This window comes from Camelus dromedarius, chromosome 33 (genome assembly GCF_036321535.1).
Source record: "Camelus dromedarius isolate mCamDro1 chromosome 33, mCamDro1.pat, whole genome shotgun sequence".
In the NCBI taxonomy this organism is placed as follows: domain Eukaryota; kingdom Metazoa; phylum Chordata; class Mammalia; order Artiodactyla; family Camelidae; genus Camelus; species Camelus dromedarius.
Genome location: NC_087468.1, coordinates 13864472 through 13925366, shown reverse-complemented (window position 1 = coordinate 13925366; position 60895 = coordinate 13864472). Strand labels below are relative to the sequence as shown.

General features: G+C 46.0%; 1 protein-coding gene and 1 long non-coding RNA gene across 2 annotated transcripts; both read left to right on the top strand.

Moving 5' to 3' along the window:
• The first annotated feature begins 4049 nt into the window (after window positions 1–4049).
• Window positions 4050–30838, top strand: RPIA (ribose 5-phosphate isomerase A). The gene is made up of 9 exons (XM_031441286.2): window positions 4050–4360; window positions 9515–9575; window positions 11613–11668; window positions 20081–20140; window positions 22381–22445; window positions 23672–23740; window positions 24393–24534; window positions 25796–25895; window positions 29896–30838. Exons 1-9 carry the CDS (start codon window positions 4076–4078, stop codon window positions 29988–29990), a joined length of 933 nt encoding a protein of 310 aa, XP_031297146.1. The 5' UTR covers window positions 4050–4075; the 3' UTR covers window positions 29991–30838.
• Window positions 30839–30853: 15 nt separating this feature from the next.
• Window positions 30854–37031, top strand: LOC135319862 (uncharacterized). The gene is made up of 2 exons (XR_010378829.1): window positions 30854–31107; window positions 31318–37031. It is a non-coding gene; the product is annotated as an uncharacterized LOC135319862 (long non-coding RNA).
• Window positions 37032–60895: the final 23864 nt, after the last annotated feature.

The following is a 60895-nucleotide window of genomic DNA, read 5'->3' as shown; positions in this document are numbered from 1 at the left end:
TCTCCAAATTATAACCAGTTAGTCAGAAGCCCAGGGACTTTTGATTGGCATCTGAAGGGGGAGCTGCCTTGTGGGACTGGGCCCTTACCCTGTGGGGTTTGCACTGACTCCAGGTAGATAGTGTCAGAACTGAATTTATAGGATTATCCTGGATCATCCACGTTGTGGAAACATAATGGTGGCACATGGTGACATGCAGGTTGGTAAAAGAATTTACCAGAGATAAAGTATGAGAATAAAAAAGGAGTTGATTAGGGGTGTGCTGCCATACACAACAGCAGGCCACACAGATGAGAGGTGCCTGCGTGAGCCCCGAGGGCCAGTTGTTGGGGTGTTTTATAAGGTTGGACCACAAGATGCCTGATCGGCTTGTGCACGAGTCTCTGATTGGCTGTAAGTGAGGTAAGAGGTTTAGGCTCTGTGAAGGGTGGTGGGGTTTATGACTCTGATAAGGTGGGCTTGAAATGAACCAGCCTGAGCTACTGTGGGATTAGGCATGACCTAGGGCTATTAGTTTGTTGAAAACACGCCCAGTAAAGAATGTATTTATCTGTTGAGGGATCACAGGCAGATATCTGAGAGCCCAGAAATGGGGTAATTGGACTTTGAAGGACATCCGTTGGCCCGACAATCCATGTGAGCCAGGAGTAATCGCAAAGCTCCTAATAAAAGGGAAGCAGGAGATTAGGGTGATCAGTAGGAAATGTGACCCTCAAACCAAGATGTTGGAGTGATGTAGGAAGGAGCCATAAGCCAAGAAATGCAGGCCACCTCTACCCGTTAGTGACAAAGACAGGATGAAAAATTGAATCTTATAACTCAATTCTTCATTCTTTCCATCACATCATACAGTTTCTATATGATGTCATAAATTAAATCAAATGTGTTGACTATGTTAAATCATATTTTAATATGATTTAATATGAGTTGATTAAGTTTGATAGACTGTAACCCACTATACAACTTCTGGGTTGCACTGAAATTTTAACATGCTGATTTTGTCCATCCGTCGTCCAACCCATCCAACCATTCACCCATCCCATTACCACATACTGAGTGCCTATCTTGTGCCAGGGTAAAGCCTTGAAGATACAGACATAAAAGATGCAGGCTCAAAGGAGAAAAAAAGAAAAAAAAAAAAAAAGAAAAAGATGCAGGCTCTCACTTCTGAATCAGGGAGCTTGCCCTCTAGTGGGCAAGTATAAAAGTGTGAAAAGTAGTACCGTGGTAAGTTTATTCAGTGAATGAGGCCTGAACTGGGTCTTAGAGGATGAGGCGGAGTTAGCCTGATGAACATTTAAAGCCTGGAAAGAAGGAAGGGTTGTACAGAGGACATTCTAGGCTGAGGCACCTGCTCTTGCAAAGGCTTGAAGACATCAGAGAACACAGTGCCCTAGGGAAAGTCTGTTGGACGGCGATGATTGGTGTGCAGGGACTGAAATTCTGTACAGCTGAAGCTGAAATGTGGGGTTGAGGCATGAAATGTCTGTTATGCAATCATTGAATCATGCTTTAGGTATTCACTGCCGACCATCTGCATGTCAGACACATGGAGGATACTGAAGGGGAAAAGGCAACTTCCCTCTTCTCAGAAGCACTATTTTCTACAGAGGGTAGATGACAAACACAAAACTAAGCAAACGAATGATCAAGGGAAGTTCTAGGATGAAAGTAAACAATGGGTAAAGTGATAGAGGATGAGGGGGGAACTCAATTTAGATGGGGTGGTCAGGAAGACTTCCCTGAGGAGGTGGGTTTCAGCAGAGTCTAAAGAATAAGATGGAGCTGGCAATGCAGAGACGAAGGGCAGAGGGATTGGCAGGGTAAATAAGGTGGTGGGAAGCCCCAGTGCAAATGTCCTGAGACTCGGGGTGGGGGATTAAGAGGAGTTTGGCCACTAACTTTTGCTCCAATAATGTTTTGGTGGAGAAGCCCAAATGGGGGAGAGACTGCCCCAAGAGGATGTGGAAGAGGCCACAAGTTTGCCTAAGGAGGCCTTCAATTGCAGAGATGAACTCTACTGAGGATCCGTGTATTCTTTCCTTGGAATTTAGCACCAAGTTCTTCCTAAAACCTAGGAGTCAAATATCTCAATCTCTTATAACTTTTCCTCCCGTAGGCCAAGGTGGAGGTTGTCAGACCGTCAATGGGTGAGTGGAGTGGGATCAGTCTCGAGGCTGTGGAGAACAAAGAGCTTTATTTGGGGGTCTTAAGAATTGTAATTTGGTAGACATAGATTCAAGTAAAACTGAAACAGTGTTCTGGGGGAGAGAAAGAGCCAGGAGCTTATAAAGACAAAAGCCACAAAGGTTGTTCACGTCTGTGATTGACTCTGATATATAAGCAAGGAACATTTGTCCTTTAAAGAATAGGTTATCATGAGTTACTTTAGGGTAAGGGTCTCAGTAAGTAGATAGGCTGTCGGGAGTCATTTTCGGGTAAGGACCTGATAACTACCCTGAGTTTCTGGCAGATGTTCTGGATGCTTGCTTTAAGACAAACTGGTCAGCTTGGATGTGCATAAGTTACACTTCCTCAGTGGCCTCCTGGCTTCATTTTAGAGTGCTCTCTTACCAATACTGACTCCATTTTGATTTTCCTTTCACAAGGTCCAGGGACTGACAGCTTCAGGGGACATGGCAAAGAGAACCCAGGTGACATGGGCAGTAACAGTGGCCTATACCGGGCTTTGCACACAGAAGAGGGAGAAAACCTGAAGTGAGTTTGAAAGTGATGAGTTGATAGCCAGCAGAAGGAATTCCTTCAGCATGGGAGAGAAGACCTCCAAGTCATCAGTAGGCTGAGGTCAGTGCTAGCTTCCTGCCTGTAAAATGGGTACAATAAAAATTCTCCACCCCTTACTGTTCTCTGTAGAAACAAATAAAGAAAAAAGCCTCCCTCATAATCTACTTACAGAAAGGGTTAAGTCACAACAGTGCAGTCACCCACCAACACTATGCCACCCTGAGGGCAATTCGGGATGGAGGAAAAATAAAATGATGCATTCTGTGTCTCGGATACACGCCCTTAGATAGTTAAGATGCATATCTATGGGAGAATTTCAATGACCCCAGATTCCTGTACCCTCCAAAACTTAAGAAAGCACTAAAATCATTAACTTGAGATTTTTTTTTTTTGTGATTAGCAGTCACCTTTTACCAAGATGTGTTTGACTACACGTATTTCCCAGACAAAAAAATTCATACACACCCACACACACCCACACACACACATACTGGCTCCTCTCCTACCTCTTGGGAATAGTTCCACAGAACTATCTGACAGGCTACCTCCCAGGCTATAGTCCCCAGTAAGGCCCCAGAATAAAACTGACACTCACTGCTCTTACACTGTGCGTTTTCCTTCAGTCGGCATCTACAGCAAGACACTTTACAGGCAGAGAAGGAAAGGGAAAGCTGTTAAGCTCAGTGAAAGTCCCCTTCAAGCCTACAAGGGTTGCAAGCTTTCTGCAGTCCACACGTATGGGGGGAGGAGGGGACATGGGGGGAGGAGGGAGGGGTCCGGGCTCCGTACGGAGGAAACCGCGCCATCCAATGCTGCAGAGTGGAGAACATTCAAGGCTGGGCATTCTAAATTTGTAGTCCTGGGCCTGCGGGGGTCTAAAGTTGGACTAACAGAGCCGGAGACCCCATGTATTTTTCCCTGGGGAGTGAATAGATCACTCCCAAAAGGACGTCTCCAGAGAAGTAACTGCACTGAGGTCTCGTCCACGGCCACGTTCTTACTTCTCGGAAAAACAACAAGGTCAGATCTAACACAGCCTTCTCAGATGCACAGGCAGATAGAAAAATCTCTACAACTGGCCCAACAGCGGCTATTTGGGCGACGCTAGCCGACGCGCCAAAGTCCGTCGCAGGAGATTTGCGCACTCTGTTGCGGAGCATTGTGGGGCTGGTAGTCCAGGCTGGGACGCGGCTTCCGGCCACTGAAGCCAAGGAACTACATTTCCCAGAAAGACTCGAGATGCAGCGGACGCGGACCGAGTACGTGCGCTACCAGACTTCCGGCCGAGCCGAGGGCGGGACCGTGGCGGAGGCTGGAGCGAGGTGGAGGGATGCAGCGCCCCGGGCCTTTCAGCACCCTCTACGGGCGGGTCCTGGCCCCGCTGCCCGGGCGGGCCGGGGGCGCGGCCTCCGGCGGAGGCGGGAACAGCTGGGGCGTCCCGGGTTCCCACGTGCAGCCTCTGGGACGCGCGCAGTTCGGGACTCGCGGCGGTGTCGGCAGCACCAGTACAAGCGGCGGGGACACTAACAGCGCCTGCCCGACCCCCTCTACGATGTCCAAGGCAGAAGAGGCCAAGAAGCTGGCGGGCCGTGCGGCCGTGGAGAACCATGTGAGGGTGAGCAGCTTGGGGCGTGGGGCGCCTGTGTTCGGCCTGGTGGGCTCCTTCTGCGCGTTCTGGGCTCTGTGCGTGCGTCTAGTTCCTTGCCCGGCGGGGGCTCCCTGAGAGGGGAGCGGGTGCGCACTTCACCCGGCTTCAGACCTGCTCCTTCAAGGCCTTTTACATGTGGAAATGGTTGGGTGCGAGCCTCCTGAAAGTTGAGCTATCTAAAGACTTCTCGTCAGGCCGGATAACAGTTTGCTAAGTGGAGCCCGGTGGTGTCTGATAATGGAGTGGGGCTAGAAGGGACTTGGCGTGTGGCTTTTTTATCAATAAGTAGAAAGCTACTGCTAGAAGCGAGGTCTTCACTTCTCTTCACTGCCCTGGGAAGTCGGTGGAGAGCGGATTTGTTTTGAAATTTCACTCCAGGGAGGTGCTTAGCTGGGCACGCAGCCGCTCCTGAGGCTCCTGAATGTACGCACCAGAGGGAGGAGAGACGGAGCCCAAGCGGAAGGCTCGGGCTTTAAACCAACTTTGGACAGGGCCGGGGTGGACCCTTTAAGTTTGCAGGACCCTGTACTTTAAGGTCGGGGCGTGGAGATGTTCAGCTGTTACTCGTTGAGGTCGTGGCCCCACTTGTTAAGTGTGGGGTTTGGTGCTCTTTGTGGAGTCTCTTAACCTGATTGGATTTGCCGTAAGTAATCAAGTTAATTATCCTAATTATAATGTTTAGCTGGGAGTCAAGTGCAGTATTTCTGTCCTTAGGTAGAATTGCCTTGGCTTTATTGGCTTTTTGTCATTCTCTTCTACTTCTTAGAAAGTGGTATCAGATTCCCTTTTCTTTGTAATGATGATTCTTTACATTTATTTGGTAATGCTTTAGTGTACAAGGTATTTTGCCTACGTAGGTCCTCCCACAGCCTGGTTGGTAACCTGTGGCCCAGTGCGTTCTGTAGGAGAAATGACAAAGTGCCCTCCAGGACCCAAACCCAGTGACTCCTGTTCCAGTGCCCTTCCAACAGTTCCAGGCCGCCTGGTCTGGTGTAACTTGTTCCAAGTCTCGTTAGCAATAGGATTTTCTATGGAAATTCACAGAGATAATGTGAAACATGTAATTTGGCTCTACTTTTGGGATTCAGTGCCTCAGCTGCAAAATTGGAACTGTACGCTGAGATTTTAGAATGCCTGGATAAAATGAATTGTTCACTCGTGTAAGTTTGTTCAGGTGGGTTTTGTGCCAAGTCCTGTTGGTTCCACCTTTGGAATGTTCTTAGAGTTGACCCTTCCTGTTGACCTTCCAACTTTTCTGGTTTGGGCTCTCCCCATGGCTGGAGGATTGTAGTTGCCCTTATCTTGTCCCCTCTGTTGACCTCCCAAGTGGTGCATTGTCATCTTCTGAAGCTTTCATCTGCTCTTAACACAGTGCCCCTCAGGTAGCCTCATCCTCACCTCCATGTGACACATCTGGAGCATCTGTTGCAAGGCAGGTAGTGAGCCCGGTGGAGGGGATACGCAGCTGAGAGGCTCTGGTTCTCGTCCTTAAGGCCACAGCCTTGTCTCCTTCTCTGTTCCCTTCTCCCCCAGGCACCAGATAATCAGAAAAGACAGACTACTGGCATTGGTGTGTGTTTTAATCTTGACCTGGAATTCTCTTTCTTGTCCACTACTTCTGTCTGTTAAAGTCATACATGTCCTTCAGGGTTTGGTTCAAAGGCCATTGCTTCCTTTTAGTTTTTCCTTAGCCTTGTAAGGGGAGGAAAAATTCTCTTCGATTCTCTAGCACTTTATTTACCTGTTAGGAGCTTTATGCTGGTGTGTTGTGTTCTGGTTGTGTGTGTGTGTGTGTTTGTGTCTCCAGGCTCCCTGAAGGGTCAGCTCCTGAGGGTAGTTTATTTCCATTCAGTGTTGGTCACAGTGGAGCCTGCCTGGTAAATGTTTGGTGAATTATGTGGAGTGTGGACACAAAGGTGGACGTTGTCTGGTTATTGGTGGAGTGGATCTCTGGGTTCTAGGGTTTCCATTTCCTAGCCCATTGGTGTTCCAGTGTGGTGACCACTTCCATGTCTGGGTGGTTGGAAAACTTGAAGAGTTCTCAGCTGAACCCTCTGAGTAGCCACTCTGGACTCAGATCTGCCTGTCTCCGGGAGCATAGTCAAGCAGGATGAGGCACCATGCAGAGCCATGCTCTCTGGAAGGTTCTCTTTGGAGCCTAGGCTTTGGTCTTTGGCTGGCTTAGCTTGAAGAAGTTGGTGGGCAGTGTTTCCAGTTGGTCAACAGAAGAGGTGTTTCCAAGGTTACCTCACTGGACCAGGTGAGCGAAGTTGTGATGTTGCACGAATGACCCGTGGTTTAGTATTGCCCATTAGGAGAGGCCTGCTCCTCCTGTAGCGCCTGCTTGACGGCCTTCTACTGCTGGGCCACCTCTGCCTTTGGCTGGGATACTGATTCTTGGCCAGTCATTTGGTTCCAGGGTAGCAGGGCCACATGGTTGAAGAGCTTTGGGCCTGGCAGGCCCCTGGGAGAAGGCTTGCACAGAGCTTGTGTGACTCACCCAAGTTCATCTGTGTGCCACCTGCCTGTTGGGTGACATGGCAGAGCTGGGTAATGAGGAATCTGGCTGTTGAATTACTGTATAGCTGGAGCGAAGATCAGGTTGAACCTACCTAGTCAAGACATTTTCTTGTTACTTGAAGATTTTTACATTTTCTGATATTCAGCTGTTTTGCATGTTTTTGGGTTGTGATACACCATTTACTGTTCTTGAAGGCCTTGCTGTTGAGGTTTGCCCAGGTAGCTAAGTGGCTACTTGATGCATTACCTTCTTGAGGACATCATTGCAGGTGGACTGCTGGCCTGGCAGAGGCTCTGTTTTAAGGCCCCTTGGTGTTTTTTGGTGTCTTTGGAACTTTGAGCTAGTAAAAGAGATTTCCATCAGGCCAGGAACACAGGGGTTGTCTCTGTAGGCAGGGGACATTAGCATTTGATTTGTTCTTTTTTGTAACTCCGTCCACCTATTAGTCATTCTTTCCAGTCTTTTCTCCTCTGAGATGTAGTCTCACTTGGAGAAGGGCCATATCAGCTGTGGGGCCCACGGGCTGGCCTTGGGTACTCCTGTGGCCTTCGTCCCGGGGTGTTGGCAGCAGCTCTCCACAAAGGAAGTTTCACTGTGGGCTTCATTGTTAATTAGTTGCTGGAATTCTAAGAAATTCAAAATGAAATGATGTTTCAGCAAATTGAACTTCCTGAAGTTGCTTGTTCAAAGTGAGGTTGTGTAGGGGGGTAATTGACATTGTTGAACAATGATTTTCTTTTTAAAGGTAAACTCAAGATATTTGTAAAATAAATATGTATTAGAGATTTTGTTTAACTTATTAAATGATTGAGGGAACTGGAAAAGATGTTCTAACCAGTTCACAGGAAAAACCAAAAACCATAAAACTGTATGCAGTGAAGGAGTGTTAAGATAAATTTCTAAGATTAAAAAATGTTAAAAAAAAAAAAAAAAGATAAATTTCCAAGAGCTATAGGGTAGCAGTTGGATCTCTCAGAACACAATTTGCATTTCTGTGGACAAGAATTTGCAAAGGCACACACCCTGTAGGATCAGCTAATGCCTGTGGACTCCAGCATTTTATTGAAAGGGTATCTAATCCTCTCTTTTGCTCTTTCTAAGTCTTAAATTTTTCCTTCGGGTGTTGAATTTATCTCTAAAGTAGGGTAATGGGCCTTGAGGGCACAAGGGGTTGTTGTGAGGTTTGACTTACATTAACATTTATAAATCTCCTTGGTAGATGCTTAGTGCATGGGTTTGTAGCTGTTTTGCCCTCAGTGGGTGGGAGCTCACTCCCAGGAAGTTGCTTAGGAGCCAGCCCCACACGAGTTCCTGGCTGCTTGTACCCTGACCTTGTTTTGCTGTTTGTGGTCTAACTGACCTTGACTGGGGCCCAACTCCGCCCCTGGTCCACTCCGGAGTGCCTTCCCCTTTTCTTGAGATGGCAGGCTCAGTAGTCTGACGCCTGTGTCTTGTTCTTTCTACTCATGGACTGTTCTCCGTCTAGTAAGTCCTTCCCGTGGCAGATGAAGGCTCTTTCATGTTCTCAACCAAGCCTTCGCCCTCTTCCTGTACTCTCCGAAGCAGGCGCCTGCAAAGTGAGGGCCCGTTGGGGCTGGTTGGACAGCGCCGCTGTGATTTGCTGTCTGGAGGTTACTTCAGCCTCCCCCCTCTTCTGTTGGCTTTGGTGGGGCTCTGGATGATAGCCTTGATGTGTCTCTGAGGTTCCTTCTGATGCCACCAACTTGAAGGGGACGGTAGTCAGTCCCCTGCCTTCTAGATTTTAAACTTGTGTGAAAAGTCACTGAAGCCAGAAACCTCTGTTTTCTGCTCGTAGTGTACATCTAGGCTCTGTCTTTTTCTAGGGTCTCTCCTTTCTGATTGCCCCACCCTGGGGTTGGCCAGGAATCTTTCAGTGTTTATCTACAGACCGTTTCTGTGAGGCTGACTTAAGTTGCTGAGTGTTGTAAGCCTTTGTGTAATAGGATGTAGGGAGTGTTAAAAACAACAGAGCCAAGATGGAGTCGCTCCTGCTAAGCCCCCGTCAGCAGACTGATGCTTATTTGTTACCCTTTTGTCTCTACCAGAAATGGAATCTTAACCCAGTCGATCAGAGTGGCCTGACCAGCGCACTTAGGTCGTCTCCCTGGTAGATGCCTGTCATCCCCTAAAGGGAAGTAACCTTACAGTAACCCACGTGCTTTTTTGCCTGGTGTAACTTCCTCGTTTCCGCCCTCTTCTTGCTATAAAAGTCTTTCATTTTGTACAGCTCCTGAGCTCCTTTCTATCTGCTAGATTGGATGCTGCCCGATTCAAATTGATTTTTGCTCAAATAAACTCCTAGAGTTTGTAATGTGCCTCAGTTGATCTTTTACCAGGAGGAAATGGTGATGCCACAGTCAGGGATGAAAGGAGGGGGGCTCTGCTGATAAATTGCGGCTGGGCCCCAGGATAAAGTGCAGCTCTGAGGTTCAGTGATTATGTGCCTGTGGGCACAGTCCCCGCCTTGCACTGGTGTTGGTGAATTGCCGTGCCTAATTTATAGCTCTAGGAAGTGGGCTGAAGAGGGAGTAGGATATGGTATTAATACGTTTTGTGTTTTTCTCCCCCTGTCTTGACAGAATAACCAAGTGCTGGGAATTGGAAGCGGTTCTACAATTGTCCACGCTGTGCAGCGAATAGGTATGTTCCCAGGCTGTCTGCTGGATGCTCCGGTCGGGTGGGGGGCAGGGGAGGGCCGTGGAGGTGGGAGAGGAAGTGGGGCACAGGTATGTTCCCGGGCTGCCTCCTTGGTGCTTCGGGTGGGGACGTGGAGGGGGAGGAAGTGGGGCACAGTTTCGGCAGCTGCCCAGGTTGGTGCCAGCAGTGTGGAGCCTGGTCAGGTGAGTGTGCCTGCTCTTCCCTGAGTGGGGTTGTTGGGCCTCTTCAGCCAGCTTAGGGGGTGCCCTGGCTTTGTTTCCTCTGCCGAGCTGGAGGGGAGGAGCTGACACGGTGAGGTCTCCACAGAACTGTAATCATCAGTGCTGTTATGTGTGTGTGTGTGTGTGTGTGTGTGTGTCCACGTGGATCCCGAGGCACGCCCTGCAGAGCTGGGGTTCCTCAAACAAACAAACCGAGGCCCACGCAGGCTCGCCCTGTCTGTGACCCTGGAGCGGATTCCGGGAGGTGAGATGCCTGCAGTTGGGGGCTGGCTCCCACAGGTGCTGACTTCCTTCTGATTCAGTGTCTCTGGGCTCAGGAGAGGCTCTGGGCTCACGAATGATCGAATGATTGGCCCGTGGCTGCTCAACAGGTTTTACTGCCCTGCTCTTGTTTGGGGGGAACAAAGCGCAGAGGAGAGGCTTGCCTGAAGGCTGATCTAGTGCCGGAGACAGCCCAGGAACTGAACGCTGTGTCTTTGAGGAGAGACTGTGGTGTGGGTGTGATAGCTTTTGGGACCCTTCTCCTTGGCCTCATAGGGACCTTAGCGTTTTGCATGACTTTCTGCCTCAGCACCTAGTGTGTGGAGGATTTTAGGACACAGGAAATGACTGTGGATTTCATAAGAGTGGCATCTAAACCTCCCAAGGTGCATACTCAGTGATTAAAGAGACTTGAAATTTTAATAACATAGTTTTTCCTTGTCGACTGGAGGGGGAAAGAAAAAAGTGCTACCTAGAAGTTGAGAGTCCTGTTTTATTTGGGGATTCGGGGCATTACTGAGGGGACGCCTGGGACAGAGCCTCTCACACAACTCTAGAGGGAATGTTAAGAAGAGGTAAAGGAGGAGCTGGATATACAGGAGTTTTGCAAAAAGAACCATGTAGTCAAACATCAAAAGATTATTGCTAATTAAAGAAAAACCAGACATCAGCACTAAATGGATTTAGTGCTTTTCTGTGTATGGGCAGATGCAAGAGTCTGGGCTTAATGAAATTATTCCTTTGATGTGCATCTTAACTGTCTAAGGCCAGTGTTGTGTTTTTCTCCATCCAGAATCCTCTTGGGTTGCACCGCCTGGGGCGGCTGCAGTGGCTGATGACTTGATGGCCGCAGCATCCTTTGTTCACTGAAATGACAGGAGACCTTCTTTATCCATATGCCTTGAGACTTTTCTTTTTGTTTAAGTCAACATTTTCCTGAAAGGTAGAAATCCGAAATGAATAAATGAACCCTCTTTAACCACCCTCTGGGGTCTGTAAATGATTATATGTTTCACTAAATGTAAAAGTCAAGTTCTAGCTTTTTTTCTATAAAAGGCAGTTGAGGGAAGTAGTCAAGACTGTGGCACTAGGCTGCCTGGGATCAGATCCCAGGTCTGCCACTTGTCAGCTGTGTAACCACCCAGTTCCTTTACGGCTCTGTGCCTCAGTTTCCTCATCTGTAAAATGGGGATAATAGTTGTAAATTCTCTTTGGGTGACTGGATTAAAAGAGTTCATATATACAAAGTTCATTTGAATACTGTCAGGCACGTAATAGCAAATCCTGACATAGCCAGTCCTTTCTCCCTGGTTAGCACTCACCTCCTCAGGCTTTCCTTTCCCTGTCTCGTGACACATGAAGTCTGTTCACCAGCTTTTCCACCGAGGGTGGGGACAAAGAATGAAAGGCGCCTGTGTGTGTGTGTGTCGGGGGGGTGGTTAGACCTTTTGTGTTGGATCTGAGCAAATGTGCACGTGACAAAGGGAAATGAGGTGAGGAGAGTGAAAAACCACCAACCCGGCTTTTGTCTCCACAGCTGAAAGAGTGAAGCAGGAGAATCTGAACCTCGTCTGCGTTCCCACTTCCTTCCAGGTACGGCCTGCGTTGCGCTCTGCATTTCGGCGGTTGCCGCTGAATCTTCTGGTCCCTGCGGACGTGGGGCTGGGGCTCTGGCTGCGCGCCGGGGCTGTCCCGGGTGGGAGAGCCTGGAGCCGGGAGCCGGAGAGGGGTTTCTTGGCTGGGGACTGCCCCTCAGAAGCGTGCTTTTCGATGCGTTCATTTATTCCCTCCGAATAGTTCAGTGTGTCTTGTGTAAGGCACCCTGGAGTCGATAGAGAGCATGTGGACTGTGTCCTCAAGGAGAATCATCTCTGCTTATAGATGGAAAAACCGAGGCTAAAGGCCGTTGAGCGATGTGCCGGGAGCGCAGGTACGGTGCTTTGAGTCCATGTCTAATGAATGCTCTTTCGCCATCCAATAGTAGGGCCTGCTGAAGGCAGACAGTGGAGCCATTTAAATCCAGGGAAGGATAACGGGCAGAGTAGACTTGGGAGGAAGAGCGGTGCCCAGAGAGAGCCCCGTCCCTCACCTGGCCGTCGTGGGGAGAGGCTCGTGTGTGAGCTCTCATTGGATTCCTCATGGTGATACTGTCACCTGGGGTTGAACATTGGCATTCCCGGTGGCTGGCGCTCCTGTGAGTTTGTGGACTTGGTTTGGGACAGAAACTCTCACTCCTGGAGCTCAGCACTGGCAGCCTGCAGGCAGCTCTGGGGAAGGGGCCGAGCTTCCTTCTAAGCCAGGTGAGTGCCCAGCCTGTCAGAGCAGGGCGTGGAGGAGGGTTCCGGGTGGACGGGCTGGGAAGTTAGGGTGGTGCCTGCTGTTAGAGCCTCCTCGCAGCTACATCTCCTGGAGACGCCAGGCAAGCTGGGCGGGCACCCCGGGGACTGAAGACAGTACCATCGTTCCTGCTTCAGGCCAGAGAATGAAAGAGGTTTTACAGGCCTCTTTTGCTTTTGAAATCCTGCTGTCTTGAGGAGACACTTTTAAAGTCAGAGTGGTTCTGGTGGCTTGTCTTGGTCTTTTGAAAAAGCTAAGTGCCTGATTTTTCCAAGTGACTTGATCATCTTTATTTCTTATTTAGTACATTTGATGTTGGTGTTTAGTTTTAATTAAAGTTACACAAATACATGAATTGAAGAGTCAAATCTTTTTATTAAAAAACAGAACACTCCCCTCACCCTCCCCACCCCTGACCGCCGCCATTTCTTGCTCTTCAGACAGCTGTGCTTTTAAAACTCTTTTTAGCTGATGGGATATTTGCTCCAAAGTCTAGAAACCACATGCTTTTCTTGTCATTTAAAAAATCTGTTCACCTTCGGGTCATAATTCTACACTGAATGGATGAAGGGAAGATGCACATTGGCGCCTTTTCCCTCCGTGCTCTCGCAGTTCGCGCACGCCCTTCTCCCAGTCGTCCGGTGCAGTCGCTGTGCCGAGGCCTTGCTCAGTGCTCGCAGGATCGTGATGTCCGCACTACAGCCGGGCTGTGCGGTGCGCCGCGATTACTCTTTTTTCTGCCCGTTACTTGTTTTCCTGAGAGCTTTTGTTCTAAGATTTTTTTCTCCTTCTGTATCTGCTTCCTCAAAGTGTTTTAAAGTTTGTTGGAGATACGTTACGTACAAAAAATTTTACCCTCTTTTGCATGTAATTCTGAGTTTTCATGAATACTCATATAAACAACCAACACAGTCAAATATTATTAGAGTGCTTTGGCCTTTTTTTTTTATTATTATTTTTTATTTCCGGCATTTCTTATTCTGGGGCTTTTTAGCTTTCTGCTCGTTTTGAAGGCTAGAGGGCTAAGAAGCTGATTGGAAGCTAGCTCTCAGGATGGGGTGGTCTTTGTCCTAGGCTTGTCTGCCAAGCTCTCATCTTGGAAGCTCCTGACGTCAGATCATCTTTCTTTCCTCTGGCTGATCGGGTTTCCTCCCCTTTTAGAAGGGGTACGTGTGGCTGCCTGTGTCCTGGGAGCCAAGTGGGGGAAGAGGGCTAGCAGACACCTGCCGTAATTCTAAACATAAACTTGCTGTTCATTCCCTGTTTTCAGCGTAGGACCTGTGGTAGATGGGAAAGAAGTGCCCGCTACCTTTGCGGTGTTTCTTTGACTCGGGGCTTGATGGTGTGACTGTTCTGCCCACGGGACGTGGCCCAGTGGACTGCCAGCAGTGGCTTGAGAAGTGCTTTGCTTTGGGGCTTGGCCCTTTTGCTGCTGAAATCACTCTACTGCCATGTGAACAGGCCTTGGCTTCTGTCCTGGAGGACGAGAGGCGTGTGAGTAAGCCCAGACCAGAGACTTCCAGTCAGTCCGTGGAGTCATGAGAATTACAAATACTTGTTTTTTCCAGCCTCTGAGGTTCGGAGTAGCTGCTGCGCAGCAGAAGCTCGCAGATGGAGAGCCCTTATCTCCGGTGGTGCCGGGCAGCCCAGTCCGGAGACCTGCTGTTTGACCTTCTCCAGAGAATAAACATGCTGCTTTGAGAGCAGTGGGGAGACATGGAGCTGTAACAGGGTCTTAAATAACCCTCCAGCCAGTCTTCCCTTTTTCGTTCCCACTGTCATGCCCTCTTTCTGAAGTTCGCGTTGCCGCTGAGTCCTGAGCCTCTTGAGACGTTCTGTGCTGTTTGTTTGGTTACTTCTTGGCTCCTTCCAGTGCTGGCTTGGGGCTTCTCTGTCTCATTTCTGCCATTTACCTTTGTCCGTCAGTGGTCTACTTTCGTTTGCTGCTGTTTTCTCCTTTTTGCTTTATGCTTTTAAGAAAAATTCCTGTATTGTACTTTTACAGAGATTTTTGGGAAAGAGCTGAGCTAAATACAGGTGTTCAAATTGGAAGTTTGAGCCTGTGTCTTTAAGATAGCATCCTCCTGACCCACCTATGTGTAATGATGGTGATTAATAACCATGTTATTTAACCGTTTAACCATAGTTGTTAATAACCCCAGACTGGAAAACGCCGGCCAATTCTAGTTGGCCAGGTGCAGGAGCCATTCACAGTTCACAGGACTTTTAGAAACTCATTTGTTCACAGTTACTGTCCCCCTCCCCCCTTATTTTGTGTGAAGTTTAGCCGGATGCAATCTCCTGAAATGACTGAAAGGAAACCAAAATGACAAACAAAAATCATTTTCTCTACCTCTTAAACAAGTAAATCCATAGGGATTTAAATAATTTTTGTAGATTTTTCCCTTTAAAGTTAAAAAACCAGTGTTTATTCACACTGGCCTTCAGTCTACCTCTGTTGGGTGATTGAAGGGAAAATGCAAAACTTTCAGGTTTTACTGTGAAGCTGATGGAAAACAGGAGCGCTAGCCTGCCTGATGCTGTGCGCCTGACCACGAGAAGCCTGTGAGGGCGCCAGCTGTAGGGCTGCAGTAAGGCATTGCTTCCTGTCGTTGTTTCTAAACTACAAGCTAATCATTAGCTTTCCTGCTCCCTGCACTTTCAAGAGCTGGAAGAGACGGACAGACAGGGGTGTTTGCCCCACACCCTCAGGAGCCCCTCAGCCGGTGAGCTTGGGGTGTCTGGTGTCCAGGAGACACCGATCCTTTCAAGCACCTGTGGCCGCAGTCGTGCTGGCCGAGCTGGTGACGGGTCCGTCCCCCACAGTAGGGCTGTGTGTTGAATCCGGTATATTGTGTCCTGGGGCTGCCGTAACAAGGAGCTGCCGACTGAGTGGCTTGAAAAACAGAAATTTGTTGTCTCCCAGTTCTGGAGACTAGCAGTCTGAGATCAAGATGGTGATTCACTTGGAGGCTAAGGAGGAGAGTCTGTTCTCTCTCCCAGCTTCTGGTGGTTCGCTGGCCGTCTCTGGCGCTGCTTGGCTTGTAGACACGTCACTTTGATCTCTGCCTTCGTGTTCACTTAGTCATCTCCCCCTGTGCACCTGTCTCTGTACAGATTCCCCGTCTAAGGACGCCAGTCATAGCGGGTTAGGGCTTGCCTGCGTGACTTTGCTTTAACTTGATGACCTCTGTGAAGACCCTGTCTCCAAATAAGGTCACGTTCATAGGCACTGGGGGTTAGGACCCCAACATGTCTTTTTTCAGGGGAGCACAGTCAGCCCATAACACCCAGGAAGGGTGAAGCTCATGCCACTTGTGATTATGACTTCTGTGTGCAGGGCCGTTCTCAGGGGCCTTGTGGGGAGTCAGGGCAAAGATGGGAAGAAGGGAGAGTTGGAGGACCTGCTGGTGGAAGCAGGCCTGAAGGGTCCCACCCCAGTGGAGTCCTTGAGGTCGTTGTACAGGGTCCTCCACGTTGTGAACGGGGAGGCAGACTGTTTAAAGGGAGATGATACCCTGTTCTGTTGTTGCTCATTGCCCCCGGGGTGGGGCTGGGAGGTCACAGCAGGCCGCCCAGCCGCACAATGTAGACAGCTGATCTACTGGGCCCCTTTCGTGCGCCGGACTCTGGGCAGGTACTGCGGCGGGTGGCAGGTGGTGGCAGTGAACAGGCAGATTTCAGTTGGCGTGGTGATCACTGAGGATGTATGTTTCTAAAGGGATGTGCGGCTCCTTGTGCATGGGGTGTTACTCACTGTTGCCAGGGTCCAGGGTGGTGCCTGGCTCTTAGTGGGTACTCTGGGTTTGTTGGATGAATAAATGCTGCCTTATGTGTGTCTTTTTTTTTTTTTTCACAAATATATGGTAGAGAAGAGGTAGAGATAACGCACCTTTTAGAGGAAGGCGAGCACTCCTTGTCCCAGGGACTGGGGGCTTCCTGGAAAGCAGGGGCTGGCGCTTGGGAGGAGGCAGGGCCATCTCAGGTGGAGGAGGGAAAGCCAAGGAACTCCTTTTAAAACTGTTACTGTTAATAGCATATTACCATTGTCACGTAGGATGACTTCAGTTCCTGTATTTATAAGCGGGGGCTGTCCTTTCCTTTCCTTTTTCTTCTACGTTCCCTCTGTTTTCCTTTCCTAATTTCCTTCCTACTCCCTAAACAGGAGGACAGTGTATTTCTGGTCTGCATTCTGTCCCTAATTAGCACTGTGACCTCTGAGCATCCATTTCTTTTCTTAACACAGGAGTTTGTACTAGATAATCCCTTCTAGACTGATCTCAGAATGATTAGTTATTTACCCAGCTTTGGACTCCTGACCCTAACTGCTGTAGGGTGACAAGCGTCTGTAGAATGTGTCTCATACTCTGGTTACTGTCTAGATGAGCACACAGGACGTCCTCATGAAACAGTAACTTTAAACGTATGAAATGTTAAATTAAAATGATACATTTATGGAGGACTTTTTTCCGCAGGAATCATAATAGAACAGTTTCCTGACATCTAGTTTTCGTATAATACATCAGAATTCTGTTCAGTGTTGTTTCTGAAGTGTACGAAATTAACAGGAAATCAGAGTACACCACAGTTTTATTTGCACGATGGAATATCACACTGACGTGCGTGTTGTTTTTCTAACAAGCATCTGTAGTAGATATCTGTTGCTGTGGAACAAATTACCCTCGATTACTTAGCTTAAAACAACAACATTTATTAGCTCCCCGTTTCCAAGGGTCGGGAATCTGGAGTGATTTCGTTGGGCGGTTCTGGCTTTGGGTCCCTGGTGAGCTGCAGTCAAGCTGTGGGCCAGGGCTGCAGTCATCTCGAGACTCAGCTGAGCGCGGAGGGTCTGCTGCCAGGCTTACTCACGGGGCTGTTGGAGGCCTTCGCTCGTCACAGGTTTGGTAGTGGTCTGTCCCTAGGGCTGTCTCAGGGTCTTCAGGGCTTGGCAGCTGGTTTCGCCCAGTGTGTGTGATGATGGGGGTGGAGGGAGAAGGAGGGAAGGATCTTGTTGAAGCATGTCCCCCTCTCCTCCCCCCAACGTCTGTCTAAATTGATCTCAGAAGTGTCCTGACATCACCCATCACCTCTGCTGTGTGCCAGTGGTCACACAGAACAACCCTGGGACACTGTGGGCAGCGATGGCCCAAAGGTATGAATACCAAGAGCTGTGGGAGTCTTGGGGAACTCATTGTCCAGACGTTGCAAATGTTTTTATAGCCTCAGGTTCTGGAATGAGTGTGGTTTCTCCTGTACTACTTTTGGAGAAACCTAGGAAGTAAGAAATAATTCAGTAATACTGCTTTTATTGTGGTTTTCTCTCTTTAATAAGAATTTTCTCTCTTTCTTTTTAATAAGAACAAAATCATGGGGTTTTCTTTTTTGAACTTGCTTTTTTTAGTCAGCATTTTGTTCTTTTTTTAATTATAGAAATTCAAAACTTTAATAAGGATAAAGAGTAATATGATGAACTTCCGTGTACCCATCACCTGGTTTCCACAGTTACCAATTCATGGCTAATTTTGTTTCATCTGTACCCCATTCTCCTCCACCTCTGTATTTTAAAACAAATCCCAGGTGTAGGTATGGTTTCACTCTATGTATCTCATTATGTCTCTCTGAAAAAAAGGGAGACTTAAACATCTCAACAGTACTGAAAAGAAAATTAACCAGTAGTCTCTAATAGCATCAAATAAATCCAGGGTTCAAATTTCCCCTATTATCTTATCTTTTAAAGGTATTTTTTATTAGAATCAAGATCCAAATAGGTCCCCTATACTGCAGATTCCAGGGTCTTTGTGTTATTGTTAGAGTCTAAAAATTTTGGATTTGAAGATTGCCTTCGGTCATTTCACCCATCCCCACAGCTTTGTGTATGTCGGTGCTGACTTTCCCCACAGACATCCTAACCCTTCCCCAGGCCCGTGCTCTCCAGTTGCCGAGCTCCTCACTAGCCATTCTGGGGGTCCTGCCTTTATGTTCTCTTCTGAGTGTTTATATTCTTTTGCTTATTCTTATTCAACAGTAAAGCCTGGAAATAACTGTGTATCAATTTATAATGATCTTCCTCAGTCTTTTTATTTTAAAGACTTATCTAATATTTTGTAGATTTGGCTCTTAGCTTAGGAAGTTTAAAAAAAAATACATGGTTGCCGCCCCTCATCCATGGGGAGTACGTTCCGTGACCCCCAGTGGATGCCTGAAACCGCAGCTGGTACTGAACCCTATACGTACTATGTTTTTTCCAAAAATTCATAAGATGAAGTTTAATTTATGAATTAACAATAGTAACTAATAATAAAATAGGACAATTATAACAATGCACTGTAATAAAAGTTAGGTGAATGTGGTCTCCCTCCTCAGATTTTCCTGTTGTACGAATCTAATGCCTCTTCCATCTTAACTAGGCACTGTTGCACTGGGGTTGTAACTTTTGCTGTTTGAGATGTGACAGCAAAATTAGCAGGAATTTTTTTCTTCTTTACAATGTCACAGATGGCCGATTTGTTCTTACCATATATCTTAGCAACCTCAGTGTGTGACATTTTTTCTTTCCTTGCTAAGTTGACAACTTTCACTTTTTCACTTAAAGGAAGCACTTTACGGCTTGTCTTTGGCACATCCGGCTTGCCAGCATCACTATTGCACTTTGGGGTCATTATCTTGGAGATATGGCAAGATTGGTTCCATTCCGCCGCAATGAAGCGATTATCACAATAAAGCAAGTCGTGAATTTTTTGGCTTCCCAGTGCACATCAGTTATGTGTACACCACATTGTAGTGTAGTAAGTGTGCAACAGCATTATATCTGAAACAAAGCAAAGTACATACTTTAATTTTAAAAATTGCTAAAAAATGCCAAAACAATTACAGTATAACATCAGAGATCACTGATCGCAGATCACCCTAACACACTTAATATCAATAATGAACAAGTTTAAAATATTGCAGGCATTACCAAATGTGACACATATGTGACGTGAGCAAATGCTGTTGGAGCAGTGGTGCCTGGGGACTCCCCGGGGCGGGGGCAGGGTCGGCACAGACCTTCACCTTGTAGCAGGTGCAGCATCCGCCAAGCGCAGGGGAGTGAAGCGCAGGAAGACGGGGCCTGCCTGCATTAGGCATCATGCAGAGTCTGATAACTGAGATGGCTGCTAAGGGACAAGTAGGCAGGGTGTGTTGGACAAAGGGGTCATTCACACCCCAGGCAGGACAGAGTGGATAAGAGATTTCATCGTGCTGCTCAAAATGGTGTGCAATTTAACACCTACGAATTGTTGATTTCTAGAATGTTCCATGTAATATTTCTCAGTCAAGGTTGCCCTCGGGTAACTGAAACGGTGGAAAGTGATGCCTCGGGTGAGGGGGGCCCGCCCCGCTGTGTTCCCAGGAGCTTTAGGAGGCCACGGCGTTGTCTTCAGTAGCAGGTCCCTGGGAAGGACCTCAGCCTGGCACTGGGGCAGACTTTTCAGTATGTGTTGCTTGCTTTTCTCCGCCTCCCAGGATGAACTAACGTTTGCCATTCGTGGGGCTGGATCTCCCAGCTCCTGGTGGGCCAGGTTGGATTTGGGAGGGAGTCTTTAGTTAGGACTTGGTGTCGCTTAACTCCAAGAGGATTCTGAGAATCCTGGCCCTCGCTCAGAGTGCTTTTCCTGTTCCCCGCAGGCCCGTCAGCTCATCCTGCAGTACGGCTTAACTCTCAGTGACCTGGACCGACACCCAGAGGTAAGGGAGTCAGGCTGTTGCGTTTTTCGGGCGCCTTTCTCATGGCTGTCACTTGTTCATGGGCTCTGGATATCTTGTCAAGTCTCGGAGAAAGGTTAGCCATTACTAGCTTTTCTCCTGGGACTTTGAATATTAACCTTGGCTGAGGTCCCGAGTGGGGAGGTTGTTAGTTCCCAGCACATCCCTGTGGTCTAACCGTGAGGGCTCAGGGACCCAGGGTGTCTGGCAGTCCTTGTTGAGATGTGTAAGAGCAAGCCGGCCCACGGAGCTTACCACTAAGCGGAGAAAAGGAGTGATCATCCCAGGCAGCCATGGGCGTTTGAAACCGAGTTTTATGGTGAAGACGATTAAACACACAGGCAATCCAGAGGCGACTGAAGGCCATGAGAGTGAGCCGCGTGCGCACAGCAGTAGCTTGTCCTGAGCCCTCACCACGTACCAGGTATCATGCTGTGTGCTGGGCCTGCATTAAACGATGGTCATTGCTCAGTGTCCCTGGGGGACTGGTTCCCAGACCCACTGCGAGTACCACAGTCCACAGGTGCTCAGTCAGATCGCACAGTTGGCCCCCTGTGTCCGCGGTCCCACCCCGCAGATGCAGCCAGCCTTGGATTACGTCGTGCTGTGGTACGTGCTTCGTGGGAAACCAGTCTACCTCTAAGTGAGCCTTCTCAGCTCACGTCTGCATTGTTCAAGGGTCAACTGTATCTAATCTCCAGCAGTCCCGAGGGTAGATACCATTACTATTCTGTGTTACAGGTGCGAAAAAGGCACAGAGAGGGCAAGCCATGCTGTTTGTAAGTGGCAGAGCCTGAATATGAATTCGGGTGCTTCTCGCTCTAGAGCGATGCTGTTAGGTGGGTTTTGTGGGAAGAGGTAAAGTTTGAGCAGGGCCCTGAAGGCCAGGCGGGAAGGGCAGGAGAGAACATTCCAGAGAGGGTGGATGGGAACTATGGGGACAATTCCAGGCAGGCATGTGGGTGTATGTGGACAGGGCTCAGACGGGCTGGGGTGCCTAGGACTGGGTGAGTGGAATGTGATGGTGCCCAGTGAAGAGGGCACGGCTGAAGGGAAGAGGGGTGGGATTTTGGCAGCTCGAAAATGAACTTGATGGTGGTCTACTAACCTTGTTCTCCTGGTACACGTGGGCCACGGAGGGGTTAGTAAGAACCATGGCTTGCTGGGAGATTTCTGTGGGTGGAGCTGGGCACAGGCTGAGTCAGCTGTTCAGTGCTGTGAGGAGAGTGCTTTGGGTTGAGGTGGGCCTGGAACCAAACAGAAAAGGTCAAAACCTTCTAGGCCCTGGAGAGCTGCCATGGTGCCACCAGACCCTGGGGGTAGTGCAGGGTGGGGAGAAGCAACGCGGGCTGTGACTTCATCTTTATAAAAGGATGGAAGCGAGAATGCCCTGCTGAAACTTGGTGGGATGTCTCCCCGTGCCATGCCGAGCAGCTTCTAACTGCACCTTGAACTGAATTTGTACCCTGAGGTTTTATACTGCTGCTTTAAAAACCCTTGTTTGAGGTTCCCATATTGTCCATGCAGAGTGCCAGGAGTGACGAGAAATACGCAGCTTCCTTGATTTCAAATTTTGAAAGATGAATGAATCCATTTCCCTCTTGACTGCCTTTAGGGTTGGCAGTGGAGCTTCCTAATACAGAGGGAGCGGGCGGGCCAGACAGGTGCTTTGGTGGGTTCACAGTGGGGCCATCTGAGATAAGCTCCAGTTCTGAATCATATCAGGTGTGTGCCACCTTTGTAGCTCTCGGTTGGGTCTTCTCTGTCCTCTCAAACTGGCTATTTTTGCCACATTAGTATCGGGACTCACTGAATCAGTGTTTCTCAGCCTTTTCCCCATTATTGCCCACCCTCCAGTGAAATTTTAATTCCACAGATACACTATGTATCTGTTTCTGAACTTGGAGGTGAAGTTACTCACGTTGAGACTGCATGCTGGCGGTGATGCCAGCGTGTGCACAGAGAAGCCCAGCGGGGAGTAAAGGGAGGGTGACGTTGTGGAGCTGGACACAGATGGCGTTCCCACGTTTGTTTCCTGGTGACCCTGGTGGCATAGCTTAGCCTCTTAGCGTCTCAGTTTCTGGGTGGGTTAAATCGGAATATCCGTGCCTGGCTGTGGGGGCTGCTGGGATCTGAGGAGCCATTGCGTGTTCAGGCTAAGCACAGAGCCTGCCCTCTCAAGGCTCTAAATGGCTTTTGTCTCTTTCTTTCCCTCAACGCAGATCGACCTCGCCATCGACGGCGCCGATGAAGTAGATGCTGATCTCAATCTCATCAAGGGTGGTGGGTGAGTGGCGGGGCTCTTCTGCAGGGTATTATCTGCCAGGCAGTCCCTAGCAAGGCAGAGTGGAGCGCAGCGAACGCATGGCCGCTGTGGTGTCTGTGACTTTGTCTCTCCACTGGGATGCTGACAGCATATGGCCCTAGGGCCAGCCTGGCATTTCTGTCATTAGCAGGAGCCTGGGCCTCCTCAGTGAGATTATTCATCTCAGTGGATTCTCAGTGTCCACCCCTTCCGCTGATTCAGACTTTAAACACTGCGCAGGCTGAACCAGACATGCTGCTGGGGCTACATTACTAGGTCTGTGGGCACCAGTGTGCGGTCCTTGCTTTAGAGCTGCTCCTGCCTCCGTGAGCAGTTAGTGATGTATGTATTCATTCATTCGGAAGACATTTATTGGGTGTTTCTTAAGTGATGATCTAGGGTGTGGGTGTGGGTGTGGGATGGTTAGGGAACAGTGAGTTGAAGAGGGGGAAGCCCCGGGCTCCTGGTTCTCATGATCAGGCAGACTGTGGAAAGACACAGAGTTTGTTTAAAATCTCACCGTGCCCTCTCTCCACTTCATCACCCTGACTGTCAAATAGGGCAGGTTGTTCAAAGCTTGTCCTTCCTTCTCAAGTTATAGCGCCACGCCTCATGCCATGCTCAGATGACTTCTCCCTAAGCACAGTCAGTGCTTCCTGGCAGATGCCTCTTAGATAGGGTTGTGCCCGGCCCCCCGGGAACCATTTCTCCCACATGCAGGCTCGTATTTCCACGGTCCATTTCCTGGAAGCAGCGTGTCTTAGCTCGGGCCTCCATAGCAAAATACATTAGACTTGGTGGCTTCAACAGAAACATTTATTTCTCACGGTTCTGGAAGCTGTAAGCTTGCAGATGATTCGCATGGTGGGGAGAGAGCAAGAGAGCTTTCTGGCATCTTCTTAAAAGGATACTAGTCCTATCAGACCAGCGCCCCGTTTTTGTGACCTCATTGAACCATAATTACTTCCTTCTTCCAGATACAGTCACATTGGGGGTTAGGACTTCAACAAGTGAATTTTTCGGGAGGGAGGACACAATTCAGCCCATTGCAGGGTCTGATGGGGTTGGGGATGTTCCTTTAAAAATTAAAAACTAAATTTCTCTTTAAGTGCCAGAATTGAGTGGACTTTGGTTTCTTGGATCTGACCTTCGTTCCCAGATTCAGTTTTTGTCTGACTTACCCCTGTGTTAATTCTCCCCCATCCCAGAGGCTGCCTGACCCAGGAGAAGATCGTGGCTGGCAACGCCAGTCGCTTCATTGTGATCGCCGATTTCAGGTATGATGTTCGGGGTTCTGAACTGTCCACCGAGGAGGTAGATCAGACCCCAGGCCTCACTTTATAGAGGCGGAAGTAGAGAAGTGGAGGGCCTGTCTGGCTTTCTGTGGCTTGGGACAGCGTCTTGCAGGCTTATGTTCCGCTCTCGCGCTGAGGCTGGACACGGCTTTTTCACGTGTCCGTTGGGAGGAGGAGGAAACAGCTCGTCGTCCTTGTTAGCAGAGCACATCCTGTTTACCGCCCATTTGCTCCAGGCGGTGAGTCCGCGCCCTGCTTCCTCTGTGTCACGGCACTTGTGCCGTGGGCAGTCTTTGACCAGGCTCTCTCATTCTCCTTCACGGAGTCTAGTAGAAGGCACTCGAGCCGAGCATATGAATTTAAAAACAAAATGTATTTACTTATGAATTACGACAGCTGTACAATTATTATACCTGTATAACCACAAGCTGGTCATACTCAGTTTTAACACTTTTGTCATATTTTCTTCAAATGCTTTTCTTAAACGATGAAATAGCCAGCAGGTTTGCAGCCCTGTCCCCTCGTCCCCGCTCCCTTCGCTTGGCCTCTCACCTTGCAGTTACCCCCGGCCTGAGCTGGGTGTGCACCTGCGCCCTTGCGCTTGTTTACATTTGTTGCGTTTTTGACTTTCCAGGAAGGATTCAAAGAACCTCGGGGATCAGTGGCACAAGGGAATCCCCATCGAGGTCATCCCCATGGCCTATGTCCCCGTGAGCCGGGCCGTGACCCAGAAGTTCGGGGGCGTGATTGAACTTCGAATGGCTGTGAACAAGGCAGTAAGTGCCCGGGGAGAGGCATTCCAGGTTCTCAGCGCAGGGTCCTCCTTCCTGCTTCTGGTAGTTCTTCTGTGTCTAGACTGGGCAGTCGGCTTCTGTTTGTTTATTTTTAATCCCCAAACTAACTGTGGTTACGGGCAGAACTACGTTAAAAAGTTTTGAACATAAAGAAAAGAAAGCAAATTAGCTGTAACTCTGCCCTGATGAATTTTTATTTTGTTGTGTTTTCCTCCTGGTGTTTTGTAATGACTTCTTCAAAATCATGGTTCTAATCCTAGTGGTTGTGCAGAGCCCTGGCTCTGGCTCCCTGCGAAGCTGAAAGGCGGAGGGGGCATCACTGAGGTTCTCTCTCAGGGCTGCAGCTCCTCCGCAGGGGCCCAGCACCCGCCTTCGTGGGCTTCCTCCATGGGCTCCCACCCCTTCCCCAGCGTGCGGGGGAGTCCTCCTTTCCGTGCTCTGGCCACATCTGTGGTCCTGAACACTTTCTAGCGCCCAGCACTGTTGAGGAATTCTGGGTTGTTTTTTTTTTAATTGAAGCATAGTCACTTTACACTGTTGTGTCAATTTCTGGTGGACAGCATCATGTTTCAGTCATACGTGGACATGTGTATGTTCGTTTTCATATTTTGCATTATAGGTTACTGCAGGATATTGAATAGAGTTCCCTGTGCTATGCAGAAGAAATGTGTTTTTTGTCTATTTTATATACAGTAGTTAGTATAAGGAATTCTGGATTAATGAACTACCCCCAGCCTGTTTGACCCCATGCCCCATCTCCGCCCCCGACTTCGGGTGGACTGTCTTAGGGGAGCACCGTCTTGCTTTGCGTAGTGGTGGTTCTCAGTGTGATGCTGTGGGGATGCTGGCCGTGTTGGTGGTCTGTCCTGGTGCTGTAGTTTTTCACCCTAACAATAGCTAAGAATTGTTGAGTCCTCACTGTGAGCCCTCACTGTGGTTTATGTATAGGCTGCCTCACAAAGTCCGTTTTATTGTCCCTTTTTTGCAATCGAGGAACCGGAGGCTCTCAGAGGCTCACGGCTTCTGTGAGACCTGTGCCTGTGCGGCTCCAGGACTCCAGCTCTGACTCCAGGCCTCTGCTCGTCACTGCTCTGTAGCCCTGGGTTCTGGGAAGCAGGCGGCAGGCGCGCTGGTCAGAGCACATTGATTGAGGTCCCTGTCTTTGGCTCTCAGCCCCGCTTTCCTGTCCCTCTCTGCCTGCCTGTGTCTACATCCCCTGTAAATGCGGGACATTGCCTTCTAGGGCCCCGTGGTGACGGACAACGGGAATTTTATCCTGGACTGGAAGTTTGACCGGGTGCACAAATGGAGTGAAGTGAACACAGCTATCAAAATGATCCCAGGTAACGTGAGCGGCCTTTACCGAGCATAGATACCCGTGCCCTTCCTGACTGTCCCCGCCTCCAGCCACAGGAGGCACGATGGGTGGGGGCTTTGAAAAGACTTGGTTGGAAAGAAGGATTTCCTTTATACCACATTTGGGGTTTCTAATTTCACACCTTTGCACTCCCACCTCCTCTCTCCCTCCCCTTTGAATGGCCCCTGCTCACCTCTCAGCTTGGTTGGTTGGCGTTTCACGACTCATTTCAGCTGGGATAGGTCTGGAGCGGCAGGGGCAGGGGAGGGGCTCGCCTTGAAATAAGCCCCCTCTCTGCAAAGGGCCTTTCCTCCCAGGAGCTTGGCTGCAGCCTCTGATTTGGGCGGGCTCTCTTAAGCACTGGGGAGGAAGGACTCAGTTCCCCCACATTCATTAGGTACGTGCCATGGGCAAGGTGCTGCCCTGTGTTACAGGGGATGCTCCCATCAGTAGAACGGGGGATCTGCCTCCAGGAGAGTTGGTGTGAACCTGGGCAGAGCTGGGAGTGGCTGCGTAGAAGCTGTGCCCACCGAGAAGGTGGAGTGTGCTCGGTTCCGCTGGAGGAATAATACCGGGAGTGCAGAGTGGCTGCTTCTGGGCCGTGTGGGGAAGTTCCACAGAGGAGAGGTGGCTTCTGACCTGCCTCTTAGCACAGAGTAATGCACTGTGCTAAGTGTTTAAAAATGTCTCGTTTGATTCTCCAGTTTGATGAGATAGTTGTAGAGGAGGACATGGCTTGAGGAAGATGAAACGATTTGCCCAAGGGCTGCAGCACCAAGATGGGGGCCCAGGTTATCTGCCTCTGGACCCTGAACCTTTAGTCCTTCCGTCCCCGAGAGCCAGGTCTAGGAGGGGTTGTGTGACACGAACGTTTGGAGCAGCAAGGAGCCTCTGCTGCAGCTGGTACCCGGGACCCGGGACCCGGGGCCCGGGGCCCTGGGTGCAGACTGGGAGGGCAGAGTAGAGGTGAGTCAGGAGCCAGGCCAAGGGTGGTATTGAAGGCTGGTACAAGGAAATCGAAAAGAAGAGGCAGGTGTAAGAGAGCTCTGTTTCATGATACGGAGCGGCTAAGGTTCTGACTGGGAATATTCCATGACATGGAGTGTTCTCAGGCCTGAACTGGCTAATGGGAAAGGTAAGGCCGGTTTAGCAGACTGTAGTGACTAGGAGTGGAGTCTGGAGCAGACAGTCTGGGGGAGGATCTGAACTCTGTCAGTATGACCTTTGTGGCCTTAGTTAATGTCTCTGTGACTCAGTTTCTTCCTCTGTAGAGGAAGCTATTAGTACCTACCTCATAGGATTGTTAGGAGGATTAAATAAGTTAAAATGGTGCCCCAGCACACACGACAGTGTTTGCTGAATGAATACATCCCTGAGAAGAAAGGATGCTATCTTCACCATAATCCACTGTGCTGGGTGAGATTCTAATTTACCTGTGCTATTTGGGAATGAAATATATATATAAATATATATATTATATATATATATATTACATACATAAACACGATATAATACCTTTAGTCTTCCAACCTTTAGTCTACTGATTTAGTTGTCTATTGACAATCTTTTCCCAGATTTACTAAGTAAAAAAGATGAGTCGCATTATGCGTATTCCCTCACTTAGTGCTATCTTTTTAGTGAAGAGCTGAGGAACCAAGAAGGCAGGAGGACGAGAAGTCTAGGGGTCACTGTTAGTAACAGGAGAATAGCTCCTAATGGTAACGCAGACAAAGCCCAGCGTGCGAGCAGGGAACAGCCCACCGGTCCCGACCCTGTTCTTCTGGAGGTGGATTTCTCTCAGTGCCCACTAGGTAGCTCTCTTGCACCTGCTCAGACCTTTCTTGCTTATTGAGAGACACTGAGATGTCCTTCGTGAGCACATTTCTCCTGTACTTGCTTTCCGCCTCAGGAAGTAGGAGCTTCGTCCTGGAGAAGTTCAGAGTTTCATTAGGAACTTAAAGTGAAGAAAATGAGAAAAGAGGCTAGATACTAAATCAGTTCAGTGCCGCAAGGATCATCGTCTCTCTTTTCTCACCCTCTTTGGTCTGTGGCAGTACTTGCTGCTGGGCCAAGTCAGGGGAGGAGAAGCAGGGCAGGCTTCTCCGTCTAGCCCTGTTGCCCTGCCCTGGTCCCGTGGGCGTTCGTGGACGTGAGGATGCTTAGAGGATAGCTGAACTGGTGCCTGGCTGGTCACACCCCGGATGTTCCTTTGCTTCCACCCAGAACCAGAGCTGAGCTGCCTCTGCCCTTTCCACCAGCTTCGGGGTGGGAGGAGGGGTGGGTCAGTCCGTCCCAGCACCTCAGTAACCCGGAGGGAGGTTGCTCTAGATCAGACCTTGGACCGCCGCCACGCGTCTCTGCTGGCTCTCTGAAACCTTTTCTGAACCTGGTTTGACTTTCTTTTGGATCTGGTGGGAGCTGTCACCTGGTGTTAGAGTTTTTGGGAAGGACGGGGCTTGAGGGCCACTGTGCTTGTCTTTGGGGGGCTTGCAATGGTGCCAGGGGCCTCCGGGTCTCAGCAGCTCTTCTCTGCCTGATGGCTTTTAATTGCCAGTGGATGGTTTTGTTTATGTGTTGGGGGCTGTCTTTGAAAGTTTTACTTTTGAATTTATGTGGTTGCAAGAGTAAACAGTGAGACGTGTCTTCCTTCCACCGCTCTTGTGTGGAGGCAGACACCAAGATTGTGTCCTTCTTGAGTTTCTCCTTCATAAATGCAAACAGCCTCCCACCTCCCTTTTAGTCGAGTGGTAGCACACTGCATACGTGTTTTGCTTCCTACTATTTCCCATCTTGGAGATTATCACATTATGGTTCACAAAAGAGCTTCCTCATTTTTTTTTTTAAACAACTACATGGCATTCCATCTTTATGTCTGTCATATTTATTTAACCAGATCCCACTAGCAGATATTTGTTTCCAGTCCTTTGCTAGAAGGGAGTTACTAGATCAAAGGCTACATGTGTCCAGTTTTGCTAGATGGTGCAGAATTGCCCTCCACGGACGGCACCATGTTACCTACTTCTGCCAGCAGCGGATGCAGGTGCCGCTTCCCCCACACGCTGGGTCCATCCAGCTTGTTTTTTCAGTAGTTGATCAGTATTATCTCATTTTAGTGGATGTGTCCATATGTAAATATTTCTGGTAGAGGTTGCTTACAACAGCGGTGGTTAACTCTCATCACTAAGTAGTGGACCATCGTATTTATGTGTGTGAAAAAAATACTTATCTATGCATTCTACTCTTGATGGACATTTGGGTGTTTCTCCAGTTTTTAGCTATTAGTAAAAGTGTTGCTATGAACATCCTTACACCTCCTGTCTTTTGAGGACCATATACATGCCTGATAGTTGCTTATATAAAAGGGGTAAGGAGTAAAGTTGCTGAATCAACAGGTTTGAATACGTTCAGCTTTAGAAGAGGCACCAATAAACATTTGCCCAAGTGATTTTGCCATTTTGCTCCCTCTGTGTCTGTGTGGGAGTGTCTTGTATCCCAGTCACATTTCATTATATTCATTCTGGTGAGTGTGTGGTGGTGTCTTGTTTTAATTTGCATTCCCCTTTGACTAGTTTGCCATTTTTTTTTAATGTTTGTTGGCCGTCTTGGATAACCTCTTGTGAAGTACCTTTAGTCTTTTGCCCGCTTTTCTACTAGGTTGTCTGTTGTATTGATTTGGAGAGTTTATGTGTTTTCATGCGGTATATGCATTGCAAGTATCTTCCAGCACTCTGGGGGGAAAACTTCTAAGGCTGAGAGAGTGATTGAGAATCACTAGGAGTCAGAGTAATTAGAGTACTCATGGAGGGCCGCTCTGGAAAGATGACTTGTCATCTGATATATGAAGGGCAGAGAAGCCCCAGCCCCTTGAAGTACTCAAAGATCGTTGTCGAATTCAAAAAGAATAGCATGAGCAAAGGCCCTGAGGCAGGGAGAAGCTTGGCACATTTGGGTACAGATGTTGCTTCTTTCCGCCCTTGGCCCTGCAGGCGTGGTGGACACGGGCCTGTTCATCAACATGGCTGAGAGAGTCTACTTCGGGATGCAGGATGGCTCGGTGAACATGCGGGAGAAGCCTTTCTGACCCGACCCTGCAGGAGCGGTGTGTGTTCATCTCTAGTCCCCGGCCCGCGGCCGAGGCGGCCACGCCTCTCCAGGAGCCTTTGCCTTAATGTATCTGTGCCAGGCGGACAGCTTGGCAGGGCGGGGGGTGAGGGGCTTACTTCCAGTCTTCTGAAGTATTGTTATTAAATGTCTTTTTAAAAAGAGAAATATAAACATATATATTTTTACTATTAAAAATACTCAGCTTTTTTTATGAAGTAGAACGTGATTTCATGTTTTATATGAAATATTTACCAAAAATAAAAAGAGAAGAGGACTGACTTTTAAACTTTTAACTGAGCCTGCTGGTTAAGCTTCTGAATCTTGGGTTTGCCGAGAAATGTAAATCGCAACTTTTCTTTAAACTAGTGAAATGAAGGGCCCGGCCAGCAGTAGTTCCCTGATGCCTTACTGGAAACTTCGACATATGTTTACTTTTCTACCACACTGTTTTGGTTTTAGTTTTTGTTGTGATCACGCACAATGTATATTTATGTGTTTTAAGATGTGATTTACAAAAGTCTGCTGATTGTAGCGACGTGGTATGTAGTGACTCAGAATGTGTAAATTATCAGGGGGGAAATGTGGGGGCTCTTTTGCTGAGATCAAGGGGTTCATTGAGACCCCTGTGGTTGGAAGCAATTGGCCAGAGTTCCTTGCCAGTACTGCCAAAGCACTGCTGTGAAGCACCTGTAAATGACTGTCTTGTTTGTTAATGTTTTTTGTTGTTGTTGTTCCTTTGTTATTACTTGCATGGTCTGGCATCAGAAGTTGTTACCTCTTTATATTGTTTGAGGGTTGAAATAAAACAGTATGGTGCCGTTTTGACTCTTCGTCTTTTTTTTTTTTTTGGGGGGGGGTGGTAATTAAGTTTATTTATTTATTTTTACAGGAGGTACTGGGGATTGAACCCAGGACCTCGTGCATGCTAAGCCTGCACTCTGCCACTGAGCTATACCCCTCCCCGACTCTTCGTCTTTACTGTACAATTTGTGTTAGTTTTGCAGTAAAACAGGAATCGATTTTGCTCACCCAGTTTATGTTGGATCTTTGATAAGAGGTGGAATTCACTCAAGAAATCTTGAGCCAAACAGTAGGTAAGTATTTCCTTTATTTCTGAGAGACCTTGATGTCAGTTTTATTCCATAGACCTTTGTCAAACAAAAAATTGGTTTTCTTTATGAATAGAGATAACACAGCTGAACAAAAGTCACAGATTATCCCCCAATTTTATACTAGTCATTCCTTTAGTCTTGGGAGCTGACAAGCGGTAAAATGAGTAACGTGACTTTCCTCTGTTCTCCCAGCCTGTGGTCGTCACAGCGTGCCTGGTGAGTGCCTAGTGAACCATCCAGATAGCCTCATAGATGGGACGGGAAAGGCCGCGATCAGCTCAGTGATGATTCTAGATGGGGCCTGGGCCTCCATCCTGCTGTAAAGGTGTTTGTGCTGAGTGTCCTGATAATCCCCCGTGCTGACTTTGCACGGTACTTGGACAGTCATTTCACTCGCCTGGCCCTCTGTTTTGAAGCTTGGATTATAGCCACCAAACTTACCGGCATCTAAATTCCTGCTAAATCAAGCTGCAGAATTAAAGTTAACCAGCCAGAACTGAGCAGTGAAGAGGCTTTCTTTTCTTTGCTGAATTCCTTCCCTTTTACTCTCAGGGGGCTCTTTAAACATGAGCTGCCTCACACATTGTTAGCACACCTGTTAGGAGCGGTTTCTCTTTCTTCAAGCCTATTTTCATCTGGATGATAGGAAGTTTTTGCGCAAAGTGGGCACCAGATCTTAGCTGAGAAAACTTGATAGAACTGACTCTGAAATGATCTTTTAAGCTCGTGTGGCATGGATTAAATTCAAGGGTACAAATAAACAGCCATGTCCAACTGGGTTTCTGAGAAGCACCTGCACACGCCCCCGTACACGTCAGTGCTCAGCGGGTTTCACGGGCGTTCCCACCTGTGACCCAACTGCAGTTCCCTCGCGTTAACGTGAGGTTTTCCTTCTCTTGAAGAAAACAAAATACCTGCTAGGCTGTAGACACACAGCAGTTGGTTCTAGAGCTAAACTTTGATTAGAGTTTCTTCAATAAAATTGTCAGTAAATGTGATCTCGTTGGATGGAAACAATTTGCAGGCTCATGATCAATCTGAGGGGCACAGGGCAAGATGCAAGTGTGATGTTTGGGAAAAGTTTGTAACCAAGTTAAGCTGCCACATTTCTGGGACGCATCAATGGGGGAAAATCACATGGATTTGAATCAAATCATTCAATTTTGGTTTCAGCTAGAGCTTGTAAAGTTTTTTCTTTATTGAAGTATAGTCAATGTTTCAGCTAGAGCTTATAAAGTTTTTTCTTTATTGAAGTATAGTCAATGTACAATGTTAATTTCTAGTGTACAGCATTAATTTAAACACGTGTATATTCCTTTTCGTATTCTTTTTCATTATAGGCCATTACAACATATTGAATATAGTTCCCTGTGCTGTACAGTAGGACCTGGTTATTCATTTTATTTATAGTGATTAGTATCTACAGATCCTGAACTCCCAATTTATCCCTTCCCACTCCCTTTCCCCCCAGTAACCATGTTTGTTTTCCATGTCTGTGAGTCTCTCTCTGTTTTGTAAATAAGTTCATTTGTGGGCTCTTTTTTTTTTTTTTTTAAGATTCCACATATAAGTGACATCATACAATATTTGTCTTTCTCTTTTTGGCTCACTTCACTTTGAATGATGATCTACAGGTCCATCTATGTGGCTGCAAATGGCCTTATTCTTTTTTATGGCTGAATAGTATTCACGTGTGTGTGTGTGTATGTGTGTACAGCACAATTTCTTTATCCAGTCCTGGACACTTAAGCTGCTTCCATGTCTTGGCTATTGTAAATAGTCCTGCTATGAACACTGGGGTGCAGGTGTCTTTTTGAATTACAGCTTATTCCTGGCGTATGCCCAGGAGTGGGACTGCTGGGTCACAGGGTAAGTCTATTTTTAGTTCTCATAAAGTTGTGATACTCTCCAATCATCAGGCTTTTTCTGAGTCCCTATCGTGTGCCAAAAAATTCTTAGAGGGCATTAGTGGCAGGGAGGTGTGGGGGACAGGGGCGAGTAAGACACCACCTGTGTTCCGGATGCTTCCAGCCTGTTGGTTAAGGCAGGCAGGTTGATGGAATTGTCAGCACCTTGGGGAAGAGGGGCTGTGAGGTGGCAAAAGCGGTACCAGGTGGCTGGAGACACAGCCCTACCTGCCCTCACTCACTGCGTGCCGGGGGCTGTCCTGGGCCTTGGGTCTGTCACCTCACGGCAACTTTATAGCGTTTGTTGCCTTAATTTGTGGAGTGAGAAACAGGTTCAGTTTAAGTAACGTGTTCAAATCATACACGGGAGAGCAGGCCAGACTGCTCTGGCTCATGATTCCAGGTGGCTGCAGGGCTCTGAAGTGTTTGGGTTCCTTAACTGTTGTATCCATCATTTGTAACTTGAATCACAAGTAATCTGTAATTTGTGTAAGTACTGAAGTTAGTGAATGGTTTAGTATGTGTATGTGTGTACGTGCACAGGCTCAGGGAACCCTGTGACGATGATTAGGTGATGCTTTTCCATGAGCTTTCTTTAGTGGGAGAAAGGAGCCGGCCGGTGCCCGACCCGGGCTTGGCCGGGGAAGGCCCTCTGTGCGAATCGTCCTTGTTGCCACCACTGATCTTCCCCCTCCCGTGCCCCCTTCCTTTCTGTCCCCAGGCCAGGGGTTACTGCACAGTGGCGACCACGGGCTCTGCTACCTAGGGAAGGATTTATGGCTGAGGATGATTAGTTCCCTGTAGCCAAAGACGCTTCAGAACACACAGTTGGACAAAGTTGGTTTTATTGACCCATCGAATGAAGGGAGTCACATGCCCTGGAGAGTCTCAGTGCGAGGGTGTTAGGATTTAGAGGATTTAGGCTTTTGTTTGGGGCTTGGAGGGAGGGCTCAAGGAAGTGGGGCTTTCTTCTGGATTGGATGTTGTCAGGAAGCAGGAGAACCCTGTGATCAGGCACCTTGATGTTCACGGAGAAGAACAGAGTGAGGCTAAAGGCTGGGATCCATAAAGAAGTGGTGGTCTCGGGGTCGGGGGGCACATGGGTCCGCTTTAGGGTTTGGATGATATTCGTGTTTTGTCTGTGTTTTATGGAGACGTAAGTCAGGGAATCATCTGATGTTTGCCATCACAGTCGCAAAGTGGCCTTGTCTGATGGTGTCCTGGGAAGTTGTCGGGGATCCACAGGAGAACACAGCAGCCTCGCCGTGGGTGCCAGGCCAGCTCAGAGCAACCCAGGCCAGGCCATCAGTTCCCACTGCCAGGGGCTGTGTGTCTCTCTCAGGGTGCGCTCACCCCAGGATTAGAGGGCCTGGGTGTTCTGTGACCAAGTCTTCCCTTCTGTTTGATTAACAGGCACTGAGCACTTCCTGTGTCCTGAGCGTGGGGTGGAGGGACAGGCCACAGACACCCCGTGCTGTGGCTCCAGCCTTCAGAGGCTTCTTCGGTGCCATGACGGTGCCTCGGGCCTTCTCAAATGCCTGACTTCGCTCACTTCCTGTCACACTTGGCGGCTGATGCAGCCGGATTTAGGGCTGTGCCAGCCTTCACTCTCTACTGCCCCAGCCGTCAGAGGATGCTTGTGACCTGGGCTCAGTGCCTTTGCCTTTTTAGTAACCGGGCTGTATTGCAGGACAGCAAAACACTGCAATATAGCCTCACATTCAAATGTGCCCGAATTGATTTCTACAGACAGACATCTGTAATGATGCTCTGGGAGGGATGGAGGTGTGGTGGTTAGCGTGGGCGGTGGGGTGGGTGGAGCTCAGAGGGGCAGGGAAAAGGAAGGTCTTCCCTGGAAAGGCCACCCCAGGGTTCTGTGGACAGTGCCTTCTGCAGACTGGGTGAATCAAGTAAGTTCAGCATTGAAACCCCATTCTCTTGTTCGACCACTGAGAACATCTCTGCTCAGCCGTGAGGTGGGAGAGGAGCCGCCTTTCCGGGGATGGAAGCCCCATTTGCCTGCATCTCTGTCGGCCTCGGCCCCTGAATGTCTCTGTGATGACAGAGGGAGTGCCCAGGTTCAAGGGCATTCCAGCCTGAGCTTCAAACGGAGTTGTGCTCATCCTCATTTAATTTCAGAAGCTGTGGGTCTCCAGTCCCTGATGAGTTCAGTTCAGATCAGAACCCTGATCCAAGTTTAGCTCTGCTTGGCCCCTGTTCCTGGGCCAGCCCTGCTGCCTTCTGTTTGTCTGCAGACCCGTGAGAAGCCATCACAAGGTGGCAGCCCACAGGGAGCACAGGCGTGGTCGAGAACAGCGCTGCCCAGGGGGAAACTGAGCCGCATTTGTAATTGTGAATGTCCTGGTAGCCGCACTACAGAGGTAAAAAAAACAACAACAAAAGCAAAAAACAAAAACAGACAAAAAACTAGGACAAATAAATTTTAATAAGGTATTTAACCCAACAAATCTATTTTTTTACCTGTAATCAATATTTTACTTTTTTTGGTGCTAATTCTTCAAAATGCCGTGTATATTTAACTTCAGTACATCTCATTTTGGACTACTTTTTTTTAAGATTGTATTTTTTTTTTTTTTTTGGTGTAGGAGTTTTGCATTATTTTTATTTAAAAAAAACTTAATGGAGGTACTGGGGATTGAACTCAGGACCTTGTGCACATTCAGCACGCGCTCTACCACTGAGCTATGCCCTCCCCGCCGCAAGAGCCACATTTCCAGTGCTCAGTAGCCACACGTGGTGAGTGGTCACAGGACTGGGGGATGCGGCTCTAGAAGTGAATGGGGACTCTGGTGGTGTCCTTGTTCTGGCTTCTTAAAGGCCCCTTTGATTTCCAGGAGCAAGCCTCGGTTCCCTTGTGGCCCTCGATGTTTCTGAGAGCCCACAGAGAGCTGAGTCAAAGGGAAGGCTCCCCACTGGGGTCCCCTCAGTTGCCCCAGTTTGAACTGAGACTTTGGTGCCTCCAGCAGATGACCTTTTTGGCCTTATATGTGACCTTCATTCCAGAAAAGAGAGCACCTTTCAGCTTCTAAGTTAAATGATTATTTTAGTTGAGATGTACTGTTTTTTCTGAGAGAGGTAAGTAAGATGGAGAGAGTAACCTTGATTTGGAATTCCGTTCTTCCGCTCACTACCTCTGGACAGGTTCACCTGTAAGCCTGGATTTCCTCAGTGTATAACATGAGTATAAAAATGTACCTTTTAGGGTTATTTTGAGGATGAAATGACTAGTTCATGCTGAGTGTTGAGAGCAGTTTGTTGACACAGCACATAATAAATGTTCCATCCCTATTAGACTGCTGTGGACTTGTTTTCTAGACTTCCTTGGGCCTCAGAATTAAGAGCATTGGGATGTGCAAAACAGCTTGCTGAAAATAATCTGCGGGTGCAGTGGCTGGGGACACCATGAACTGAGTCATAGGTGCCTGGGGGTTCACTACTGTCTGCTTTTGGACGTGCGATATTTTCCATAATAAAATTTTTCTTCAAATGGCCTGCCAGCTTTTTGTTCTGAAATTTGATGAAAGAAAAAAATTGTTAACAGTAATTTTAGATGCCCCTTTGAAGTGCCACATAGGATTGTTGAGGGATGTGTGTGTGTGTGTGCGCGTGTGTGTGTGTGCATGAGGGAAAGCCTCGAAGTGTAGGTGGTCATTTAGCTGCATCTTAAAAATTTTTTTTTAATTGAAAAAATTTTTTCAGCTTTATTGGGGTATAATTCACATATCATACAATCCCCCCTTTGAAAGCATACAGTTCAGTGGTTTCTAGTATATTCACAGGGTTGTGCCTCTGTCACCACAATTCTAGAACATTTTCGTCAACCCGAAGAGAAACCCTTCGTCCATTAGCAGCCACTCCCTGTTTCCCCCCAGTGCCTTCCCCACCCCGTTCCCCCCGTCCTAGGCAACCGTGAATTTACTTTCTGTCTCTATAGATTCGCCTGTTCTGGACACTTCAAATAAATGGAATCATAGAGGATATGATCTCTTGTGTCTTTTATTTAGCATAATGTTTCAGTTCTTGAAGCACGTGTCAGTACTTCATTCTTTGTTATTGCTGCATGACACTGTATGAGTAAGCCACATTTTATTTATTCATCAGTTGATGGGCATTTGGATTGTTTCCACGTTTTATGAATAATGCTATGAACATTCAGGTACATTCAGGACATATGTTTTCCTTGTCTCCTTGTCTGTGTGTTTGTTCTTCTGTTCATCCCTTCTTTGGATTTAAATTAAAAAAATTTAAGCCTACCATTCTAATTTCTCTCTCTCTCTCTCTCTTTTTTTTAAATATACATTTTAGTGACTTAAATATGGTGGCTCTGGTTGCTGAATCTTGAAGGAAGGGTAAGAGCCACCAGGCAGACGGTGGTGGGTGGGGGAAAAGTGACGTGGAAAGACACACTGCAGAGAAGGGGAACAGCATGTGCAAAGACGGGGAGGGGGGTCTTAGCGAGGACCCGGTAGGCAGGTAACCTTGAGGAGCTGTGCGTGGGTGACAACTATTGCTGGGGAGAAGGTGAGAGAAGGGAAGGCAGGAACCACTTACTGAGGGGCCATGTTCTCTGTAGCTGAAGACTTTGACCTTCATCCTGACAGTGGAGAGGGCTGGCCAGTCATTGCTGGCTGCAGGCAGGAGCGTGGGATGAACAAGGCAGAGTCTGGGTCAGAGAGATCAGTAACAAGTCCATAGAAAAGGTTCAGAAGGGCTTCCCAGTGTATTTGAAGTCTTTTTGTTTGTTTTTTTAAGGGCTGGTAGAATGTTTCCTTTATATTTTCAGGACACAGCAAGTCTGGGTTGTGAAAGATATTCTACTGCCAGGAAACACTTTCCCACGGGGGTAATTTTTTCTGAGTGTCTCTAGTTACCCCAGGGGCAGGAACTTTGGCACTTCCTAAATCCAGTTACCTTCAAAGTATTTCCGTTAAAATGGTCCATTGTTTAGAAATCCCACAAACACAGTGTGATACGCAGTGGAAGGAAGAAGTAGAATTCGTGGGAAGGAGACACAGTTACTATCTGCAGAGTAAGATCAGCCTTCTTGTCCATTTTGGAGTTGCATTATATCCTTTAAATAAATCCCATTTCTGCTTAATTTAGCCAGAACCAACTTCTGCTGTTTACATCTAAGAATCTTGACTGATACCCCAGTCAATAAGAAAATCACTAAGGGCTGGACAGTGAAACAGGTAATTTACCAAAGAGGAAGTGCTCACGGGTAATAAACACCTGGAAAACGTTCTACCTCGCTAACAATGAACACAAAACACATCAAAAGTAAAATGGTAATAACCAGATGCCTTTTTCTGGCCTATAAAAATTAGCAAGTAATGTGATCAGTTACGTTGCAGAGGGCATGGTGAGACAGACTCTTTAAGATCGCTGGTAGGATTGCAAACTGGTCTAATCTTTATGGGGATTTTGGGGGCAATATTTACCAAGAATCGTCAAATAAATGAGTCCCTTTTAGTCATGTCCAGGAATCTAGTCTGAGCAAATACTTAAGAAATGTAGATAGAAATTTATGCACAAAGATGTTCATACAAATGTTTTAATCTAAGAAACATTAGAAAGTTGAACGACAAATCAGTTAAGGTGGGACGTAAGGAGATGTTATGCAACCATTAAGAAAGGTTTGTAAGGAACTAAAGATAAAGGAACAGCTTTATGGAATAGTATTGAATGATAAATTAATCCAAAATTATTGACTGACATATGTCAGTCATGATCTAGTCAGGAAGGTTAATCATTCCAGGCATTTCAAGCAAAGGGAATTTATTATGGGAAATGCTTCAGAGGAGACAGAAGGGCAGAGTCAATCACTGGGTTGAAGGTACTCAGACATGAACGTCGGCTACAAACCACTGCACTCCCAGGGCTGAAGAAGGTGGTGTTATTAGAACCCACAAGCAGGGCACTTGGTGGAAGCTAGAACCACAGAGGAGATGTAGCCACTGCTGGAAAATTCCTCCCCAAAGCAGAGAGAGAGAGAGCAATTAACGCCCTTCTTCCCACCCTCCAGTCTTTTGTCAGTGCCTCTCATCAGCCAACTAGCCAAAGCCAGCTGGCAGTGGAGCCAAGGGCAGGAAAAAGATGAGAGTAGACAGGTGGACAGTGACTGCCACAGAGGATGGCTTTGGCCAGATGAGAACTGTGCATTTTAAATGATGTTAGAGGGTAGGTGTAGCTCAACTGGCAGAGTGCATGCCTAGCCTACACAAGGTCCTGGGTTCGATCCCCAGCACCTCCCCTAAAAGTAAACAAGTAAACCTAACTACCTCCCCCACCAAAAATATAAATAAATTTTTAAAAAATGATGTTAAAAGTTAAAGTTTTCTGATGGGATTATATATGACTTTTATTTTCATATGTTTTTCTGTACTTCCTAAAGAACCCAAACAATATATATGTATTTTAATTGAAATACAATTGATTTACAATGTTGTGTTAGGTTTAGGTGTACAGAATAGTGATTCAGTTATACATATACGTGTATATTGTTTTTCAGATTATTTTCCATTATAAGTGATTACAAAATATTGAATATAGTTCCCTGTGCTATATGGTAGGGCCTTCCTTATTTTATATGTGGTAGTTTGTACACGTTAATCCCAAACTTCTAATTTATCCCTCCCCTCACCCTTTTCCCTTTTGGGAACCCTAGTTTGCCAAATAATATTATTAAAATAAAAAACTGGCGAGTATGTGCAGGGGACATGCCAAATAACATTTTTACGAAGGTATATAGGTAGGGATGGATGCGATGCAGTCAAACAATGGAGTTTTAGATACTGGGTCTCTTGGGTGTGCTCGCTTCACGCGGCCAGCAGGGGGCGCTCCAGCCCAGCACACCAGGGGCTGCTCTGGCTGCTGGGGTTTCCCGGGGCCACTGTTGAGTGAGTGGGACCCTAGAGGACAGGTTGCCCTGTGGGCTAGCCCAGATCCCCAGAGCTTTGTCTCTGGCAGCTTCCATCTCAGAGCTGCCCCTCCCTTCTACCTTAGGCACGCCATTGCCAGGACTCATGAGAAAGCCAAACCAAACACCACTGAAACTCAAGTGTCCTTCCTTGTCCCTTTGGGTGTTTGGCACGTGTGTCCATCAAACCTTGAGCCCCAGTGTGCTGATTATGCTTGGCCTAAAGGGACTTGCACGGAGGTGCCAGTGGTCACTGATTAGAGCTCTCAGCCGTGGATATTATGTAATAGTAAATGCTGTATGAATCGATCTTGGCCTTTTCCTGAGTAAGTACCTCAAATTGCTGTCTGTGAGGCTCCATGCTTTGCCGTTTCTGTTTCTTCACACCGTCTCCCCTGCAGTGACTGATTCGTGTAGATCGGCTTAGGCTGACTAACCAGCAAAGTGCCAAAAGCGTCTGAGCTGCATTGTGATGGGGCCAGAGGGCTTTTTTTTTTTTTTTCCCTGCAGTCAAGATGTGTACCTTGACAGTAAGGTACCTCTGTTCCCCTAACCCTGATCTTTGTTCCCTGGGCACACAGAGCTGTCCACAGCTAGCTGGAAGTGCCGGCTGGGCTGGGCTGGAATTCCTGCCTGCCCCGAAGCTCCTCCGTGACGTCTTCAGTTAGGTGATCTTCCCTGGACATCTCCGTACAGGTTCCCAGGGGTCACAGGAGATTGTTCGAGGGAGTGCCTGGGGGAGAATGGGTCAGACTCTGAATAGTGGGCATTGTAAAAACGTAGTGGGTCTCTCGTGTTGAAGGCACCTGCCACCCCATCATGAGCCGCCTGGGGGCTGCCACTAGGGCTCCCACAGTGAGCGCTGCCAACCTGCTGCCTGTACAGAAACTCTGGGGTAAGAGCTGGGCCCTGGGGTCCCACCTAGGCTGTGTGTGTGTGTGTGTGTGTGTGTGTGTGTGTGTGTGTGTACATGGTGTTGTTGGGAAATGCAAGGGAGGTCCAGTGAGGCAGAAGCATAATTTCATGCAATCCCAGATGGTTTGTCTTTTCCAAGCGTCTCCTCCTCTCACTCCCCAGCTGAGAGTGTGCCTTCATTGTGTGGTTTCCTTTCCCTCAATAAGGGTAGAATGCGTTACAACTTCATGCTTTTCTGCTTTGGGAAATGAGTTAAAACTTAACTTTAAGGAAAAGGTTGCTTTGGGGAAATGTAAATAAAGAGACTGTGTGAACAGAGTACAATTAATAAAGGTAAAGACGAGACAGAGGCAATTTTAATTGGAAACAATAAGCATGGTTTCATCAAAGTGAATGATTTCAGGCATGAAAAGTTGTCTCCGAATATGTGTGATCTCAGGCTGATAATGCTTGTAAATGTTCATCTGGGAAATTCTTTCTTTTTTTTCAACACCTTTATTGTGATTCCTGTACAGTCAACTACACATAATTCATATGTACAATTTGATGAATTTTGGTAGATGCATACACCAGTGGAGCCCCACCACAATCAAGACGGCTAACATTTCCATCACTCCCCAAGAGGTGCAGATTCCTAATTTGGTCTGGGACATTCTTGAGGTGCTTTGCAGAGCTGAGAGCTGTGTCCTCTGGGCTGATAGCTTAGATCAGCTCCTTTCTCTTAAGTATAATTTTCTTGGGTTTTATTTAGTGCATTCTTATTTTTTATTGAGATATAATTCATATACAATAAAATTCACTGCAATGCATTCGTCTCCTGTTGCTATTATATGAGATGTTTGCATAAAGAATTTTACATTTATGTTTACAAGTTTTGAGGAGAAAAGAAAAATCCTTTCTATAAGTAACCTTGTAGATTTTTATTTTTAATTAAGGCAAGTACGTATTAATTATAATTTAAACTTTTTCCTTTTTTTCCCTTTTAAAAAAAATTGAAGTATAGTTAATTTATGTTTCAGGTGTACAGCAAAATGATTCAGTTATAAATATATACCTATCTTATTCTTTTTCAGACTCTTTTCCATTATAGGTTATTACAAGATATTGAATATAGTTCCCTGTGCTATACAGTAGGTCCTTGTTGTTTACCTTTTTTATATATAGTATTGTGTATGTGTTAATCTCAAATTCCTAATTTATCCCTCCCCCCTCAATTATAAATTCATTTCATGAGGCAAAATATATTTTTTTGCATGTCCCTTCCTATAGGAACCTCAGTAGATCATCTCATTTGGAGTGTATATCAGATATAAACAACAGCAATGAGTAACTGACCCCCAAATATTTATCTAAATAAGAGACTGAATTCTAGAACTTATTTTTTTTATACAGCTCATTAATGTTTTATTTAAGAAACTTTTTTTTTAATTGAAGTACCATCAGTTACAATGTGTCAATTTCTGGCGTACAGCACAATGTCCCAGTCATGAATATAAATACATATATTCATTTTCAAGTTTTTTTCATTAAAATTAGAACTTACTTTTGAATACTTCTCTGTAATTAAAATAACTAACACTTTGATAATTTGAATTTTGTCATAAGGGTAATTCTGAAAGAATTCCAAAAGTTTTGGTTTTAGAAGTAGTTCCAGAATTATTTTGCTCTATAAAGAGAGTTTATACAACGTGTACCTTTAAGTCTTGCTTCTTATTATGTCTTTTCTAATATTCCAGTTTTGGTTTCATTTTTATTAGCAAACATACTTTAGGGCTAAAATATTTTATTAACAATGTCTTAGTCTGGGGGATAGAGAGTAGTGAAGAGAGAATTACTTCCCATGATTTTGCTTTTGTACTATGTGAATGTTTTAGCAAGTTCCTGAATTACCTGTCTAAAAAGTAAATGGAAAAAAATTTTCAGTAAGAGTCAGTAAAATATTTGATGCCCTTTGGTGTTTTTCATTAACCTATTTTTGCCTTTTTAAATACTTTGAAGAATGGAACTGGACAAATGGATGTGAGAAATTAGAAAGAAAGGACTTAATTGACTAAAGCATGCCTCTGTCCCCAAACGAACCCTCAGTAATTTATTTTAGACAATTGTCTAAATCTAGAGTATTTTCAGTTCTCAATCCAAAATGGCTGAACTTATTTTTATAGTTTGCTTGTCACTTGACAATAAAAGATAATTTCTGATTCTGAGAAGTATTTGCTGTAACTGGTGGAATTTAAACTTTCAAATCACTTAGAACTGTTAGGAAGCAATAAGTGCTCATTTTTGGGTAAATAACGGTGCTTTATTCACTCCGGGGGCAGGGGTGGGGCGGGGTCTCCATGGCTGGGGAACGATCTGCCCACCGCCTGGCAAAGGACTGGGGCTGGGGAGGGACTGGTTCTATCCGAATCTGGAAACAAAGCAACGGTTTATTTCTGACTTCCATTCTGCAAGCTTGGCAAACTTTCCCTGTTCCTGAATATTACTAATGGGACGAATGATATTCTAACATCAGAAATTTCAAAGGAAGAGAATTCCCATGTTTGTACTTGAATATTACAGCCTTAGCATTTTGTCCGTGTTTTCTTTTCAATCTTTGTTCACACAGGCACATAGATTCTTACACAGAGCGAGCTGTAAGGCATACAGAATTCCACACTTTACAAATATGCCTCTTTAATTGAGTTTTCCATGTTGCTGCACAGACTTCAAAAGACTGTAACTTAGTCCATTTCACTGGCTTTCCATAATTTCCTTGGCCACTTCTCTTATTGTTGGACATGCAAGGTTTTTCTGATGTTTTTAGATTTCTTGAATGTAGTGAGTTAAAGGGAGTGAGATTTTAGTGGCTTTTCATATGTGTTACTGAAATTCTTTTCAAAATGTCATACCAAAGTACGATGCCAATTAAGTGTTTCACAAGTGTTATTCTTCAACCATATGAAAATTATTGTATAGTCTATTTACACACATCTGTATCTCTCCTCTACAACCAGCAAAAAAACTGGCTTGAGGGTGAAGTAAGACATATACAAAAATATCTGTATGTTGACTGTATGTCTAAGCTTCACATACTAAATTCTACAGATATTATTATCTGAGAAATACAGAAATAACCCACTTAGATCCAGCCCTCAAGCCTGGCATTAGGACTATTTTGAAGGCCCGGTTCTGCAAGTTTTTTGTCACAAACCCTGACCAGTAAAATATGGAAACTTTAACTTTCTGTTTCTGACTATGGTCTCAGGTGTCTCTCCAGAAGGGAGTTGAAGGAAATTGTTCCCACCAGTCAAATTACTAAGGACTAAGTAAATACCCAACATGGAGTTGTTAAGGAGGGCAGGCCTGTGAGCCCATCACACATGGAGAAAACAGTTTCGTTTCACGTTGCTGGCGGGGTGGGAAGTCGCGCCATGTTGCTTTTCATGAAATGAATTCTGCACGTGTCCCTGGGAGCTGTTGTTCAGAAGGCTGCGTACAATAAGCTTGCCAGGAGTTTTCTTAAACATTGTGAGACCGCTATTCAATGTCGTACAGGACATAAGCAGGTGTTTTTAATCCTCAGTTTTATACTGAGACTTGTTCTAAGATGGGCTGAGTGACTCATTCAGCACAACATAGGAGCAGAACCAGAGCCAAGCACAGGTCTGTCTTCAAATCCAGGGTGGTTTTTCTAGGTATTATTTCCACTTGAGGCCACTTATTTATAAACATGCCATTTGTGGGTAGAAATCTCTCAAACAGCATCCACAGCACGGGTGAGGAGAAATCTCGATCAGCTGCCTTGGCAATTTTGTTAACTCGTTGGACCAGATACCCAAAACCAGGATACTCAGGGATTCCCAGATTTAATTTGTTTCCTTCTGACTGCACTGTTTTTATCCTCTGGGTAATCTCCTAATTTCTCTCTTGCGCTCTGTCGGCATATTCTCAACATCCACATGGGTGAGCACATGTTTGAGGTGGTAAACTCCTGAAGGTCTCTGGTACAAGGCTCACACGTGACGGGTCACAGGTTAACCTGCACGCTGGGTCCAGTCCATCTCTGGTGGAGCTGCTATCTAACTTTCTCTTTGGCCAGTTTCCTTCCTGAGAACAGTGCCTTTTCATCTGGTGAAACTTTAAACATCCTCTCTAAAAGGAATATGCAAGGTCTCTTTTCATGTTAAAGGATTTATTTCCACATCATACAGAGCAAACCAGGGTCAAAGAAAGGACCTTAAAAATTCTTTGTATGGTCACGCAGGAATCATAACATTTTAGATGTGGAAGGAACCCTCATCATCACTCAGTTCAGCCCCCTCATCCTACACCCTGGATAACAGGGGTCCAGTGACTTACTCTAGCTTGTTAGCAAGGTGGTGTCAAAGAGGGATTCCAGTACACTTTTGGACCCCAGTCCACTGTTTTTGAAGACTGCACAGCGAGCCTCTGATATTTGCTCTTCTACAAAAGAAGAGAGAACAAAAAGAAAAATGCCCTAGTTCAAAAATCAGGAGCATACAATATTCATAAACACAGGAGCCCCTTACAACTGTGAAGTCCCTAAGAGTTTACAAAGCTCTTGCACACCCAGAAGCATGACTATGTAGAATCAAATTTATTTGCTATCTTATGAAATAGTTCTTTCTTGGCCAACACTTTGCCCCTTTGTAGTACCATGGTAATTTTTTGGTGAGATTTTGAAATGACTTCTGAATTAGCAAAGAAATAAAATTGTTAGAGAAAGGAAACCAGATCTATTCAGTCATGATCTTTTAAAATCTATTTATTTTAACTAGAATAACCCATTCCTTAAGAAAGGTGGCTAACGGGGAATTTTCTGATGTTACCTACCAAATTTTGGCCATTTCCTTAGCCCTGCATTGGGTGTTTTTATTTCATCTTTTGCTAAAGAAGTAGCATTTGTGGATTTGGATAATGGCATACAACAGATTTAAAATCATCAGGTTTTGGACAGAACAAGGAGATCTAATGGCATGTTTAAACTAAAAGTCACAGAATCCTTTGCATTTGAATGGCAGGTTCTTGGGAGCTCTTCCTTTCAAGATGCCTTCAAAGAGGTGCTCTGTTATCTTAAAATTACAGATGAGGAAACTGAGGTGTTGATAGTGTCACTAACTTGTCAAGGCCAGTCACCCAAGTTACAGCAGAGCTGGGTTCAAAGTCAGGTCTACCTGCTCTAAAGTTCATAATTTTTAAAGTTGCACTTTTATGATTATACTGAAGAAACTATGATTCGAATACTTTTTCTGTTTTTCTTGGCAATTTCTTCCAAGATTGAATGACTTCCTTTCTCTGGACATATGCGGGCTCTTAAGTCCTCTGCCTCTAACCTATGGCTGGGCTGGACCTTCTCTTGCCTCCCATTCCTCCTGCTTAATCAGCACACGGCGGGCCTCTGCGTGAGCCAGGGTATTAAACGGTCCCTTTCCCTGACTTTGCCTTACTTTTCCCTTCGTGTTATGGGGACAAGCTCTGTAGTAAGGGAAACTGGGAATCCGAGGGGGAAAGGTCCCACCCGTGGGGTGCATGTCAACATCATTTGGCTCCTCCATTGTGGTTTAAACAACCTGAAACCTAGACCCTCGGGTCTGCCCCGGAGTGAGAAAAGCCTGTTTTCATTTCTTCTTTTGCCAAGCCCATCTGGATGGCGCAGGTGCAGGGCTGGGCTCTTAAAATAGAAGCCTTTGTTCCGAGCGACGTGGCACTACGGAAACCCCCTTGCCTCTTCACCTGCTGTTCAGATTAATGAAAGGGTGGAGGTCTGTTTTCCATCGTGGCGTTTTCCTGACTTCTCTGGGGCCTTTCATGTGTCGGTTGACAATTCTAATTTCTTCACTTGTAAAATACGGGACTTGTTCCTGGTCACCTCAAGGATCCTTCCTAGCCTTGATATGCTGTGTCCAGGGTTCTGATTAGGGCTCAGATCTTGGAATTCACCATTTCTATTTTGCTCAGTTCTCCCAGCAGTATTATTCTAGCACAGTTAGCTGGGCCTAAAGATGAGTCTTGCTGGGTAGAGTACATCATGCCACTATCTGGACTTCCCTTTTGCTCTTTATCAGTAACCCTCTCTAAAGCAAGTGTGACGCACCCCTTAAAAGGCTGAGTCCACATACTGTACAGCACAGGGAACTATATTCAATATCTTGTAGTAACTTGTAATGAAAAAGAATATGGAGAGGAATATATGTATGTATATGTATGACTGAAGCATTGTGCTGTACACCACAAAGTGACACAACATTGTAAACTGCCTATACTTCAATTTTTAAAAAAAGTTAAAAAAAAAAAAAGGTTGAGTCCCCCTGTATGTGTAAGGGATCACAGAAAAAAATAGGTGATTTAATTTAACATCAGGGAGGGTTATTTCCATGGCAGCTGCTCTTCCTTTCTGGCTTAAGAATTAAAGATTCTTCTCAAAAATTCTAAATCTTAAGAGGTTAGGCTTTAAGAAATTAATATTTATAAAACTCCTCTGGCTCTTCTCTGATGGTTAAACTAATCTTTGAGTCATATTCTCCCTTTTTTTTTTTTTGTAAGTTAGGGATAGTAATACCTCCTTCATGGGGTTGTTGTGGGAAATAAGTGAGAAAAAGGATGTGAGCCTGTTTCGCAAGTATCTGATACATATCAGAAAATGTTTGTCCACTTAGGGTCAAGTAAGAAGTTCCATCTTTTTCTGCTCATGAGGGCCAGCTACTGATTAGCCTTGAGGCTGAAAAATCGGCCTTGTGATCTCAAGAAGCTATCTATATATATATTTAAGCTATCAATATTTTAACGAGACAAAATAAACACATATGAAGCAATGCGAGAAGAGGTTAAGTCAGGGCATGAGCAGTTGTTGCCCTGGGGACAAGGCGCTCCAAGCAGAGCAGGCAAATGCCCACAGTGCCCTTCTCCGAGTCCCATTTTCAAGGCGAGTAGTGTGCCAGCATCACTGACCTTCGTAAGAAAGAGTCAAGACCACAGGTTATGGGTTCCAAGGCTAAGTACAGGTACACACCAGCAGTAAGAGGGAATGCTGCGTAGCTTGCAAAATGATCAATATGATAACTAAGTCAAAAAGAGAAGTGCTGTGAAAAAACAGCACGTGAAGGAAGCTGAACTCAAAATTGTGGCCATGGTGTGAATTACCCCGGCCGCTATGAATAACATATGCAGATGAACGTCAGAAAAGAATATGATGGGAGAAATTAAAATAACAGATGAATTAGGGTTATGGATTTATGGATACCTTTCAAAAACATTCTGTTTATGAGGCTTTCACTTTTTTTGAAATATTATTTTTTAAAGTTTTATCATTTAATTTTTAAAAATTTTGACTTTTTTTTCTTGTGGGGGTGGGTGGGTAATTAGGTATATTTATTTACTTAAACGGAGGCACTGGGGATTGAACCCAGGACGTCATGCTTGCTAAGCGCACACTCTACCACTGAGCTCTACCCTCCCCCCAGCAGGCTTTCCCTTTTAGTAACTATCATAGATCAAATATTTTGAATGATTTCATACTGAATAATGGCGTGGAGTGAATGTTATACCAGCCCATGGCTGAAGGCTCCACTCTTCTCTGGGGCAGGACCTCCACTCTGCTTTTCATTGTGATCTCTGTCTTGAATGACTTGATTTTTTTAAAGAGGAAAAAAATCTAGTAGGTGATGGAGTCCTCTTCCATTTACGTTTCTGTGGTTCTTCCTTCTCACATGCCCTACAACCTGCTGTTGAATCCAAAGGCAGGGAGGAGCCCTGAGAGCTCTGATCTTGAGCTCCATGGATGTGGCCTCATACTTGTCTAGAAAACACCTGGTTCTCCCAGGAATCAGTCAACCCCAATCGAGGCTCATATCCCTTCAAGAAACAAAACAATTTAACAACAGTCAACTTGGCAGGTGGAGAGTTTATGTTTTATATTGGAAGGATCCTTCCTTCTCAGAAGAATTCCCCATCAGTGTCACTTAAAAATGCGTTGACTTTTGAGGAGCACATTGATTCCAGGCAGTGACTTGCCCTGTCGGTAGTAATGAGAACTTAGGGCTGGTTCTGTCATGGCTTGAGGAGGTGGGTTCTTGTTAAGGGGAACAATCCAAAGAGATGCGCCACAACTGTGACCCTCAGTGGTCTTGATTCAGCTCTGTGCAAGCCAGTCCAATGCAAACCAGTCCAATCTAACCAGAGCATGTGGGGTGTTTGGGCCAGTGAGTCTGAGGAGTGATCGTTTCCCCTGAATCAGAAGTTTACAAGGCAGACCTGTCCGGGTTGCCCTCTAGTCTTTCCCACCATCACAGGGGAGCCTGGGGGCCCTTACCCTCTGACTCTATGTGGAAGGCCAACTTTCTCAAGGCCTCCTTGCCTCCGTTTGCTTAAGAATGTGGATGAGAGAAAGGAGAAATGGACAGAAAGCCTCAAGCCTGGCTTCTAGCCTTGGCTCAGCTTCAACTGCTAAGTCATTTGAAGTTAACTAGTGAATTGCTTACACAGTGTTGAGTAACTCAGCCAACCTCCCGAGGGCTTAGCTCCTGATTTGTTTTCTGGCCACTTCTCTCCAGTGCTGGTCCTCTGTGAATTCACCTTCAGCTCTTTTATCCAGAATTCTTGGTTAATTCAAACCAAATCCCAATCACTCTGATACTTTTAGTTGGCTCTTTTCAGGGTGATGGTGCCCATTTTGCCACTATTCTGATTTTCCTTTACTTATACTCATTCTGTGGGGGGGGGGGGCAAGGATTATGTTTTACTTTTTTTTTAATTTTTAAAGTTTTCTGGGGGGGGTGAGTGGCAGGTAATTAGGTTTATTTATTAATTTATTTAGAGGAGGGACTGGGGATTGAACCCAGGACCCTGTGCATGCTAAGCATGCGCTCTACCACTTGATCTATACCTTCCCCCCCATGTTTTACTTTTTACACAGCCTTCTCGAGGGCAGGGCTTGTGACTTCCATGTCCTTTTATGGCCTCACAGTGACCTGAATTCTTAGGGCCATTGTCCAAACAACATTCTTCTTGGTGATTCTTCGAGTCTTTCTCATGTCTATAAAACATTCTTAACTCAAGAGTGAAAAGTTATCAAAATTTTAACTACATCCTGGAATTTTTATAGCTCCAGTATTTCTTTTTAGAGTAAATGTTGGAAACGACTTCATACACACAATTTTTTCAAAAAAGATTTTTTCTTTTTTGAAATCAGTTGGAGTTTATTCTTTCTAGCAGAGGTGCCACGAGCAGTTCCTATAACTGGGACACTTTAGTATTGCTTGATTCCAAATTTTCTTTTTTTTTAAAAAATATTTTTATTGACGTATAGTCAGTTTACAAGGTTGTGTCAATTTCTGGTGTACAGCATAATGCTTCAGTCATATAGGAACATACATATATTCATTTCATATTCTTTTTCACCATGAGTTGCTACAAGATATTGAATATAGTTCCCTGTGCCATACAGTATAAACTTGTTGTTTATCTATTTTATATATATTAGTTAGTATCTGCAAATCTCGGACTCCCAATTTATCCCTTCCCACCCACTTCCCCACTGGTAACCATCCATTTGCTTTCTACTTCTGTTAAGAATTTATTCTTATAACTAAATGAGGTTGCTTGATTAATCTGCCTGGCGAGAAACACAAACAATCCTTTCCAGTTGTTGAGGAGCAATGGTCCTTAGTCATTCTGTGCAAATAAACAATTCTTTCCTGTCGACTCGATGACTTCTTGTGTCTGGTCAGACCATTCTACCCCAAAGCGTACTTCCTTTCCACTCAGAGAGGAAGTGTCCGTCCGGTGTGCACAGAGTGGAGAGAATGGCCATGGTGCTGGGCAGGGGGTGGTGGTGGTGGAGTTGCACTAGATTATCTGGGCTGTGACAAATGACACTTCCTTTCCAGCTAGCTGGCTCCGGAAAGTGCAATCTCCTTTCCTTACATAAGACATTCTTTGGAACTGAAGGCAGCGTAGAGCAGACACGCTGTACAAAGCCAGCAAGGGACTGAGAAGACCAGCCCCTGAAGCCCACCTTTGGAAAGCAGATTCCAGCTGCAGTGGGTCTCTTTAAGGAAGACCTGGATGGTCAGATCCAGTGATGCTGTTCCAAGCAGGGGGCTGTGTCCAGCAAAAGGAGAAACGGGCTTGAAATCAAAGGGCAGGTATCTGAGAGATGGCTTTTCCACTTGGGCAAATCTCGCCATCTTTCTGGTCCTGTTCCTTCGTCTGTAAACTGGGGTAAACACGTCACACTCTGTGAGCTGGTGCATCCAAATAACAAACAAACACACAGAAAAACAACCCCTATAATAGTTCTATAAACATAGTTCAACCATCAACAATTCATTATTCATTCACTCATTGATTTATTCAACAAATGCTTATACAGCCGAGGCACCGTGCTTTGCGCTAAGCTGCAAAGTATAAAACCGTATAAAGATGAAGATGCAAAAAATTCTAGTTCAAGTCCTTAATAAATGGTAGATAAATCATAAACTGAAGAATGGAAATAAAGTATGACTTTCTGTAGGTTCTCCAGCTACTATTGTGATCTTCAAATATTGTGTTGGTGCACAGTTTCCAAGTGAAATAGTGCCAGTGTCTTTTTCTTTTTCTTTAACGTAGCTTTATTTTATTTTATTTATTTATTTATTTACTTTTTAATTCTTTCCAATGGAGGTGCTGGGGATCGAACCCAGGACCTGGTTCATGAAAAGCATGTGCTTTACCACTGAGCTCTACCCTGCCCCCACTTCAGTTTCTTTATAATGGACAAAAGGTCCTGCCTTTTGATGGGAAATAAAGACAGAGATCCTTGGGGCTTACACAAATCAGATACACAAGTGATGGGTGATATGTCCTGAACACAGTGATGTGGGGGAGCAGGGGAGTGGGCTCTGGGGGAAGTCAGCAGAGTTTCTGATTATTCCCAGATGGTCTTTTAGAGGAGGTGGGGTTTCCTTACACCAGCTGAACACAGAACCAAGTTTTCATTGATTTTTCAGACATACCTGCAGATAAATCACTAATAAGAGTTAGGAGGTTAGCAAATTTGATATTGTTCCACTTAACAAGCCATTTGTACCTCCTTATTTTGCAGAGTGTCATGAATCTGACAACGCAGATAAATGGGTTACACGCAACTGTCGTATCAGATAGGCCTAGAGAAGACAGAAGTTTTAGGAATTTTATATATTAATTCTTACTACAGAACACAGTGATTGAAAGAAGTGCATTCCTTTTTCTTACCTAAAAATGGAGGGTTACTATATTCCTGAGCGAAATACAGATTAGAAAACCAAGCTGAGGTTGAGGATGGAGAGAGCCAGCAGCCCAGGTGAGAAACGCTCTCGACAGAAGCGTGTGTCTGTGGGTCTGGGTGTGTGCTGGGCGGGGGGAGGAGGGCTGGATGGTGTCATCTCTCATGTGTGTCTATTTAGCTTCTCCTATTTCAAGAACTTTGGATTTTTACAGTCAGTTTTGGAGACACCGTGTCTTCAAGCCTTTACAGTCCTAAAAGAGTGGCCGGGGGAAGGGAAGGGACAAGCTCAGATGAGGGAAGGAAGCCTCAGACCCGGCCCCCTCGGGCTTCGGGCTCTCCCCACGGCTGCTGCAATCCGAGGACATCTTCCCAGCTCTGGCCAATACAGTCAGTGGAGACTCTTTGCTAGATTCTCATTTCTAGGTTATTTAACTGCTAGATTATTATTTGCCATGGAACCCGGGTACGCTGAGTGGCAGAGCAGCTGATCAACACGACGCACAGCAAGTCTCAGAAGCCCACAGCCTGGGCTCTCCGGGGGAAGGACCTGATTAGAACTCTGTTCAGAGCCTCCCCAGTTTCTCTCTGTGCCTCTGTCTTTTCGTCTCTCTCCTTGTTATTTCCATCTCTATTATCTTTTGACTTTCTTCCATCTCTTTCCTTTTCCCTCCAATCCTTTCTAAAATTTACTTATATTGAACGCACTGTGAAATTAAATTAGAAACATCAGTTTGCTGAATAAAATGCTATGCACACCCATACACTTGTGAAGTATTTTCTATTTATTAAAACAAACTTAAAGAATTTAAAAAGCTTTCCATAATGCAGAAGTCTGGAGCAGATTATTTGTTTGGATTGGTGACTCTTAATCCAGTGTCCTCGTGTCTAGATGATTGTCTTTGGAGGGAAATAAAAGAGAATGTATATGGGAAGCCCATATGTGGATCTTTGAGTCTGTGGAGAGTATAGAGAATTGAATGGGAGATGGTAGGAGGTCCTCATTTTATTCGGGTCCAGGGAACAGATTTAAGCTTCTGTCTTGTGACTGAAGCTCTGAAAGGGTTCAAGGTGAGTGTTTGTGGGTCGTTCTGCAGCCCCATGAGGACAGGGACTCCTGTGTCCTCCTCTTCACTGCAAACCTTCTCTCATCCACCTCCCAGCCCCCAGGACACAGAGCAATTGCTCATAAATGTCTATAGAATCAAAGAATCCAGGAATAGGTGGTCAGAAATTGTAAGAGAATATATTCTGTTTTCCCACGTTATTTACCTATTTATTTTCCTTTCTCCTCTCACTGTGGTGCTAGTTCCCCCCCCCCCCTTATTTTGGGTCTCTTTCCAACATCAAAGGACAAACATCCAGTTCCAGTTATTACAGAACGTCAGTAAATGAGACATCACCTGTCTGCCCCTGAAGCAGGCGGGTAAGAAGCCACATCTCAGCTGGCAGGTAGTCCAAGAAGAGTCTGTGATGTCTTAGATTCGAGCCTCCTTTTCCACAAGGACAGAAGCAGACTCTTAGCTCATTTCCTTCTGGAGAGGAAGACTGCTGGATGATTGGACCACTTGAAACGACATGCTGAAGACTGGAGAGCACATTTCTTTCTTTCTTTTTTTCCCCCCGGTATGAAATATTGGTCTTTTGGGAAATGTTCCTTCCTCCTTAATCCTGCAACGTTTTAAAGTTCCATTATGGTGTCAATCAAGGTGAACTGGAGGGGGGAAAATACTTGACCCACAGGCCTGTGGGTGAGATATTGTGTCAGCAAATAGTTCCTTCACTTTGTGCCTCGGTTCCTCTGTCTTTCAGATTGAGAGATTTATTTTTTTGTCTTTACGTGTCAGATAGGCAAAGGGGACCAGAAGAACTGTGATGTATTATTGCAAATTGGAAGAAATGAAGGTTTCAGGCCAAATGTAAAAAGGCTTCTTGTGGGGGAGGGAAATAGCTCAGCGGTACAGTGCATGCTAAGCATGCACGAGATCCTGGGTTCAATCCCCAGGACCCCCATAAAAAAAAAAAAAAAAAGAGGCTTCCTTATAGAATCACTGCAGGGAGAGTATCCACTGAACTCAGCCATGGAATCCAAGAACCTGTGACTAACTAAGAATAAGAAAAGATCACGGATTGAGCACACAATCTATGACATGCCTTGTACCAAGTAGATTATATACAGTATTTCATTCAATGTTCATTGTGACACTGAGACAAAGGTTTTATTTCTCTCGCTTTATTATGGACAAAGAACCTAAGACCAAGGTGGGGGTAAATAAGTTTCTGAGTGATGCGTTCCCATGTCAGATCTCATTTGCCTATGGCTTCCCAGTCACAGGGCTGGAGCACTGGAGTGATTTATGAGAACACCCTTGGTGTCAGGTAAATCCTAGACTGCCTAGTGATTGGGCAGGAGGGTGAAGGTACGTATCATCTCTGACCTCCAACATGTCTTATGTGCCCCGCCTGTATGGTTGGTTCCACTGAGCTCTCCTCCATCCCACTGCTTTATGAGGAATTTCTGCTAACTGGTTTTCACACGAGGCTGGGAGTTCCTTGAGGCTGAGAGCTCCATCTTGTTCACTATGGTGTCTGCAGGGCACCGTACAGAGCCAGGTACTGAAGGTGCTAATTAAGATCTGTGGAATGAATGCAGGTGGGCATCCATACACCCAGTCATACAGACAAGTATTATCTATAGTAATTAGGGTTGCTTGGTGTACAAGGGCAAACTAGCCCTGTGACTTGGGTAAGGACCAGCAGATGGCTGAATGGATACACACATGGATAGAAGGGAGGATGGATGACTAGCAGAAGAGAATGCTTCTGTCATGGGCACTAGGAAATTTACTGAAATATGTTCTAAAATATTGCTATGACTCAACCCTGTCCTTTCCAGACTCCTTTCCCTGAGATGCCCAAACTCTTCAACATGAATTGTTTCTTGCTGCTCTCAAATACTTCCAGGAGGACCTCTGTGGGCCTCATGAAGAGCCTGCTTGCTCCCAACTTCTTTCTCCCATGAAGTCTGAATGGGTTCTGTTACCATATGAGACCTCTTAGGGGATGCTGATCATTCTGGGCTGAGGTTTCCCTCTGGGAGAATCCTAGGACTGGAGATGGGGCAGTGGGTTTAGGTAGAATGGAGTTAAACAAGGTTAAGTTCAATGTTACTTCCATCTCAGTGCTGGACACAGGCTTGGCCAGGTGCTGTGAGAGCCCCAGGTGCAGGGGGCCATGGAAACTATGCAAGGGCGTGGAGTGTACCACCCAGCCTGCTGGAGGAGGATGGGAGTGAAACCAGCAGATGTGCTCAAGGTTCTGTTTTCAGTTCCCCAAAAGGTCTTCTCTTGACCAAAGTGGTGTGACCGTTGCTATGACAGTTGCTATCTTGGTCCTTGGGGTTCTCCCTTGTAAGATGCCATTACTTTTTTTGTCTTCTCAGGCCAGTCACCATGAAACTCGATAACAACCACTCCGGGGTTGAGGTGGTCTGGGCATGATTGGGGCCTGAGCACTGTGATGGCAGAAAACACTGGGGGACTAAGGGACACTTTTGGTTAATGAGTTATTTTTCCAAACTAGACCAACACGCCTAGTTGTCTTAGCCTTGGCTGACTCTCTGCTTTTGCTGAGAGTCATGAATTCCTCCCTTGAGAAGTCTGGCATTAGCTCATTGTCACATCTGGTAAAAACAAAACAGGTAGAAAGAACACTGGCCTCAAATCTCAATTCTGTCTCTAAGTGACCAGGCCCTGCCATTCGGCCTCCGCTCTTAAGCCTCCTTTTGTCAAAGAGAGATTTGATGCCTAGGCTCCTCGCATTCTAAGATTCAATGATTCTTTGCCCTTGAAAATGGCAAGTGTGAATGGTAGTTATTAAGGGTTTTGTGTTTTTTTGAGTTTGGGCTCTTAATCAGGCTGCCTGAGTTTGAAAACAGATTCTGGAATTGATTGATTGCGTGGCTACGGACCTAGTATTTACTCCAAGTCTTAGTTTCCCTCTAATACCAAGTCCCCACGGGGTAGTCGGAGGATTCAATGATGTGATCTCTGTCAGTGCTGGGACATTACTAGCCATTACCCCTTCATAGAGTAGAAACCTCTTACATCTTGGCATGTGTTGAGCCACCAACAGGGTTACAGACGGTCTTCTCTATGTATTTTTTGTTTCCTACCTTGGCCATCAACATGTTGTTACTGTCATAGGTTGGAGGCTTTTCCTCATGTGCTCTTTGAGCACATGATGAAATACAAACTTGTATATTTTCTCGAGAAAGATGCAGAGTGACAAGATCCTTATTCACCATCCAGTCCTACCCTTTTGTCAGCATTAGAGGAGTTGCTTGAGGCTTAACTAGTACTGTCACAAACCAACAATACTGAAAACTTAAACAGAACCTGCCATGTGCAAAATTCTGAGAGAGACGTGGTGGTTTGGGACTGGTAGCCATGGTTTAAATGAGCTCTGTGATCCTAAGTTTGTTACATAACCTTTCTTAGCCTCAGTTTCCTCATCCACGAGGCCAGGTTAAGAAGTCATCAGTGCCCATGGACACTCCTTTCTCTTCTGTTACTGGGTGGACTGTCTGCTAAGGTAACACCTCCACCTGGGCCCCAGCTGTTCCCACCTCACCTACACAAGGACATCACTCCAGCAGTTTTCTCGTCTCTCTCCTGCAGCATCAGGTCTCTTTTTCTCTACCAGAAGACTCTCATTAGCATTTGTCAGGGGGAGGAAGACATTTTCCTCTACCCTTCTAGGTTCTTCTGGCAGGTCTGAGAATGAAATTGACATGAGACAGGTTCACGGGAGAAAACTTAAGCATAGTTTAATAACATGGATAAGTGGGAGAGACTCAGAAAAACTGAGTATCTCGCCGAAGTGGCTGAAACCATCATCCTACATTTTATCTTTGGCTAAAGGCAAAAGAGAATGTTGAGGGTAGAGGGTTGGGACTTCAAAGGGGAGGAAAGAAATTCACATGGAGATGGAAAAACAGACATTTGGTAAATAAATATTTGCTGGGTCAGACAGAGCCAATGGGGCGGAAGTGGACTCTGATCTCTAAGAGTTCCCCCCCCACCCCTAGCCCATAGTCTCTGTAGACATGTCTGGTGATAGCTCCATTCTGGGAACAGGCCTTCAATCTAAAATTTTTTAAGTCAGTTTAGGGGATGGCCAACATTTCTTCCTGAGTCTTTTGGGCCTTAATTATTTTCAGCTCAAAATAATCCACATGCCGAAGAGACATTTAGGGGTAGCATGTTTGCTCCCCTACACTTTCAGAAATGCTGTCATTTCTCTTCTCCTTCCACATGCTGTCTCATTTCTCTCCCTCCCTTTCCCAACTCTTTCCTTGAAAGAATTGTTCAGGTACAACGTCTCCAATTTTTTTCCCTCCCATTTTCTTTTGAACCCATTCCAATCACACCTTTGGCCCCTCCGTTGTAGAGAAACTGCTCTTATTTATTCACATGACCCCCAGCACCACTCAATCAATGGGCCATTTTCATTCCAGTTGGCACAGTTAACAGCGATCAATTTTTCCTCCTTGGTACTTTTCTTCTCCTTGATTCCAGGACAATACCTCTCTCCTGATTTTCATTCTTCTCTGACCAATCCTTTTCATTCTTCTTTCCTGATTCCTCCTCATCTCACCAACCCCTTAATGTTGGAGAGCCTCCCAGCTCAGTGCATGCTCACCGGTTAGGGACCCTCTCACAGTCTGTTGCAGTCTGATTGATGACTTTTAACAGCATCTGCATGATGATGGCACTACATTTGTATATTTATTTTCTATCAATTTTTTTTTCTGAAAAGAAGAATTTTTCAGAATTAACCAGGTATCTTAGCTCCAGTGCCAATGCATTCCTGTAAACCCCTAAGCAAGCTGACACGTGAACATTTCTTTCATTTTGGAGAACAGGGAAAGAGAGAAGAGAGGATGAGTCTAGAAAGAATAATAACAAAAAAAAAATCAGGATATGGAAGATGGAGGGAAATTGGGGAGCGAAAGGGAGATGGAGTAGGAGGAAGAAGCAGCAATGACTGATAGATGGAGGATACGAAATGAAAGAGGAAGGGAAAGAGGAAGTGGAGATAGATGTTTGTTTGTGTTTTTACACTGTGCCTGGTACAAGCACTGACAATTCCAAGACCCAACTCTTTAATTATGTCCCCCAACCTGACAAATCTCTTTGTTCTTTCTTGAAGCCCCAGACCCCAGGGAGCTCAAGTGCATGCCAGGCCTCTTCATCTGCCCATAGAAGGTACCACGGGTCCACAGACAGTAACTTCCCCATTTCCATAAACCATTGTCCTATCTGACGCTTTTGTTTTATGGGGCAAGTTCATGCTTCTTGTTTTTAGCAGAAGAATAATTTCACCTGACTTATATATAACGGAATTTACCTGGGTCTCTGATGAGAATGAACTGTCAGGGGCAGGACGGGGGCAGGTGTGGCAGTAGGGGCCCTAGTTAGGAGCCTACTAGAATAATCCAAGAATCATCAGATGGGGCTGCTTTGAAAGCAAGATTAACAGGACACGCTGACAGTGTGGATGTGGAACAAGACAGAGGAGGCAAAGATGCACCAAGGGCTTTCTGCCTGAGGAATTAGAAAGATAGAGTTGCTTTAATGAAATGAGGAAGCCTGCAGAAGGTGTGGGTCTGGGAGAAAAGACCAGGAGCTCAATTTTAACCCATCTGGAATTAGTTTCTGCACATAGAATGGGGTATAGGGGATGACATCAGGTTGTAAGGGCACTCATGGCTTGCCGAGGCTGACTTGTCACTACGGACGGAAGTTTGTTGAGAACCAAACTCTCATCTCTGTCGTCCTCATTACACCTCTTTCCTCGGGCTGCCATAACGAAGTACCACAAACTGGGTGTGTTCAAACAGCAGAAATCTATTCTCTCTCAGTTCTGGAAGCCAGAAGCCTCAGATCAAGGTGGTTCCTCCATGAGGCCCTGAGGCAGAAATCACCCCGTGCCTCCTTCGTAGATTTGGTGGCTCCCCAGGTATCCTTTGTGTGAGTTAGCTTGTAGCCACATCACTCCATCTCTGCCTTCGTCGGCACATGGCGTTCTCCCTGTGTGTCCCTGCGTCTCTAATCTTCCCCTCCATAGAAGGACACCAGGCATTGGATTGAGTGCCCACCCTAATCCAAAATGACGCATCTTTTTTTTTTTTAACTTTTTACTTTGAAAAAAAAAAAAGATAGATCAACAGGAAGTTGCAAAGATAAAGCAGAGAGGTCTGGTGTACTCTTTCCCCTTTCCCCTAGGATGGTTACTTCTTACATAATTTCAGCGCAGTATCAAACCCAGCAACGTGACATTCGTACGATGTGTGTGTATCACTTGATGTCATTTTATGACATGTCTAGTTGTATGTAACCACCACCACAGTCCAGAAACAGGATAATTCCTTTACCATCAAGATCTCGCTGTACGTTCATGTATGACTGAAGCATTGTGCGCTACACTGGAAATTGACACAACGTTGTAAACTGACTATAACTCAATAAAATTAAAAAAAAAAAGATCTGCCTTTATGTCACATTCATTCTTCTTTCTCCCACCATCCCTCACCCCAGGCAAGCCAGCAATCTGCTCTCTATTGCTGTAATTTTGCCATTTCAAGAATGTTCTGTAAAAAGAGTCACATGCTATGATCAAATCAAAAGCGGTTGACACTGGCTTTTTTCACTCAGCAGAGAGCACTTCAGACTCATCCACGTTGTTACATGGACCGATCTTTTGTTTCTTTTTATTGCTGCGTGGTATCCACGACATGGGTGTATCACAAGTTGTTCAGCCCACTGAGGGACATGTGGGGGGACCTTCAGAGTCACATTTTGAGTCACCTACTGGGGGGCATGTTGGTTGTTTCCAGTTCTTAGTTATTATATAATACAAAGCTGTTATGAATAATTATATACAGGTTTTGCGTGAACATCATTGTTCATTTTTTGAGGATGAATACTCCAGAATTCAACAGCTGGTGTATTTTGTTTAGTTTGTCAAGACACTAACAAACTCTTTTCCAGAGTGGCTGTCCTACTTTACATTTCTGCTAGTGATGTGTGGATAATTGAGGTTCACTGCATCTTCCCCAAAGCTTCAGTGATCTCACTTGAACTTGATTACATCTGCAAGGACCCTATTCCCAGGTGAGGTCACATTTGTGGGGAATAGGAGTTGGAATTTGAATGTATCTTTTCGAGGGACACAATTCGACCCCTAACACCTGTCTTCACTTCCTTGGGTCATGGTGGGAATGACTTCAGAGTTTTGCTTTATGAGAAGAGCCTTGCGTCGGATCAGAGGTTCCATGCATTGTTGGGTTTTGCCCCCAGAGACGGGTGAGAAAGATTATGCCTTTTGGAGAGACATTACTGAGTTTTTCTGACCTCTACTCAGACCTCCAAAATTTCAAAGATTTGGTAATAATGAATATTCTCAAGGGGTCTCATGTGTTGTCTCCCAATCCTTTTTTTTTTTTTTTTTCTGTGACTGTCCTTTCCCTCTTGCTAGGGTACTGACTAGGGGAAGGAAGAAAGAGAAGAAAAACTTGATTATAAATTTATTGAAGGAAAGGACACCATCTTTGTTACTTCTCTACCCCTGAAGGGTGAAGGCTGAGAAGGGTGCTCAGTAAATGTTTGTTGGAGGGATGAGTAAGTGAGAGGGAGGGGCCGGGGTGCCTGAGCGGAAGTGGGGGAAGAGAGTCAAGGATGGTTTTATATGTGCCCTCCCCAACCC

What these genes read in the sequence shown, in the direction of transcription:
- RPIA (XM_031441286.2), top strand. Translation starts at nt 4,076, where the DNA reads ATGCAGCGCCCCGGGCCTTTCAGCACCCTCTACGGGCGGGTCCTGGCC. An exon ending in ACCTGGACCGACACCCAGAG is followed by an intron (nt 20,141 to 22,380) that starts GTAAGGGAGTCA and finishes CCCTCAACGCAG; the next exon opens with ATCGACCTCGCCATCGACGG. An exon ending in AATCTCATCAAGGGTGGTGG is followed by an intron (nt 22,446 to 23,671) that starts GTGAGTGGCGGG and finishes CCCCCATCCCAG; the next exon opens with AGGCTGCCTGACCCAGGAGA.